Here is a 69,358-nt window from a genome sequence, read left to right as displayed (position 1 = left end):
CAGTCACCTTCTCACCCCTGAACGCAGCACAGGGCCAGCGGGGAGCCAGCAAGCACTGGATGAGGCAGCCAAAGTGATTCTCGGGCTCACTGTAGTCTCCAAGGCGGCTTTGCTGCTGGAGCAGCTGCAGCACATCCTGGGTCCCTACTCGGAGGGGCTTTCTGATGCCCTCCAGAGGGGCTGCCCGCTGCGGAAGCAGCATCAGAAACACAAGAGGCACAGGTTGCCCCTGAGCCTGGTCAGTGTCTGGTGGCACGTCTGTTATTAATCTAGGAATGGGAGAGATTTCCAATTTATTACCCAAAGCAGAATTTATTGCAAGCCAAAGGCAGCTGCATGTAGCCAGTAGTGGCAGGTTGCAGGCACCACCTTGAATTCAAAAGGGAGATTGGGAGCACAAACAACACTGAAACAAGCATTTAACATTAAACTTGGACTAGAAACTCGCACATTCTTACAGAGCTGTGCCTAGGGTTGCCAGGTTTGGTTGGATGTATTCCTGGAAGTTTCATCACATTACATAACAGATTAATCTTTAATTCCTGGAGGGTTGGCAATCCTAGATGAACTGTGACTGGTTCGGTCACAGAGACCTCCTTGGGGCTGCCACCTGATGTGCTGAGACTACCTCTGAGCCCGTTTGCCCTGCCAGCTTGGGTCTCCAGTATCCTGTCTTGTTGAGCCAGACATGCCAGTCTGCTTCAACACAAACCCCCAGGTTTGAACCACGTGCCCCAAAGCTGCAGACTTAACTGAAAACAGCTTAAGAAGTGTTCCTGTCTCTAGCACCCAGACATCAAGTTCCCAATGGGATCCAAACCCCAAATGAATCCGTTTTACTCTGTATAAAGTTTATACAGGGTAAACTCATAAATTGTCTGCCCCCTATAATACTGATAGAGAGATCTGCAGAGCTGTTTGCTCCCCCAGGAATTAATTACTTGCTCTGGGTTACTTAATAAGTAAAAAGTGATTTTATTACATATAAAAAGTGGGATTTAAGTGGTTCCAAGCAATAACAGACAGAACAAAGTAAGTTACCAAGCAAAATAAAACAAAACACACAGATCTAAGCCTAATGCAGTAGGAAACTAAATGCAGGTAAATCTCACCCTCAGAGATGTTCCAATAAGCTTCTTTGACAGACTAGACTCCTTCCTAGTCTGGGTCCAGCAATCACTCACACCCCCATAGTTACTGTTGTTTTTTCCAGTTTCTTTCAGGCATCTCTTTGGGATGGAGAGGCTACCTCTTCAGCCAGCTGAAGACAAAATGCAGCAGCTTCCAGGGCCTTATATAGTCTTTCTCTTGTGCCACATCACAGCCACACAATGGGGTCTCTAGCCACCTGGGCAAGTCACCTGTCTATGAACGATTCAGCTTTTTGCAGGCCGAAGCCATTGTTTACATGTTAGTTTGAACATTCCCAGGAAAGGTCAGATGGGGATTGGCGTCTCTCAAAGTCCATTGTTAGTTAAGTGCTCCAATTACTTGAATAGCCCCTTCACACTATGTTTACCAATCTGCCTCACCTGCTTCCTACAGCAACGATCACGTCCCTCAATATACTGGCCATGCTCCTACTTATACAGCCCAAAATGCCGTTAGCCTTCTTGGAAACAAGGGCACACTGTCGACTCATATCCAGCTTCCCATCCACTGTAACCCCTAGGTCCTTTTCTGCAGAACTGCTGCCTCGCCACTCGGTCCCTAGTCTGTAGCAGTGCATGGGATTCTTCCATCCTAAGTGCAGGACTCTGCACTTGTTGGCAATGGAGTGTGAAATGCTGAGATTGTTTAGGCTTCTGGGACGAGCCGATTACGCTGGGAATTGTGTGTAAAGGGCTGGCCTTGAGCGGCCAGCTAATTGTAAATAGGATGATAAGTCAAACAGGTGTTAGGATGATAATTACCCTATGGGGTTACAGCTGTGGCTGTGTTAATTTTGTTAACCAATTAGCAACTGTCTGATTGCTTGCCATAATGGGATATAAGAGCATGCTGGAAATGAATAAAGAACTCTCTGCTTATGATCACATGGGTTGTCAGACTCTGTCCATGCTCCTCTGCGATGCAACAAATGGTGACCCCGACGTGATTCGTATCGAATGAGGATAGTGTTGGTGGCCTGAACTGAAAAGAAGAAAAGGAGGCGCACCTGAGCTCAGTGTCGAGCGGCTAGGAGCCGCAGGGCGTCCGAAAAGAGGGACGCACCTGAGCTCAGTGTCGAGCGGCAAGCAGCCGCAGGGCGTCCGAAGAGAAGGGCGCACCTGAGTTCAGTGTCGAGCGGCTAGGAGCCGCAGGGCGTCCGAAAAGAGGGGCGCACCTGAGCTCAGTGTCGAGTGGCAAGCCGCAGGGCGTCTGAAAAGGGAGGCACACCCCAGCCCAGAGGTGAGCAGCTAACATGGGAACCGCTGCATCAGCGGAAGAAAGGACGGTGCATGAATATTTGATGCGCATCGCGGAGCGGCAGGGAGAGAAGCTCCCCTCTGATACGTTTATCCCGTCTGCTGCGGTGGGGACGGAGAAGGGGACTTTCTGTTCAACCAAGTACAATTTTTGATAAAACTGTTTGGGAGCGGCTAGGCTCCGAGCTTTGGAAGTCGGTGGCTCGGGGCGATAAGGAGGCCTTCTCCCTGAGTCCAGTATGGAATAAGGCGAAGGAGATAGTGGAAACTCTCGCGGCCGAGGCAGGAGTGCAGGCGGCCCTTTCTGAGCTTTGCCGCCCAACGCCCGGAATGCCTTCTGTGTTGCCGGTTGGAGCCAGAGAGTTTTTCGGTGGTGAGGACACGGTGATACCTTTGGCTTCCGACCCCTTCCCCATGGATGATGTTGCCCCTGCTACGGCCCCACTACCCTCCAATGTGGCTATCGGCCCCGACATGATTGATCCTGCTACGGTCCCGTTACCCCCCGATACGCCCGAGCCTATGGAGACAGCCTTGCCGTATGCACCCCCTCCAAAGCCATGCCGTGTCCACGGGGCCTGGGGGTGCCACGATTGCGGGGGGACAGAGGAGGCTCGGGTGGAACATGTGCCATCGAACCCATATCCCGATTTGACTAAGTTTACTCAGTTTACTCAGTCTGATGCCTTCTATAAGGAGATGGAGCGCCAGGGTCGACAGCTGCAGCATATATGTGACAAGTTGGACCAATTGGAAGGTTTTCCACCTGGATCATCGCGATCGCATCTTCACAAGTGCTTTCATTCGACTCGCCCCCCCGCCCCGCCTGGCCCCGGGGACCCTCCAACTGGGGACCCTCCGGATCCGGTACAGCGCTGGCATGGGGTTTTAAGAGAAGCAATCCTTGAAGGTCTAACACCTGAGGCCTTTCCGGTGATTACGCCAGACCCTCAACACCCTAATCATAGACGGTGGGCCCCTTTGGACTGGAAGTTGATCCGTGAGGCACAGAAATCGATCATGGCTTATGGACTAGATAATCCGTATGTACAGTCTATCATTGAACAGATATTTGCTGGCCAAGCAATGTGTCCGTACGATGCGATTAAGCTAGCTGACATGCTTCTTACACCTACACAGAAACTGTTGTGGAAAGATGATTGGGCTAAGAGAGTTGACTTGGCTCTTGTCCGCAATTTGGATTTACCGGATGGTGATCCTCGGCGCGTGGCCACTGCTGATATGTTTTTGGGAGCCGGTCGCTTTGTTGACCCGCACTTGCAAGCTCGCCTTGAGCCCCGGATCCTGCAGCAATCACAGGAACTAGCTTTGGCTGCCTTTAAAGCGGTGCCCCAGATGGGAAAGCCGGTCCCTCCCTATGCTAAAATTACACAAGGCCCATCGGAACCGTATTCCACCTTTTTGGATCGCCTTCGAGAGGCTATTGATAGATCTCCCAATCTGACGCCAGAAGCCAGAACTGCAGTTGGACTTGATCTTGCCACCCAGAATGCAAATCCCACTTGCCGCCGTATATTAGCCACCTTGCCCAAGACTGCGACCCTGATGGAAATGATTGAGGCATGTGGTAGGGCCGCTATGCTTGAGGAGACGGATAAGGCGGCAATTCATGCTAAGGCACAGGCCTCTGCACTGGCCGTGGCGTTACAACCCCTGCTCGGGGGACAGCGGGGGGCTAGAAGACCGACCCGGCCAGCCGGCCCCTGTTTTGGTTGTGGAAAACCCGGGCATTTCCGGCGGGACTGCCCTATGCAAAATGGGCAGCGGGCCTCTGATGTGTCACCTAAAGCTGCAACTGGCGCTTGCACACGATGTGATAAGTTTGGACATCCCGCCGCCGACTGTGGGGCGCGTTACACGAAGGATGGAACACCGCTGCCGGGAAACGGATCGCGGAGCGCCCCTCGGAGGAGCGCGACGACACAAGTGCCTCCACCCGCCAACCCGGCTGCCTGGAACACCTCACCGGAGCAACCCGTGGCAGTGCCGGAGTGGACTTGGCCACAGCGACAGATGTAGTTTTGGAGACTGACGAGGTTCAAGTTCTTCCTTCCAACATCGATGGTCCATTAGGATTTGGACTGAGTGCCCTTTTGATTGGCCGTTCGTCAACATCGAAACAAGGTATTTTTGTTTTGCCTGGCCTTATTGATGCCGACTATACGGGGAATATTGGGATAATGGTACGTGCCCTCTGTCCCCCTGTGACTATAACTGCTGGTACACGTCTTGCTCAGTTAATACCTTTCAAGGGATGTGTGCCCCGATCGACCCCGATTGACCGCGGGTCTCGAGGGTTTGGATCCACTGGCCCTCCCCAAACTGCCTTTGCTATGGACATCACTTTGCGCAAGCCCACCCGAACTGCTCGGCTTCAGGGATCCGATGGGCGGCAAATCACTCAGGAAGCTTTTATTGGGGATGCAATGCAGAGTGGGGTAACTGAGGCACCTGGGACGACAGAGGTAGAAGATACTGTGTTTACCTTGGAATCAGAGCACACTGAAGCGGTTGCAGCTGAGGCCCCCATGCAGAATGATGTAGGAGATGCGCCATCTAACCTAGTATCAGAATGCCCAGGGGCAGTTGTAAATGGGGCCCCTCTACAGAGCGACATGTGTCCTCAAGAACTGCCTGTGTGTGGAAAGGGAGACGAAGAGGAGCCTATGGAAGCAAAACAAACATTTCTACTGACTGCGACAAGCTCAAATGACAATCAGCGAAAGGAAACCAAGTTTGAGCTAAGGACGGAAGTGGAAAAGGATTTGTTTGAATCTGGAAAATTGGAACTTGCAAACGGTGATAAATTTTATTCAGCTCCAGTGCAGCAAGAGAGTTTAGCTGTGCAGCTGGCAGATACTGGCTCACCCATTTTTAGTATTGGAAGCTCTGGGGCTCAAAAAACATTTGTGCCTGTTACAGCTGCAGCAATTGAAGAACAAATCATTGCAGAAACTGTAACATCTATGGAAACCTCAGCTGAAATTTTAAAGCCTTTAGAAGCAGTGCCTGCAGTATTATTTCCTGAACTAGTCAACGATGTTACCACTGCTCATTCGGGATTTGAGGCTGCAAGCAGTAGCAGTGAAGCAATTGCAACTGTGTTAGTATCAGAGATGTCTGCTGCAGTGGTGGATGGAATGTCTGAAACAGCCACAAGATGTACACAACCTGGGCCCCTGGAGGATAGTTGCTTGTTTGCTATGCCAGGATTCTTTCTGTTTGATCCTCCCTGAATGATTTATTAATTGGGATAAATTTTTGCTTTGCCTGAATGTATAGGGTATTTGTGTGTTCTAAGTAATGATTGATTGCCCCCCCATTACTTGCCCCGGCTCTCTGGAGCTTGGTTACCTTTGTTTTTGAAGTTTGAGAACACTCAGCCGAAAGGTTTGTTGAGTATTCTCAAAGGGGGGAGTTGTAGGCATAAATTTAGGTAATTTGGGAGAATGGCTTTGAATTTATGTGACCCAAAATACCTTTATGTAAAGTGCTTTTGTTAGCCTTTTTAGATTTTTGTAAATTTTGTATTATGTACTGATTATTGGCAGTTGTATGATTGTTTGATATTTGATGTAGCCCCCACGGTGGGAAAGTACAGATAGTTGTTCACAGAAGATACCAGAAAGGTAGGGGCTAGTACGGTTTAGCAAGAGGAAATATGGATCGGGCCCAGGCAGGCACGCAATAGATAGAGAACTTGAAGAGGAAAAAAGGATCGGGCCCAGGCGGCGGGCAACAGACAACAAGCTTGGAATACTGGTTGATAACCTTGAGGGTGTAGTTGATAGAAAAGGTAATTAACTACTAGCGAGTAATGTTAGGCAGAGTACAAAGTTAACTCTGTGGTTGCTGGAGGGAATAGCAGTTGAATTTAGAAGTAAGTCAGGATGCAATTGTATTACTGTAAATGATTTTATTGATGATGTAATTTTCCTTTTTTTTTGCCTGATGGTACTAAGGGTATTTGTATATTGTATGTAATGATTGCTTGCCCAGTAGGGGTAGTTTTGTTTTGTTTTTTAGATATTAAGAAAATTGGTGTTAGCTGCATAGCATTTTATGTACCATGCATTTATTTACAGAGTTAAATTTATGTTATGTGTTTTATGTTTTGTTTTGTGGTGTTTGTTTGTTTGTTTTTTTCTGGCCAGAATTGTCTTTTGCGTTTTATGTGGTTTATGTTGTGTTTTTTCTAGGACCCCCCCTCCCTCAGTGTCAGTTTGATCGCCTGACATCTGAGGGATGATTTGGTAATAGAAGTTTGCCACAAGTTGGTGTGCTATTGAGTAGGGGGGAATCCTGTAGAATTTACACCATTTATTTGTTGTGCTTTGTTTTTGTTTGGTGTTGTTGGGGTTATGTTAAGAATTGCATGGTTATATAGGTTGGCTTTATAAAGTTTTAATTTTGGCTTGTGATAGATTGTGGTGTTATGTTGTTATAAGTTGGAAATGTTTTGCTAATGTTTTTATCCCTTTTTTCTTTCCCTCCTTTTTGATTTTGGGTAGAGGGGGGAGGTGTTGGCAATGGAGTGTGAAATGCTGAGATTGTTTAGGCTTCTGGGACGAGCCGATTACGCTGGGAATTGTGTGTAAAGGGCTGGCCTTGAGCGGCCAGCTAATTGTAAATAGGATGATAAGTCAAACAGGTGTTAGGATGATAATTACCCTATGGGGTTACAGCTGTGGCTGTGTTAATTATGTTAACCAATTAGCAACTGTCTGATTGCTTGCCATAATGGGATATAAGAGCATGCTGGAAATGAATAAAGAACTCTCTGCTTATGATCACATGGGTTGTCAGACTCTGTCCATGCTCCTCTGCGATGCAACATGCACTTGTCCTTGTTAAACCTCATCAGATTTCTTTTGGTCCAATCCTCTAATTTGTCTAGGTCCTTCTGTATCCTATCCCTACCCTCTAGCATATTTACCACTCCTCCCATTTTAGTGTCATCTGCAAACTTGCTGAGAGTACAATCCACGCCATCCTCCAGATCATTAATGAAGATATTGAACAAAACTGGCCCTAGGACCAACCCTTGGGGCACTCCGCTTCATACCAGTCAACTAGACATGGAGCCATTGATCACTACCCATTGAGCCTGATGATCTAATCAGATTTCTATCCACCTTATAGTCCATTCATCCAGCCTATACTTCTTTAACTTGAAGGCAAGAATACTGTGGGAGACTGTCCATTGCTTTCCCCTCATGCACAGAGCTGGTTATCTCATCATAGAAGGCAATTAGGTTAGTCAGGAATGATTTACTCTTGGTGAATCCATGCTGACTGTTCCTGATCACTTTCTTCTCCTCAAAGTGCTTCAAAATTAATTCCTTAAGGACCTGCTCCATGATTTTTCCAGGGACTGAGGTAAGGCTGATGGCCTGTAATTCCCTGAATCCTCCTTCTTCCCTTTTTGAAAGATGGGCACTACATTAGCCTTTTTCCAGTGATCCGAGACCTCCCCCGATCGCCATGAGTTTTTAAAGATAATGACCAGTGGCTCTGCAATCACATCTCCCAACTCCTTTAGCAACCTCAGCTGCAGTGCATCCGCCCCCATGGACTTGTCCTTGTGACGTTATTGATATAATCTGGGACCATATAGAACATGGTTGCAACCAAAGTCCTGCAGTGGCACCAAATCTTATATAAAGGGGGTCACATAAGGTGCCTAAGACCAGGTTATGGGTTGCTGGTTATGATTATGCTGTCTGTATGAATGTATCACTTTTTAGCTGAAGTTACAAATATTGGCTCTATACTGTCTGTACTTCAAACTTATGCTGTGCTTCTGGGTGATGTCCCAGACAGGTTGGTGTTAGCTCTGCCTAGCCTGCCTGATGGCCCATTAAGGACCATCAGCTACACAATTGACCCATTGAGAGAAGGCAGATACGCCTTGTAACTCAGCAAAGTATGCAGGAACTTGCCCAGGTGACTCCAGACTCCATTTTGCTGTAATTTTCCACTGTAAGAACAAAGAAGTGTTCTTACACCTGGAAAAAACTGATATCTCATCTCCATCTGGTCTTCAATCCTGCTTCTTACCTCTGGAGGGACTTTACTACAAACTGAAGCTCTGAACAAAGGACTGAATGACCCATCCCAGCAGGGGATGTATCCAGAGACTTGATTTGAACCTGCAGTTTACTCCATCACTGCTACAAGGATGAACTATGAACTTTGCCATTACTGTATGTAATTGATTCCATTTAACCAATTCTAGCTCTCGTCTCTATCTTTTTCCTTTTATGAATAAACCTTTAGATTTTAGATTCTAAAGGACTGGCAAGAGTGTGATTTGTGGGTAAGATCTGATTTGTATATTGACCTGGGTCTGGGGCTTGATTCTTTGGGATCGAGAGAACCTTTTTCCTTTATTGGAGTGTTGGTTTTCATAACCATTCATCCCAAGGACGAGTGGCACTGGTGGTGATACTGGGAAACTGGAGTGTCTAAGGGAATTGCTTGTGTGACTTGTGGTTAGCCAGTGGGGTGAGACCAAAGTCCTCTTTGTCTGGCTGGTTTGGTTTGCCTTAGAGGTGGAAACACCCCAGCCTTGGGCTGTAACTGCCCTGGTTTAAGTGATTTGTCCTGAATTGGCACTGTCAGTTGGTTCCCGCCAGAACCGCATCGTCACGGTGCTCAATCAGCTTTTCTGAATAGTCCTGAACCACTTCTTTCTCCACAGAGGGCAGAAACACTTGGAAAACAATTGCAGCTGAGATTCAGGAGAGAGAGTCTGTACTGAAGGATGCTCCCTTGTGCTTTTTCCTCCCCTGTTGGAGTTTCTTTTGTTTCCCTTCCTGCTTGATGACTCTGTTTGTTGCTTTAATGTCCCCATTCCTTTGTTGAGACAGGCCTGTTTGCCAACCTCAGGTTAGAGCACGTGTTAACACCATAAAGGGGAGTATTATCATTTCACGTACATTGTTGTCACACACATTTTATCAGGGCAATACTGACCGGCAAATTATACATTTACAAATAATACCTTGCAAGTTTGTACAAAGATTATTACAACAGTGGGTACGGTGTGAACACAAGGGTACATTCTGTCACAATCCCCTACCTTCCCCCTCTCGGTCCTTTGTTCACGAGGTGGGGACTTTTCTCAGCTTCCCTGAAATACATAAACCATGGGAACTTGCATTGTCGCTCTGGCCTCCTTTCCCCGGAGGCCCCTCCACCTCTGCCCAGAGCAAAATCCCAATCAACTGTGCCGTGCGGCTGCAGGGATGTCACCGCCTCTGGGTTCCAGGACTGGCAGACTCTGTTAATGGTTCATTCGCTCGTGTATAAGAGGCTGGAGCAGCCCCTGAAGGAGAGAGAGGCAGGAACCTCACAGCTCCACAGACACCCAGGAACTGCTCCTTCCCCTGGCACGGAGTCACCCCAGGTGAGTGGGACCGTAGCCCTGTACGGGCAGCCCTGGCATCACATGGCCTTAGAGCAGCCTTCTTATTGTGCGGTCTCTGGTGAGCACGGGGGCTGCGCACAGACTGGTGAGCTATGCTAGTGTCTCTGGTGAGCACAGGCGCCGTGCACAGACTGCTGAGTTATTGTAGGGTCTCTGGGAGCACAGGGGCTGCGCACACACTGGTTAGGTAGTATAAGGTCTCTGGTGAACACACGGGGGGCTGTGCATAGACTGTTAAGTTATTGTAGGGTCTCTGGTGAGCACAGGCGCTGCGCACAGACCGGTTAGGTAGTATAAGGTCTCTGGTGAACACACAGGGGGCTGCGCACAGACTGGTGAGCTGTTGTGGGGTCTACACAGTGTTTGCTATTTTGGCAGGGCTGGGAGCTGGCAGCTGGTCTCTGGGGTTGGGAGGAGACAGTCAGAGGGAACTGATGGGTTTCCTGCCCCGCAGGTGTCCCTCGCATTGTCCTGCTGGAAGCTGTGAAGGCCCATCCCGGCCAGCGATGCTGATCCTGAGCTGTCCCTCCAAGCTGCGGCTGCTGGAGGGGATGCTACGGCAGGGCCTGCCTGACACGCTGCCGGTGACCAGGACTCGCCCGACCCACAGGGCCGAACCCTCCCACCCTCAGGCTGGGCAGAGAGCAGGGGAAAGTCCCTCGGAGTCCCCTGGGTGATGGGGCACAGATTGGGCTGGGGTGCAATCCCCTGGGTCGGGGGTACATGGAGGGCTGGCCCCTCCACCTGGTCAGGGGGTAGCAGTTTGGGGGGCAGACCCTTTCTCCAGGTCGGGGGGCAGCAGTTCAGGGGCCGGGCAGGCTCTCATAGATCCACAGGGGATGTGCTGTACCCCAGCCTGTCACCAGGGCCCTGGGAGCGACCCCTGGAGTGGGCCGGGGCCCGAGGCTGCACACAGCTCACAGGGGCAGGCCCGTGACCTCCACCACTGGGCCTTTGACACCAGCCCTCCCATCTCTCTCCGTGGCTCCCTGCAGCGAATGCAGCCGAGCCAGACACCCGCGGGAGGCTTGGACCGGGCCCCTGTGGTGGGTGTTGGCAGAGATCCCGGCAGCCTTTGCAAAACACAGGAGCGGTTCATTGGTTCCCCTGGTTACAGACTCCTCAGGTTAGCACAGGGAATCAAAGGTTAAGCCACAGCCCAGCCTGGCCAAGCCTGGGCAATGAGCCAGCCAAGACGTTATGGGCCCCATGGCTGGCTCTGGCTCTGTCCCGTTGTTCTTAGGCCAAGGTGACAGCTGCTGAGACCCCCCAATAGCCGGCTCTTAGCCCCGTATCCTGACCCCTCGCGGCCGCTGTTCTTCAGCTGGGGGCCTCTCGGCTGCAGAGCTGTGAGGGGGGAATCTCGCTCGCTCGGTGTGAACGTCCGTCCCAGCCACTGGGGTTCCATGGTCTCTCCAGACCCTCCTGGCGCGTGTGTAGTTTATTCCCTTGGTTAATGATGCTGGTCTCCAGCCAGGCTGTTACATGAGTCACAACCCGTCCCTCCCCTTCACACGCTGCACAGAGCAGTACAGGACGCAGAGGGAAACTGAGGCACACATGGGCCTCAGAAAGATACTACAGAAAGCTTCTACTTTGTCACACAGGCCCCCTGCCCTGGGTTAGGGGTAGCAGCAGGAGGGCAGGCTCCTCCCCCAGGGTAGAGGTAGCGGGGGGGCCTCCCCCTGGGCCACCTCCTCACTCGCCCCCTGCCTCCGAAAGTCCATACCCAGCACCAATGCCTGCTGCTCACCCAGCGTAGCCGCCAGGACCTGCCCATCCAATCAGAGCACAAGCGGGCTCTGTGCCAGCCAATCTCAGTATGGGCAGGTTTCACGTAAGCCAGTGAACATGTGGGCGGCTCCATGGCAACCAATCACAGTGTAGGACAGCTGGGTGCCTGCCAATCATGGCTCTGACCACCACCACCTCCCACCCCCCAGTTCTGAAATTCCTCCTGGTCCTCGCCATGGCTCTGACTCCTCCCTCCTCCCCCAGCTACACCCTTGATAAAATGGGCATTTTTGTAATATTTGTATGAACCCTATGTGTGCCTCAGTTTCCCCTGGCTACCCAGTGGGGGAAGGAGATTGATTTTGCTCGCACTGCTAAGCGACACAGGCAGTTTGCTTTCAGTTAGTGCCAGGGGTGGGATACTGAATGTGCCAGTAGCAAAGCACAGTCCGTCAAAGGAAACAGCAAGAAAATGGTGTATAACCACCACCCTACGATCCACATCACAAACCTGTGCATGGAGAAAGGGCGAAGCGTTGGGAAGTTCAACAAGGCGCAGCTGATTGCAGGCTGGAGAAGGGTGACAGGACTCAGCAGCAGGTTCCAGACCCAGATGGGGTTTGATGAGGGTCTGAGAGTGACAGAAGCAGCAGCAGGGTTTCCTCACAACCTGGTTCCCCTCCAATGGATTTGAAGCGGTAGGAGTTAGCGTGGAAAGCAAAGGCGCTAGCAGACTGTGACAGAGAACCAGCTGGCTGTGAGAAGCAGCAAAAACATGAAGAAATGCAGCAAAAGCTTGATCTGGAGATGTGGAGGGGCGAGAGAACCCATCAAGGGGTATGTGGGTAAATTGCCCAGGGATGCTGGATTCCGCAGGGAGCTGGATACCAAATTATCCGTTTAAGGAGGAGGAGGGGCTGTAGACACCAACCTCACTGCCTTTGAGAAGGGTTGTGATTTGAACCTGGCTGACTCTGCAGACCGGCTCTGCTGTCTCACCCCCATACTCGGTCCCTCAAAGCCATAGAGCCGTACAGCCAGATGGACGGTGTTAATACTGGGGGCTGGGAACTGTTAGAAAAGGCTCCACTGTTTATGTTTGAGCTGACACCTGAGGTTTATCTAAAAGAGTTTTGCGGTGTGCAAGAGACCCAGGCTGTGACCTAAATGGAAGCCACCTGCCTACTGGGAGAAGCCCTCCCGACGGCTCCGATCCCAGTGCGATCACAGGACTCGGGGGGGCTGGTAGTGATGGTTCTCCTGGACATCGGCTCTGAGCTCCTTCTCAGACTTTCTGTATCACCTTCAGACAAAATCCAGTCCCTGATCCTGCCCCAGCCAAGGGTTTGAACCGCAGGAGCCAGAGGCTCAGGCTGGAGGTGTCAGTGAAAAGGCAAAGAGCTGGGCCGGCAGGGAGCAGGGTTCCCCGCGTGCCTGTAACACTAAGGAAAGGCTGTTACGCTCAGGACACCTGTCTGTTTGGAAGTAGACCCCTGTATTTGAGTGGGGCCGAGGAACATCCCCCACAATCTCCACATGGGACATGGCAGTCACACGGGCTCCGCAGAACTTCCCTGAGGCTGTGGCCAAGGGAGCCAGCTCGCAGCCTGCTCTCCCTGGGGAAACAGAGTCACAGCTGAACCTGGTGGGAGCTGAGACCCCAGCTGAGCATGGGCAGACACGGGCAGGGCAGGGACAAGCTTAAGACCTGGAATTGCAGCCTGCCAGCAGGGGGGTCCTGGCCTGGGGTGAGGGCAACAGGTTAACCCCAGGAGGGGAAATGGATTCCTGGTGTACACACAGCCCTGGGGTTGGGACACAACCAGCGTAGGGGAGCCCCCTGCATCACCAGACCCTGGGACACCAGCGCCCCAGAGACAAGACCAGCCTTGCGGGGGACACACCTACACCCATCCCCCAAATGCTCAAAGGGTCACTCCCTACCCCCGCTGAGGGGTCAGGACACCCCAGGGTACAGGCAAGATGGCCGACACATGGAGGAAGGCGGGGTCACGACCCTCCACCCTCCCTGGCACATGGGGGAGGGAGGGCGGGGAATGCAGTGGCTGGATCCCATCCAAGTTTCATACCCAAAGGTTTTGGGGTGGCAAAAGGGGGCTGAGGCTGCATGAAAACTCCCCACTGCACCCTGCTAGTGTCAGCGACCAGACCCACCCTAAGGGTGGATGGATGTGAGACTGCTCTGAGCTGTGTAGTGCAAGGGTGAGGTGGATTAGAGCCAGCGGTCAGCATGCTGACAGTGCCTGGTAGGACAGGGATGGGGAAGATGCTGTGGCGTCTATGGATAGCACTTGTGGGTTCAAACTTCACTGAGACAGTCACTGGGTAAAGTGACCCTGCCCAGTGAAGTGCTCCAATAAAGTAGGAATTTTCTGTAATATTTTTACAACACTATGTGTGCCTCAGTTTCCCCCAGGTGTTGCTTGGCTACCCAGTTGTGGGGGCAAGGGGGAGGATTAAGTTTACTCTCAGGGCAGGTTAAGAGACATAGGGGTGGGTATCACCTCCCTGTGACGGTGGAATACAGGGTCCTTAAGGAACTTCTTGTAATCAACTCAGATCGCCAAGGGAGCCAGAGAGACAAGGCAAGTGCTGATGACACCTCGATTTCCCCGCCTCTGGAGACCCCAGCTCGAGAGCACAGGACTGGGAGGTGGGGGGTGCTGGACAAAGATGGAGGCTCTCACCTGGAGCTGGCCAAGGAGGTTAGACGGAGACAGAGACAGCCTGGAAAGGGGCTTTCACTCCAGCATGGCTGGGCCCCGGCTGACCGCAATGGACACTGCTTTGCCCCCAGTTCTCTCTGCTGACCTAAGGCTGCTCTGTGACTCCTAAACTGGCCTGGCGTGACAATGCTGCCGAGTGTCACTGCAAACCCAGGCTGGGGTGTGGGAGCCCCTGAAGAGCGGCCAGGTCCCTCCATGGGTCTGGCTCAGTGGGAGGCACCGGGCAGAGCTTGCGGGGTGGAGCAGGAGGGCTGGAGCCCAGAGGCTCCATCTCAGAGGCCCTGGCCTGCCCTGCAGGAAGAGTGGGGCCCCCTGGGGGGCTGGCACTTTGAGGGCTCCTCCAAGGGGCAGCGTAAAAGCTGGGGCCCAGCACTGATCCTGGGGAACCGGGACATCCCCAGACTCTGACCTCTGTGTCTTGGCAGGTCTACGGCACGGTGATGCATGTGAACCGCGGGAACCCGGTTGGCCGGGAGGTGCTGGTGGATTCATGGCCAGAGTTCAAAATGGTCCTCACCCGGCCACGCAGAGAAGTGAGGCCTTTGCTGGGCCCCTCCCAACTGCCCCGCTGCCCTCCCCCGCCTGACACCGTCACTGCCCCGCTGCCCTCCCCCACCGACGCCGTCACTGCCCCGCTGCCCTCCCCTCCCCCACCTGATGCCATCTGTACCCCTCCCCTTCCTGGCTGCCCCACTGCCCCACAGCCTGTTTCCCCTTCCCAGTCCCCTGTACCATTCTGCCCTAAGCCCCCTGGCTCTGTTCACAGGACCCCTTCCCCCCTCCTCAATCTCTTACTTGGGGCTCGCTCTGCCCTGCTCCCCTTATGCCGTCCCTGAAGGTCGGGGGGCGGGGGAGAAGCTGCGCTCACCCCCAGGCAGTGTCCCCCCTGCAGGTGGCGTGGAACCCAAGTGATTATTTCACCAATTTGTACACGGCCTTTTACCGGGACGAGGGCGCCTGCCGGGCCCTGCTGGGGAACAGCCGCACCGTGGACTGGGGCCAGGCCTTCCAGATACAGGGTGAGCCCCTCCAGCCCTGCTCCATCCAGCACCTGCCACATGGGGGGCAGGACCGCTCCCCTCCCCCACAGGCCAATAGCCCTGAGGAGCTGGCCCATCCCCCTCTCCCCACATGGGCCAACAGCCCTAAGGGGTCCACCTGAGTCCCTGCCCATCCCCCACCGGCCGATAGCCCCGAGGAGCTCACCTGGGCCCCTTCTCCATCCAGACCCAGGATCCTGAATGAGCCAAGCTTGGGAACCCCCAGTTGGGTCATGCCGGCTCACAGTGGACCTTGGCCCCTCCCTGCTGCTCTCCCCCACCAAGCTGGGCCCCCCACATCCATGGGCACCTTTCGGGGGGCCCTGCTGACAGCGCATGGCTGTCCCTGCAGGGCTGCAGGACGGGGTACATGAGACCATCAGGGACATCGCCAGGGCCAGGGGGCTTGAGATGGAGACGCAGCCGCACCGGCTACTACTGCACCCAGACCCGCCTGCCATGCCCCAGTACCGGTAGGTGCCCCCAGATATGGTGTGTGTGTGAGAGAATGGGGCAATGCACACAACCAGCCTGTGCTAGATGGAGTGGGGAGCGGGGATGGGGGAAGGGAAAGACCCTGGGGTGCCAGGACAGAGGCCTCCATTGCGCCCCAGATCAGGTGGCAATGAGTTCCCCAGGCTAACGGTGCTGGCAGAGTGAGGCCATCACCACAGCCCCACAGAGCCCCAGGCCTTGGGCACATGATGCCAAGGATGTCCCATCCTGCTCTGGGGCAGGGCTGAGTCAGCCCTAGAGCTTCGCCGGGGGCAGGGGCAGCCCAGCCTGGCCAAGGAACCTCCTTGGCCCCAGGATGGGGAGAGCAGGGGGAGGGGCAGCCTGTAATCTTCCGTATCCTGGGACGGGCAGCCAGGGGTCCTTGACCCCAGAGCCGTCCCCTCTGAGGGGAGGGGGCTCCAAGCACAGAGCCCTCTGGTCCCTCCTTCCCTGTCAGCGGGTAGGTCCCCGGGCAGGGGGTTCGCTGCCCACTGAGCCCTGGTGCTTTCATGTCAGGAGCTGAGCTTAGCCACGGCCCATCGGCAGCGGTGGATCTGCTGGGGCTGGACTGGGCCCTGTCAGACAGCCCCTGTGCTGAGGCCGCGGGAGTGTGTCAATCCCCTCCCCCCGCGGGGGTCACTTTCCCCCCATGTGCTGCCTCCTGGCTCGATCCCCTCCCCCCAGGGCTCCCCCGTCTCCCCCACCCCGGGTCTATCGCCCCTCAGCCTCACCCCCCTTCTTCCTGTGCCAGGTCAGCCCCCCTCCCCTCCATGGGGGGCACTGGGGGAGGGTTATAGGTGCTATAGTCACCCAGGATTTGCCATAGCCTCCCCTCCCAGTGCAAAGGCCAAACGTTACGCAGCAGTAGGGGTGGCAATGCCATACCACGCCCCCCGTAGCTCTCGGCTGCTGCTGGCGGCGGCGCTGCCTTCAGAGCTGGGTGGCACACCCCTCCCCCACAGGATACTTTCCATGCTCCCCCCCCCCCCCCCAATTTTCTGTCCAGCCCATCTCAGCCCCACAACCGGGAAGAGGATGGCGCCGCCGGACCCTGCTCCCCTCCTATGCCATGCCAGCTCAATCCCTGCTCCCCGGGCTCACTCCCTTGTACCAGATCGAGCCCCCGAGCCCCCGGCTCACTGCACCCTGCCCCCCCAAGCTGGGTCAATCTCCCCCTGGGCTCACACCTCCCATGTTGGGTCGCTCCCCACTCCCCTCCCCTAGACTTACCCCTTCCCCTGCCCATGCTGGATCTATTCCCCGCCCCCCGCGCTGACCCCCTCCTCTTCCCAGGCCAATCCCCTATCTGCTCACCCCACCCCGCCCTGCATCTCATCCCTCCCGACCTGTCTTGCAGGCCTGACAGGGGGCTCAGGCTGGCCCCCGTGTCCCCCGCCCACGCCATGCTGCTCAGAGACACCTGGACGTTTGGGGGGAACAGCTGGAGCCTGTGCTACCTGAGCCACCTGATCCGCCACTTCCCCAGCGCCTGCCTGCTGGACCCTGAGGGGACCCCCATCTCCTGGTGCCTCACCGACCCGCTGGCTGCCCTGACACATGGTTACACCCTCCCGGAGCATCGTGGCCAGTGCCACTTCGGATCCGTGGTGGGGACGCAGGCAGCACAGTTGCATGCCCGCAGCTTCCCTGTTTATGGCTGGGTGCTGCCCCACAACGAGCCTTCGCTGCACGCCCTGCAACGCCTCGGCTTCCGCATCCTGCCTGGGGTGTTCTACCTGCTGGTGGTGAGGCCTGGGTTCAACCAGTCCCAGCCAGCCAGTGCCCTGGACTCGGCTCAGGACCCTGCGCCCAGCTCTGGGGACGGACCATGCACCCAATAGCACAGGGGGAGGGGAGAGGCGGAGAAGGGGACACGGCCTAGGGCCATGCGCCCAGCCCAGCTCTGGGGGACAGCCACGCTCTGCCAGCACGTAGCCCTGGGGGAGGGGAGGAGATGGGGACCATGGCCCAGCCCTGCCCAGGGACCAGCCACCCCCGAGAAGGGGACACACTGACCAGGCACCAGGGGAGCTCAGCTGTCAGCCCTTGGGAAGCCAGGACCTGGTGGAGGAGAGTAGCTCATGCTCCATTATCCCCTGGAGCAGGGCAGAGGCTCAGCAGGGGGCGCTCTTCCCTGGCAGTCAGTGCCAGCCCCAAAGAGACCAGAGTGAGGGCTCAGCAGGGGGTCCTCTCCCACTCCCTTCCTCAAGCAGTTTGAGAATAGCGTAGCTGAAGTCGACATATCTTAGATTGAATTAAAATTCCTTACTTTGTTCAGCAGTGGACAGGAGAGCGATCTGGGATTGATTTATCGCGTCTACATTACCTGAGATAAAGCGAACCCCCGATAGTGTAGACGTACCGAAAGAGAATTTTCTGTAATAGTTTTGATGCCGGTGTGCCTCAGTTTCCTTCTGTACTTTGCATCTCTGCCCAGTGGGTGCCAAAGGGTTAAAAAGCTGCTCCTGGGGCAGAGCAGGGACAGGAGGGGGGTGTCACATGGCTGGGGGGCAGGACCTGGGCGATCAGGATCAAAACCAGACCAACGGAGGCTCCACAAAGAAGAAGAGTTGGGTTTTGGTGGGACTCAGGAGCTCCCAGCTGGGACTGAAAGAGATGGAGACAGGATCTAGTTTTGGCTCTTCAGCAGCTTGGCTGGGTGGGGCCCTGGCCTGTGTCTTCACCTTCACTTCTCTCTGCGGCCCCAGGGACCTCCCAGGCCGGGTTCCCAGGGACCAATAAACCGTGTGCTGTGTGGAAAAGGCTTTGGGATGTCACTGCAAACACTGGCTGGGGGACACTGGTCCCCACAGAGCAGCCAGGTCTCGCCAGGAGTCTGGCTCAGTGCGACGTGCCGGGCAGAGCTCGTGGGGTGAAGCAGGAGGGCCGGAGCCATGTGCTTGGGCCTGGAGGAAGAGAGAGTCCCCTTGGGGGGCTGGCACGTCACAGGGTTCCTCCAAGGACTGGTTTAAAAGCTGGAGCGTAGCACTGATCCTGGGGAGCCATGACAGGGAGCAGCGCTGTGGGTCCCAGCCGGGGGCACCAGGCCAGTGTGGGGTGTCTCCTTCACAGCCAGAACCGACAGCAGAGAAGGGCGGGCACATCTGCCAGCAGATGTGGGGTAGAGGGAGCCCTGCCCCCAGCCAGGGAGCAGCCCCACCAGGGCACAATGCACCTCCCCCCACCCCCTCCAGCCAGCCTGCGTTGCCCCAGGACTTTGACTCTCAGACTTGCACAGTCTCCATTTCCCAAGATTGAATCGTTATTTAAAGAACTATAGAAATCACCACTCTCCCATCATTCAGTGCATCTGGCCCAGGCTCTGGCCCGGCCCCAGGCCCCTCGCCCAGCTCCGGCCTCAGCGGAACCGCGTCTCCTCCCACACGTACAGCTTCCCCGCAGGCACCTTCCGGAAAAACAGGCTGTTGCCTCGGCTCATGTTCCCTTGCACGGAGAGGAGAGGAGACGGCTGTCAGGGTGCCCTGCCCTGCCCTGGGCAGCTTCCCTCTGCCTGTCACCCAGGCCCCAGTCTGCCAAGCCCTCCCCCCCGCCACCAGCCCTCCTACCCACACAGCAGGGCCAGCGCTTCCAGGGGTGAAAGTAATTTACGGGACTTACCGGTACTGCTGGAGTCCTGAGGGGGCGTGGCCTTATCCCAAAGGGGCATGGCCTTTTAAGATTTAAAGGCCCTGGGGCACCAGCTGTGGCTGGGAGACCCAGGGCCTTTAAATCAACTGGGGGCTCCCAGCTGAAGAGGTGGCTGAAAGCCCCCTGGAGAGGGACCCCGAGTTTTGCCGCTGGGGCCGGGATTTAAAGGGATCTGGGCTGCCCGCAGCTGTGGGGAGCGCTGAGCCCTTTAAATCTCAGTCGCGGCCAAGATTTAAAGGGCTCTGGACTGCCCGGAAGCCGGTGCGGTGTGGCTGGCTCCAGCAGCCTAACTAGGAGGAGTAGTTCGGTGCGTAGGGCGGGAGGCCACCAGCCAGCCTGCAAGGAGGGGGAGGAAGTAGCACTGAGCTGTGTCCCATGTGCCCTGGGCCCCCCACCCTCGCATGGGGACTGGGCCACAAGCCCACCGTGCTCCAGCACGGACACAGCCCTGCTCCGAGCCTGCAAACGCAGCTCAAGCTGCGCCCCACCAAGCCCTCTGCAGCAGCCAGTCGCCCGGGGGGCAGCAGCTGGGTCACCCCCTGCCGGCCACCTCAGCCTCTTCCCAGAGCCCTCCCTGGCCTCCCGAGCACCACTTCCTGTCTGAGCCCTGTGTTCGGGCCCAGCAGGGGGTTGTTATATCCTTGGGAAGAAGCCGGTTTAGGAAGAAATCAGTTGAGGCCAGAGAGCTGACAGCTAACAAAACCACCATTTTATTTACAGAGAGAGAGAGCTCACTCAGCCGGCTGAAGCTGGCTGAGCTAACCCATAATAATCTAACTCAGTTGCCATAGCAACAAAAACCAGGACAACCAAATACACAACATATTCCTCCCCCCCTAATAAGAACATCCCCTAAATAAAACACACACTAGACTAGAGAAGGAGGGTAGACTGCCTCCATTCCCGGCTAAACCCTGGGGATTATTTTGCCCCATAACCGTGGGTTCGCCCTAGCTAAAGATCCAGCCGATGAGGAGGCCTTCTGTCTCTAGGTGGATTACGGCGAACTTCTGGTGTTATTGCACCCGAAAGCACTAGGGGCTCAGGGTCCGCAGCACGAACGGGTGAGGAGGTGCTATCAGCTCGTGCTGGGCAAAGGGGTATCTCAGCCGCCGGCAGTAATGGAGGAGAACAGTCAGGAACAGGTGACTTGTGATTCGGTGTGTCATAAACAGATAGTTAAGGGTTAAGGTCTGTTTTACCTGTAAAGGGTTAACATGTAGTACCTGGTGACCACCTGACCAGAGGACCAATCAGAGATAAGATTTTTTCAAATCTCTGTGGAGGGAAGCCTTTGTCTGTGTGAGAACTGTTTTTGGATCTAACAGAGGACAGTCATGTCTCCAAGTTCTCCTGGAGTAGTTTCTACTAATTAATAGTGAGTATTAATTAGAAAGGCGAATTAGTCTTATGATTTGATTTCTATATTTGCAATGGTGTGTTTGCTAAAGGAAATGCTTTATTCCTGTTTGCTGATATTGCTTTTACTAAGAAAAGGGGGAGAGGGGATTCTCTCCAGAGATTGATAAGGTTATACCCTATGAGTGTCCAGCTTGGGCTCATAGAGATTCTGTACTTTCTTTTTGTTCTCTTAATAAATTCTTTTCTATTAAGGACTTGTTGGTCTTTCCTTGGGTGGATTCTCAGGGAAAGGGGAGGGGGAGGTATCCCTCTGTAGTTGGATCCCGGTATCTCTCCTAGGAAAAGGGAGGGGGGGACGAAGCAGGGGGAATGGTTTGTTTCTCCTGGGTGTGAGAACTCCATGGATTTGGGGCTCTTGGAATCCCCTAGGATTTTGGGGAAGGACTGTGTCTCAATCCACATTTCTTGATTGAGTGGTGGCAGCGAGAAGGAACCCCACCCTAAGGGTTAGGGTGGTGGCAGAATACCTGCGGGTCCCCATCTTTGAACCCACAAGCTCAAAGTGGGGGTGAGATCCCATAGGACATGGTGGCAGAATACATGCGGGTCCTCACTTTGAAACCGCCCAGTTTCAAGTGAGGGTAGACATGACATGGTGGCAGCGGAGTTTCGAACCCATTGTTACAAGCAGTTTTTTTCAGCTGGGCTACGCTGAAGGGAGCTATTCTCTTCTTCTAGAGCAGGAAAGCAACCTGAGAGAAGAGGGAGTTTACAGTTTCAGCCAGGTTGGCTGGAGGAAATTAAGTTTTCCAGCAGGCTTTGTTGGAAGCAGCTTTTCTTCTGTTTGCTTGGACAGGCAGCTTCAGGAAAAGGCAGTTTCAAGCAGTTTTCAGGGTTAGGAGGAGTTTTTTTTCTCTGCTGGCTATGCTGAGGAAAAACTCTTCCCTAGAGGTGTGTCCTTCCTTTGTGATATCAGGTATCACTCAGGATTCCTAAGGTGGGGGGAAGTGCTCGACAAAGTACATTCCCATCCAGTGGGGAAAACAGGTTTGGGGGGGGGAGACAGAAACCCTCCAGCCACATTTTTTTTCCCTGTGTCTTTTGAAATCCTCTGGAGCCAGGGAATACAAATCCCTGAGAGGATTTACTACACTTTTCTGCAGGTACTAAGTAGCACCAGCCGGTCAGCTGGGCTTATTAGGAAGATTGTTTTTTTGGAAACAGATTTTCAGCTGGGTTTAGCTGAGGCATAAGGTTTTCTAACAGGCTGTGTTAGAAAAGGATTTTTTTCCTTCTTCTTTTCTTTTTTCTCCTTTTTTTCTTTCTGTCTGCTTAAAAACAGCTAGGAAAGAGGTGCAAGTTTTTCTAGGAGGCTTGTTAGAAAGGACCCCCACTGTGAGGTACTTAGCAAGTGCTAGAAACAGGACAAACCAGTTTTTTTTGGGTCTTCTCAGTATATCAGCAAACAGCAACTACACATTTGCAAATGAAAAGGTTTTGTTTCTTTTCTATTCAGTCTCTCGGGAATAGAAAGGGTTAGGAATTGGGAAGCAAGCAACCCAGTTCCCTGACTGCAGAGGGGTGTGACCAGCACCAAAAAGCAACACCAGCAAGCCACACATAAAATTCACTGACTGCAGAGGGGTGTGGCCAACACCAGAAGGCACTGTTCCCCATCCCAAGAAATTTCCCACCTACATGGCAGGTGAGGACACTGAGGCCTTCTTCAAAAAGGTTAAAAGGACCTGCCATGGGTACAGCATCCCTGAAGACCAGTACAAGGACTGGTCAGGAAAGTGGACTTTTGCTGTCTATGACAATTATTCCATCCCCATGCTATTGGGGGAAAACTTGGCCAACCATGTGCAGCTGGCCAAGAGGGGGGGAGTGGTCACCCGCGGCCAGGCCAAACAAGCAGGCACTCCCATCCCTGTTCCTGAGCCATCCACCGGGACCCTGTCTGTGTTACCAGAGACCCAGACAGAGGTGGTGGAACCGGATCTCATGCCAACAACTACAGCAGCCATAGTACATCCAGTCCCAGGACCGGAACTGGAAAAGCAACCAGCGGCAGAACCAGCGCCAGCACTGACGCCAGCTCTTGCAACTCCACCGCCAGGGGGCGCCAACGGGCCTAAACTGGCAGAAGCAGCAAACAACTCTACCCAAGAGGCTCAGCCAGAGCCTCATATATCACCTTGTGCACCAGCGGAGAGCGGTCCACAGTCAATGGAAACAACCTCATCACCTACATCGCTCCCAGAGGAACTGGTGTCTCCCGCCTCAAGGGAACAGTTCCAGACAGAGCAGGAAGCCGATGACAGCCTTAAGAAAGCTTGGGCGGCGGCACGAAGCAACCCACCGCCTCTCAGCTCTTCTACCCAATTCCAGTTTGTTGTAAAACAAGGACTTTTATATAAGGACATTCTTTCTGGTCAACACCAGGAAGGCCAGCATCCTCAAAGACAGTTGGTAGTTCCAACTAAGTACCGGTACAAGCTCTTAAGCTTGGGCCATGACATCCCAGTGGTCATTCTGGGGTGAACACAACCAAAGACAGGTTGGGGAAGTCCTTCCACTGGGAGGATGGGCAAGGACGTCGCCAAGTATGTCCGGGCAAATGCATACAAAGTGTTGTTCAATGTCAAATATCTTGTTGTTTACATACTTAGTAGTATATGTAATAGTGCATGTGTTTTGTTTATCTGTTTATTTTACAGTTCTAGGAGGAAATCACCACCAGTAGTTCCCACTGTTGGCGATTTGGGGGGCGTGTCATAAACAGATAGTTAAGGGTTAAGGTCTGTTTTACCTGTAAAGGGTTAACATGTAGTACCTGGTGACCACCTGACCAGAGGACCAATCAGAGATAAGATTTTTTCAAATCTCTGTGGAGGGAAGCCTTTGTCTGTGTGAGAACTGTTTTTGGATCTAACAGAGGACAGTCATGTCTCCAAGTTCTCCTGGAGTAGTTTCTACTAATTAATAGTGAGTATTAATTAGAAAGGCGAATTAGTCTTATGATTTGATTTCTATATTTGCAATGGTGTGTTTGCTAAAGGAAATGCTTTATTCCTGTTTGCTGATATTGCTTTTACTAAGAAAAGGGGGAGAGGGGATTCTCTCCAGAGATTGATAAGGTTATACCCTATGAGTGTCCAGCTTGGGCTCATAGAGATTCTGTACTTTCTTTTTGTTCTCTTAATAAATTCTTTTCTATTAAGGACTTGTTGGTCTTTCCTTGGGTGGATTCTCAGGGAAAGGGGAGGGGGAGGTATCCCTCTGTAGTTGGATCCCGGTATCTCTCCTAGGAAAAGGGAGGGGGGGACGAAGCAGGGGGAATGGTTTGTTTCTCCTGGGTGTGAGAACTCCATGGATTTGGGGCTCTTGGAATCCCCTAGGATTTTGGGGAAGGACTGTGTCTCAATCCACATTTCTTGATTGAGTGGTGGCAGCGAGAAGGAACCCCACCCTAAGGGTTAGGGTGGTGGCAGAATACCTGCGGGTCCCCATCTTTGAACCCACAAGCTCAAAGTGGGGGTGAGATCCCATAGGACATGGTGGCAGAATACATGCGGGTCCTCACTTTGAAACCGCCCAGTTTCAAGTGAGGGTAGACCCATGACACGGTGCCTCACCAGAAGAGGTGAAGTCAGACCCCCTCAACTGCAGATGGGTCCTGAGGACTGGCATGACCTGGCAACAGCTGATCTACATGTCGCCGCCAGGTAAGATTCTCTGCAGTCCGGACTGTGTAGGAAACAGGTCCTGTTTGAGTGATGACTGTGGCCGGGACCCATTTAGCTCTGGAAGTATAATTCCGAGCCAAAACTGGCTGTCCCGGGCTAAAGGTTCGGTCTTTTGCTCTGGGTGCCCGTCTGATGACTTGATATTGCTGCTGATGTTGCACAATTTGTCGGGGTTCAGAAGGTTTCAGCAGATCAAAGCAAGTGCGCAGCTGTCGTCCCATCATTAGAAAGGCCGGAGATGCGTGGGTCGTAGCATGAGGTGTGTTTCTGTAGGAAAGTAAAAAGGTATCCAGACGCTTTTGAATGGAGTGTTGTCCCCTTGCTGATTTCAAAGCGTTTTTCATTGTCTGCACAAATCTTTCAGCTAATCCGTTGGTGGACGGATGATATGGTGCTGACGTGATGTGGTGTATCCCATTTGCCTTCATAAAATTTTGAAACTCCTGAGAAACGAACTGCGGTCCGTTGTCGCTCACAAGTTGTTCTGGCAGACCAAAACGACTAAAGAGTCCTCGTAGTTTTTGGATAGTACTCTCCGCAGAAGTGGACTGCATTATAGAGACTTCTGGCCATTTAGAATGGGCATCTATTGCCACCAAGAACATGCTTCCTTCAAGGGGGCCAGCAAAGTCAACGTGAATACGTTGCCATGGGTTTTCAGGCCAGTCCCATGGGTGTAGGGGTGCCCACTGGGGTGCATTCCTCACACCCTGACATGACATACAAGCTTTTGCCTTCTCTTCAATAGCGCTGTCCAATCCAGGCCACCAAAAATAGCTTCGTGCAATTTCCTTCATGCGCACTATTCCACAGTGACCGGAATGTAGCAGTTCTAACATCTGTGATCTCAGTGGTGGTGGAATAATGACACGTCTCCCCCACAACAAACAACCAGATTGGACCGATAACTCCATCCGCTTGGACATGTAGGGAACAAGGTCGGATGAGACCGGAGAGGTTTGTCGAGATTTTCCATGCATCACCAGGTCCATAACTTGGGACAATACTGGGTCAACGCGAGTTGCCTTCTTTATCTGAGTAGCAGTGATGGGTGTATTCTCTACCTGTTCAAAGTAGATTTCCTTTTGGGCACTATCTTGATGTTTGACCGGCAAAGGCAACCTTGAGAGGCCATCTGCATTGCCGTGCAGAGTGGATTTCCGATATTTGATTTCATATGTGTGTGCTGAAAGTAACAATGCCCAACGTTGCATACGACTAGCAGCTAATGGGGGAATGCCTGTGTAGGGTCCAAAAATTGATGTCAGAGGTCGATGGTCTGTGAGAAGAGTAAACTTTCACCCAAACAGGTACTGATGAAACTTCCGAATTCCAAAAACAATTCCTAATGCCTCACGTTCGATTTGGGCGTAGTTAGTTTCTGCTTTGCTTAGAGTGCGTGAAGCAAAAGCAATAGGTCTCTCTTCTCCTGAAGGCATAATATGTGACACGACTGCTCCCACTCCATAAGGGGAGGCGTCGCAGGCCAATTGCAGTGGTAAGGATGGATCAAAGTGCGTTAGAACTTCAGAATTTAGCAATGCATCCTTAGCTTTGTTAAATGCAACATCACAGGCTTCAGTCCACTTCCAGGCCTTTTTCTGCCCAAGGAGCTCATAAAGTGGTTTTAGCAGTGTGGCTAACTGTGAGATGAACTTTCCATAATAGTTCAGGAGTCCTAGAAACGAGCGCAGCTGGCTTACATTTCGAGGTGGAGGAGCCTCCACAATAGCTTTAACTTTTGCAGGGGCCTTATGAAGACCTGCAGAATCAATGATGTGTCCCAAATATTCAACAGAGGGCTTGAAGAATTCACACTTGTCTTTGCGAACTCGTAGGCCATACTCTTCCAGTCTTTGTAGGGTAGCCTCTAAATTCTTTAAGTGATCCTCTTCATTTCTTCCAGTGACCAGGATATCATCCAGATAGCACTGAACTCCTGACAAGCCACACAAGATCTGGTCCATAGCCCTCTGGAACAGGGCGGGAGCAGATGTTATTCCAAAGGGTAGGCGACAGTATCGATAAAGCCCCTTATGAGTCGCAATAGTCAACAGCTCTTGGGACTTTTCATCGACGTGCATCTGTAAATATGCTTGACTCAGATCAATCTTACTGAACTTTTGTCCCCCAGCCAGGCCTGCGAAGAGGTCATCGATGCGGGGAAGCGGGTATTGCTCTGCACACAACACTGGGTTGACAGTGACTTTAAAATCACCGCAAATCCGGAGAGAGCCATCTTTCTTCACGATTGGAACAATAGGAGTGGCCCATGAGCTATGGGTAACTGATATTAGGACTCCATTGGTGACCAGGCGCTCCAGGTCTGCTTCAACTTTTGGCCTGATGGCATATGGCACAGTTCGGGCTTTCAGATATTTTGGTGGACTGTCAGGTTTAATGTTCAATGTCACAGTGATTCCCTTCATACTTCCCAAATCATCTCCAAAAACAGCAGCATGTTTCCTTAGTATAGGGGTTAGACTGGTTTCTTCTTTAGTCATCCGGTGCACTTCTGCCCAGTTCAGTTGAATCTTCCCTAGCCAAGACCTACCCATTAGGGCTGGGTAGTTACCTCTCACCACAAACAGTGGCAATTTAGCAGCCTGTCCATTGAGCTCCACCTTAACATCAATAGTGCCCAACATGGGCACAGCTTCTCCCGTATATATCTTCAGAACAGTTTTTGTTGCCTTAAGCGGAAGATGCTGTAGCTTTTCTTTATACACAGTCTCGGAAACCTGCGAGATGGCTGCACCGGTGTCCAGTTCCATGCGTATAGGTTTGCCATCCAATAACGGGGTTACCCAGTATTCATGTGAGCCCATTGCCAAAGACAAAACATGCAGTAGCACTTCCTCTTGCGATGAGGTGTCACCTTGATCATCCTGGGTCTGCTCTAGGGTATGCAGGGTTCCTCTTTTTGTCGGCCAGACCACAGGCCTCTTTTTCTTTTGTTTACAGGCACACTCAATGTGTCCCTTTTTGCCACAGTGTCGACACACCAGGTCCTTACACCAGCATTCTGATGCCTGGTGACCTGGCTTACCACAGCGGTAACATTCTTGACTCTGCACAGTTTTGTGGGTCGGTTCTTGTGACACTTTTTGCACCCTAGGGGATGCACCGATGTATTGCCCCTCCCTTGTAGCCAGTTCCATGGAGACAGCAATATCAACAGCCTTCTGTAAGGTAAGCTGAGCCTCTGTCAGTAGGCGCTTCCGTATAGCTTCACTGTAGAGGCCACACACTAACCTGTCACGCAGGGCATCATTTAACATTTCTTTAAATTCACAGTGTTCTGCTAGCTTTTTTAAAATGGCTACAAATTGTACAACTGTTTCATCTTCCTTTTGGTCTCTTTTGTGGAACCTATATCTTTCAGCAATTACCAGTGGTTTTGGGGAAAAATGGGACCCCAGGATTTCCACAATGTCACTGTAAGATTTAGTTGCTGGCTTAACAGGGTGTAGTAAGCTGCGTAGCAGGAAGTAGGTTTTAGCCCCTACAACACTTAAGAATATTGGCACCTTCTTCACTTCTGTAATGTCATTTGCAATAAAAAAAAAGCTCAAAACGCTCAGTATACACATGCCATTGCTCTATATTCTCATCAAAAGGTTCCAGTGGCCTGGTCAGAGTAGCCATGATTTTAGTTTCACTTTCACAGTCAGTGCAAACAAGCAGCTTTTTTGTTTGTTTGTTCTTTACCTTGACTTCTACTTCCTTCTGTTACTGGAGCAGCACCGGAATCTCACCCTCGTCGCCACTTGTTATTTCCTTGGGGGGAAGCCGGTTTAGGAAGAAATCAGTTGAGGCCAGGCAGCAGACAGCTAACAAAACCACCATTTTATTTACAGAGAGAGAGAGAGCTCACTCAGCCGGCTGAAGCTGGCTGAGCTAACCCATAATAATCTAACTCAGTTGCCATAGCAACAAAAACCATGACAACCAAATACACAACAGGGGTCTCTCCCGCTCCCTTCCCCAGGCAGTTTGTTGCTCGGCTGGGCCTGTGGTGGTGGTGTGGGGGGTCCCCTTTCCGGGTGCTGCGCCTGGTCTTGCCAGAGCTTTGGTGCAAGCTCCCTTGGGCTCCGAGCTCACGTCCCCGCTGTGGCCCACCCCTACCTCCCCTGTGGTGAACCGTGGCCTTGCACGGTTGCTCCGGGGCCAGAAGCCAGCTGGAAAGCCAGGCCAGGGCTTGTGTTTATGCTGGTGCACTACACAGGGGAGGGAAGCGGCCACAGGACCCCCCCGTAGAGCCCTGCTGGGCCCGAACACAGGGAGGAGCATCCGCTCTTCTCCCTTCCCCAGAATGGACGTCTTCAGCCCTGGGCAGGCGAGGTGGAACTGACCCGCCCCCTGCCAGCCGCAGTGCACAGTCTGCTCCTCCCCGTGTAGCTCGGCCCAGCTGCAGCCCCAGTGAGCCGTGGGGTTGGGGGGAGGGGACCCCCCCACACAGCAGATATGGCAGGTTCTCCTCCCCCTTGCTGGTAGGTCAGTAGCAGCGTGGAGAGGGGGTGGGGCACTCCGGCTCCTTGCAGGCCCCAGGGACACGCATCCCCTTCCTCTCACGGGGTGGGACAAAGAGAGAATTTTCTGTAATAGTTTTGATGCCTGTGTGCCTCAGTTTCCCGCTGTACTTTTCATGTCTGCCCAGTGGGTGGCCCTCAAACTGGCCCCTCCCACCCCAGGGCAGCTCTGTGGGGCTACCCCACCCCACCCCCGAGAGGAGAGGAGGGGTTACACACGCACTCCAGTGACAGCCTGTGAGTAGCTCTTCATCTCGCTCATGGTGGAGACCTAGAGAGGGAGGGGAACGCACTGAACAAGCAGACAGCAATACTCCCGGGGGGGCAGTGGGGAGGGCTGATTGAGGACGGCAGATCCCCCCACTACCCTACCAAGTCCCAGCTGTACTGCAGGGCGGCAGGGACAGGCTGTCACACCCGAACAGGCCCGGGTCTATTCTGGGAGGCTGCAACCTGTGATTTCGCTCCTGCCAAGCGTGACACGGGAGGGGAGGTGCTGCAGGGCCATGGCCAGGGAGCCCAAGAGGCTGGCTCCACCTTAATGCCTGGGCAGGAGGATCCCAAAAGAAAAAGGAAAAAAAAGAGGTGGAGAGTTAGGATACAGATATTCAGGCCTGTCGGCAAAGGCCTAGACTTTAAGAACATAGGTGTATTCTTATCACTTAGCTAGTTATAGGGGTACAGAACAAGAATCAAAATCACAGTCTGCTTGTTTATAGGCCTTCTCTCGCTGTGCTAGTCTGAGGCCCTGTTCTTAGCCTAAGGCCTTTGGCTAAGCAGCAAAGGCAGCCATAAGCTGGGAAGCAAACGGTCACGTCCTCACCAGTCACCCTGAAATAAGGCAGCTTTGGGCTGTTCAAAAGGTGATCCGAGCTGTCACCTCCAGAGAAAGGGAAGAGCCTAGAAGATTTAAAGAAAACTTAGTTTGGTAGCATCCTGTCTGGCAACAATTCACCAATATCTGGGGTGTGAAATCCTCATTTCTTTGTTGTTCTGTCACTGTAGTCCCCACTTCCCTATTGTTTGTCTGTATAATCTTTGCCTGGTTCTGTGATTGTTTCTGTCTGCTGTTAATTAATTTTGTTGGGTGTAAACCAATTAAGGTGGTGGGATATAATTGGTTAAATAATCATGTTACAATATGTTAACATTCGTTATTGAAATTTCAGTAAAATAATTGGTTAAGGTATGGCTAAGCAGAACTCAGGTTTTACTATGTAGTCTGCAGTCAATCAGGAAGTAAGGGGGTGGGAATAGAAACAGGGAATGGAGGGGAATTGGAATCATGTTTTGCTAAGGGGGGGAATGGGAACAGGGACACAGGCAAGGCTCTGTGGCGTCAGAGCTGGGAAGGGGGACACTGAGAAAACAATTAAAATCATTTCTAGCTAGCTGGCGGAAACCGAGCCACCTCAATGGAGGAGTCGAGAGGACAATGGAAACCCCAAGGACTGACCAATCAAGACGTAGCGGTGTGACAGATTTTTGTTACCAATCTGCCTGGGCCATAGTCGATCAGACCTTGGGCTGGGGCCAGCGTCTTATCTTCACATGGAGCTAGCTAAAGTGCCGAATTAACACGTTCTCTGCTTTTTCCTCCCCCCGCCCTCGGCCTCTCGTACTCCTGCAAAGGAATCTTCCATTCCCCACTCGCACACCTTTGACCCTCCAGAAAATGCTTTGCGATGCTTGCAACAGCGTTAGCAATGCTGATCTGCCTTCCCCAGGGACTCCCTGAGGGAGGGGGCCATTGGAGTGCGACATTCCCCCCTTGACTCCGAAATCAACATTTTGTAGGGAGGGGTCACCACTTAGGTTTCCACCCTCTTCCCTCCCCCCGATACGGTGGCAAGGGTTATGGTTGGTTTTCTACCTAAACAGCAATACAGTATGCACCAGATTGTTAGGACAGCAGCAATTGCATACACCAGCCTGTGACGGAGCGATTCTGGCGGGACCCAACTGAGAGTGCCAAATCAGGACCAATTGCTTAAACTGGGCAGTCACAGCCCTAGGCTGGGGTTTTTCCACCTCTAAGGCAAACCAAACCAGCCAGACAAAAAGGACTTTGGTCTCACCCCACTGGCTAACCACAAGTCACGCAAGCAATTTCCTTAGACACTCCAGTCTCCCAGCATCACCACCAGTGCACTCGTCCTGGGGATGAATGGTTATGAAAACCAACACCCCAATAAAAGAAAAAGGTTCCCTCGATCCCAAAGGACCAAGCCCCAGACCCAGGTCAATATACACATCAGATCTTACCCACAAATCACGCTGTTGCCAATCCTTTAGAATCTAAAATCTAAAGGTTTATTTACAAAGGGAAAAAGGTAGAGATGAGAGGTAGAATTGGTTAAATGGAATCAATTACATACAGTAATGGCAAAGTTCTTAGTTCAGGCTTGCAGCAGTGCTGGAGTAAACTGCAGGTTCAGATTAAGTCTCTGGAACATCCCCTGCTGGGATGGGTCAACAGTCCTTCGTGCAGAGCTTCAGTTTGTAGCAAAGTCCTTCCAGAGGTCAGAAGCAGGATTGAAGACAAGATGGAGATGAAGCATCAGCCTTATATAGACTTTTCCAGGTGTAAGAATCTCTTTGTCTTCACTGTGGAAATTTACAGCAAAATGGAGCCTGGAGTCACATGGGCCAGTCCCTGCATACTTTGCTGAGTCACAAGGCGTGTCTGCCTTCTCTCCATGGGTCCATTGTGTAGCTGACGGAGCTTAATGGGCCATCAAACAGGCTAGGCAGAGCTAACACCAGCTTGTCTGGGAGGCTTCCCCCAGAAGCCCAGCACAAACTTGAAATACAGACAGCATAGAGCCAACATTCATAACTTCAACTAAAAATGATACAGACATATAGACAGCATAATTATAATCAGCAACCCAGAACCTGGTCTTAGACACCTTATATGACCCCCTTTACTTAGGATTTGGAGCCACTACAGGACCTTGGTTGCAACCCATGTTCTATATGGTCCCCATTTATATCAATAACGTCACACCCCCAACGCAAAATTGATGCAGGAAGGGATGACAAAACATCGCTGACTGCATCCCAAGAGCCCCCTTTCCTTGGGTCTGTCTCACTACAGCTAGTGTTGGGCTAGAGGCCGTACCAGTGTATAACCGAAATGGTTTATCAAAGTCATGTTCAATAACATGAATGGATCTCTTTACAAACTCAAGGTATAACTTGGTTAGCTTTTGCAGCATGGTTCCTGTATGTTTCATGTGATCTTGCCAAGAGCTAAAGAAAATAGCTACTTTATCCATACCAGTTCTGGCCAATGTTTTGAACCCAGATAACATTAAACCAATGTAGATATTGAGGTTGTTCATAGTACAGGACTCTTGGCATTTAGCCATGAAAGCAATATGGTAGTGTGCCTCAGTTTCCCCTTTCATACAGCACATCAGGTCTGGAATGTATTTTCCCCTGTGAAAAGTTCCAACACTGTTTACATGCATTAACTGTGAAACATCAGTATAGCAAGGCCCTTTAACATAAAGTGTGTTTTCATGTATTCCTTTCAACATGTTTAAGGGATTTTCCAAAAGATTAGGCACATTGTACATTGTTACAGTTCTTGGCCATAGCAACACATTAGTTACAAAAATTAGCATTAGCAATAACAACAAATTCATTGCAAGTGTCCATTTACAATCATGTTTGTCATGCCACACCCTTGGCTCAATACCATTGGAGTTTGTGCATTTTAGGGTTAACCTATGGCTTCCCTTTGCAAAATTCAGTCTTCTCTTTCCTTCTGGATTAAACCCTGATTTCTCTTGCTTAACAGAATTCACTGGCTGATGGGGCGGGCCCTCTGTGCTAACAGCTATTAGCAATTCTGTCTTCTCCCTGCCAGCCAAGTAATTCGCATCAACACAGACACTAGCTTTTAACTCTTCAGCTGCTATGGATTCCAAGGCTGGACTTTGTCTCACAGAGGTACCACACAAATCCAAAGAGTCTGAGGGTGAGAGCTGGCTTGCTCTCCCCTGCCTCCTCAAGCATTTAGCCATACAACTGTTCTGCTCTGAAACACCAGTAACTGAATCTGTCCTCAGATCCTGAAGCACAGACTGCTCACTTACAGATTCAGCATGGAGACATTCCTGTCCCAACAGCATTGTCTCCCCACCAACAAGCTGGCCACACACAGCCAGGTGGTTATAGGGCTGCTCAACTTCCTTAACAGCTTCTACTCCACCTGAGACCTTTTCAAAGCTGCCCACACTGGATCTCTCAAAAGGAAAGTCAGTGGATCCATTCACAACAGAAAATTTCTGGCTGTTAGGAACTGAAACTTTCTTGATTAAATCACTTTTACACCCTTCAGTTGCAGTAAACTGCTTGCACAGGCTACCATGAGGATTCCTTTCCCTAGGAGCTTCTCTAAGCAGCAATTCACCCCTCACAGAAATTCTGCCCTTCCCCTCTTCACCTAGGGCTTGCTCTACAGGAACACTTCCCTGAGCAACCACAGATGCTACAGACTTTCTAGATAACAGGTTAGAAACAATCTCCTTCCCTTGGCCATGAACAAGTTCAGGAATCTTTTCCTTCTTGCTACAAGTTGTCAAACTGTCAGTCGGTAACACAATTAAATCACCTTTATGCTCTCCTTGTGCCCTGGCTGGGGTATCACCCTGATCAGACAGAGTTGCTGCACCCTTTTCCAACCACACATTAGCAACTGGCAAACCACAAGCACCAGAATTGTCTGTTCTCTGGGATTTTGCTAAGACACTAACTGGATGCAACCTAGTCACAGTGCCATTCTCCCCAGCAGACCCAAACTCAGGACTATTCCCTTCCTGGGCTTTAGCTGTATTTACAACCAACTTCGAGACAACTGAATCACCCTCAACCATCACAGGCTGACAGGCACCTTCTGTCTGCTCCACAGACACAGAAGAGCCGGAGACACATTCTCCTTTACCAGACACACAGCTTGGGATTTTACTTCCCTTGTCCCAGCACACAGGGCTGTTCACAGACAACTGCTTGGAGACTGGGGTAGCTCCCTTCATAGGCAAGTCAATACTCCTGACAGACACAGGCACATTCCCTCCACTGTCACATTTCTCCACACAGGAAACAGGTAAGGGACAGGGACACTCATCTTCCACTATCCCTCCCTTCCCAAACTGCTGATTAGACAAAGCCATCAGCTCACCAGGCTGCCTAGGCTCCTCCAAACTTTCCCTTCCAGGCACATTGCCTCTTCCAACAGATAAGCTGCTGCTCTTTTCACTACACTGAGCTACTTTTAGCAAATCACAGTTACCCATTTCAGGTTTACTTCTACAAGCTGCACTAGCCACCAATCCATTACCCATTACAAATTTACCCTTTCCTTCCTCAGTTAGGGCTTTAACCTGACCATTTACTTTAATCTGCTCCTGAGAAACATTTTCCTCATCCATGAGATCTTTCTGCTCTTGATCTAACTCCAGATTCACTTCTGAGACATCAGACAGACATTCAGAAACTTCATTCCCAGACACACTGCTTATTTGCACAGACAAACAGCTATTTCCCACCAGGTTAGAATCCCCCTCTCCATAGCCATAGCAAAACGGGTTAAACACAGAGAACTGCCCAGAGTAATACCACATATCAACACAGTTATAGACTGGATTGTCAAGAGGATACAGTCTCTGCCGTTCTTCCATTGCTTTTTTGACTTGGAGTTGGAGTCTAGCTGTCTCTTGTTGTATTTTGTGAGTCTCCTCCTCAGCAGCCAGCAGCTCCAGAAGTCCCTTACGAGCTTTTTCTTCTCTCTTAGCAGTCTCTTTCGCTCTCTCAGCTGCCTCTCTCTTTCTCTCAGCCGCCTCTCTCTCCAGCTGGGCCAAGACTTGTTTCTCTTCCATTCGAATTTTTGCCAGTTCTTGCTCATAATCAAACCGCAGGCTGTCTCTCAAGGCTTGCAGTTTCCTTGCTTTTCCTGATACTTTCTGTCTCATGGTCACTGACCTTTAACCAACCAAACTCTCAATCCCAAAGTTAAAATTTGGATAGCGTGGGGTTCTGACCCAAAGCTTAATTGACCTGGTTCTGTGGATCCTGCCGACTACGCCACTGTGACGGAGCGATTCTACGCCACTGTGACGGAGCGATTCTGGCGGGACCCAACTGAGAGTGCCAAATCAGGACCAATTGCTTAAACTGGGCAGTCACAGCCCTAGGCTGGGGTTTTTCCACCTCTAAGGCAAACCAAACCAGCCAGACAAAAAGGACTTTGGTCTCACCCCACTGGCTAACCACAAGTCACGCAAGCAATTTCCTTAGACACTCCAGTCTCCCAGCATCACCACCAGTGCACTCGTCCTGGGGATGAATGGTTATGAAAACCAACACCCCAATAAAAGAAAAAGGTTCCCTCGATCCCAAAGGACCAAGCCCCAGACCCAGGTCAATATACACATCAGATCTTACCCACAAATCACGCTGTTGCCAATCCTTTAGAATCTAAAATCTAAAGGTTTATTTACAAAGGGAAAAAGGTAGAGATGAGAGGTAGAATTGGTTAAATGGAATCAATTACATACAGTAATGGCAAAGTTCTTAGTTCAGGCTTGCAGCAGTGCTGGAGTAAACTGCAGGTTCAGATTAAGTCTCTGGAACATCCCCTGCTGGGATGGGTCAACAGTCCTTCGTGCAGAGCTTCAGTTTGTAGCAAAGTCCTTCCAGAGGTCAGAAGCAGGATTGAAGACAAGATGGAGATGAAGCATCAGCCTTATATAGACTTTTCCAGGTGTAAGAATCTCTTTGTCTTCACTGTGGAAATTTACAGCAAAATGGAGCCTGGAGTCACATGGGCCAGTCCCTGCATACTTTGCTGAGTCACAAGGCGTGTCTGCCTTCTCTCCATGGGTCCATTGTGTAGCTGACGGAGCTTAATGGGCCATCAAACAGGCTAGGCAGAGCTAACACCAGCTTGTCTGGGAGGCTTCCCCCAGAAGCCCAGCACAAACTTGAAATACAGACAGCATAGAGCCAACATTCATAACTTCAACTAAAAATGATACAGACATATAGACAGCATAATTATAATCAGCAACCCAGAACCTGGTCTTAGACACCTTATATGACCCCCTTTACTTAGGATTTGGAGCCACTACAGGACCTTGGTTGCAACCCATGTTCTATATGGTCCCCATTTATATCAATAACGTCACACAGCCAATAACGACTTCTGGCTTCATTAGAAACATATCATAACACATTTCCCTGTTGACATAAATGCCCCACCCGAAGTGTGTTGGCATCAGTCTGGAATATGGTTAGTTGTTTCCAGGTGTGTGTGTCAAGGGCAGGAAGACATTGGGTGTAATTCATGAAAAATTAAACACAACGTAGTTAGAGATATTAACCATACTTTGCATAACCACGGGCCAATACACTGAAAAGTTTGTGTTCGTGATCTTAACAGTAAATTGAGAGGCACCCTGGGGTCGGTGGCTCTCCAAACACAGGCTGAGATATTGGTAAACAGATGTGCTGCAGTGGGGGCATATCCCGATGCCTCCCCTTCCCAACAGATGTGTTGACCCACCTCATAAAAGTGGCCTGGCATCGCCTTTTCTTTACACGTTATTTGAGGGGGTTCCAAGGCCAAAGTTGCCAGGTGTTGCCCTCTGCAATCCATAGGTGCTGGTAGTCAGCAGCTGCAGTCAGCACATACTGCTTAGCTGTGTTATTGTGGGGGAAAGCCACCTCCCACACATCGCAATGGACCACCCAATCCCAGGTAACACGTGATGCCACATTCCCAGGATGCTAATCCACAATTCTTCCCCCCTCCTGCAAATGGTTAATTGACCTTTTCTTTCACCATGGCCAATTCTGAACAGTGGTAAAATTAACAAAGGAGGACAAAAGCGCTGGACACCCGAGGATGCCTATAGATATGTTCCACCATACATACATGATCTGACCCTGACGAATTTTGCAGGCTTGAAGCAGCAAGAGCAGCCCCACCACTCCTGTTCGGGGTGGCCCCTGGGCTCTCGCTATTACTGCTTTGTCCTGTTAACAAAGCAAAAGGGAAAGAAAAACAACACCACAAATGTGCCTATTGGGGAAACTGAGGCACGGATGAACGCTCCCGTTACAGCTCTCCCTGCTTTTTGTCATGGATGTTGTTTGCCTGGTTTAGGAAGTTATAACAACAATATTACACCCCAAGATCAGTAATTGCTATTGCTTGCCAAAGGGCTTCCCATTCCACTTCCACTCCAGGCTACCACAGGAGGAACAGGGTTTGTCCTAATGGGATTTAGGGGAGGCTTGGGGCCACCCACCAGGTGTTTTGCTGTGACCCTGCTGTGTCTATCCGCACTATGCATTGTCTCCAAGGCACCTCCCCTCCAACCTCCCGCCACACTATGGCTCATACCCCATCAGCAGCTCGAGCCAGGGAGAGTCTTTGGAGGTATTCTCCCTTCTCAAAATCATAATTATCCAGATAATCCCATGGATAGCTAGAATCCCGGATGGTCCACGCAGGCGAGTGTCCCACAACCAAGGCCCATGATGCCACGACCAGAAATCTAGGGGAAACATATGCTTTGAGCTGATTGGCATGCGCCCATTTCAATTTGCCTGGTAGCTGAAGCTGGTCCACTACCGGGGAGATGTGATTCAAAATGGGGTACGGACCCACCCACTTGGCGTCCAGAGTGTGGGCCGCCTTCCCCAGCTTTTGCAACATTACCTTGTCTCCAATTTGCCATCCCCAGACGTCTTTACTGACGATCCCCTTACGCTTGGCCTTTTTCTTTCTCTCTGGCTTCACGGGTTTTACGTAGCTCCTTCCTCAAGTGGGCAAAGCTGAGACTTTTTGGTTGTGGCAAACAGTAAATGTGATTATTGGTAAACACAAAACTTACATTACATTTGCCTACTAGCGGGTTGCTAACACTTCCATCCTCCCAAAATACTTCTTCCCAGGAATTGACACATACCCACTGCCCATTATACGGTACTTTGATCTCATTATCCAATTCATCCCACATACAGGATCCTAGTAAAACGTCTTGACTACAGGGCTCTGGAGCAACAGGCAAGGACAAGCACAACCACTTTTGAGGAGTCCACTCGGTACAACCTCTGGTGTCCAATCGCTTCCTTCCCTCCCCAACCCACTGGCTCGAGCTCCGGGGTAGCCAGAAGGATCCCATGTGCAATATGGGGAGTGGGGAAGCTTTCCATGTCTTTGCTTCCAGAGCCTGTTGGTGTGTGATTTTAACAATAATTCCCCCAATTAAAAGGTCTGGCTGTACCATGCTAGAAACATTCTGCATTCATTTCTATTGATAAGTATCAACCAGTGATCTTTTGCTTTGCTTTAGCGTGTATCTTAAAACCTTAGTATTTGCTGATATTACCCAAAACATTTCGTATTCCAAGGTGGACAAAGCAAGTATTTGCATTTCAGTACATCCCATGGGCAATAGCAGTATGAGTTTTCATTTCCATTTGTTTTTCTATGAGGCTGTTCTGTAGCTGGGACAGAGAGCTTAAGTTATTCTTAATTACCTCCGAGTCTACAGTATTTATAATCCCTGCTCCAAAACCAATTTCTCCCAATATGTTGTCTGCTACCTGCAGAGGTTTCCCTACAGCATTTGATACACAACAGCGCTAGCAACAAGATAAACAACACAAGACAACATTGAACACAAAACACAATTTCTATTGTGAATGTAAATTCATGGTATCTTGGGTTGCTCTTCAGCTGGTATCAGCTTTTCCTGTTTTCCTGAAAAAGAAAGAATATGTTTCTACCCCTTTGGGGGTGGTGGTGGCAGATTATTGCCTGGATTATTTACAGACATTTCTTTGGAAAAGGGCCTTCAGAATAACTGCAAAGAAACCGAGAATTCTCTTCTTCTTTAACATTTTTACAACATTCAACTGATTAAATCTCTCCAGCCCCTGCAGAGTTAACTTCTCACTCTCTTTCCTTAAATCACTGGCTTATCTCCCAAAATAACACCTTAATCAACTCAGATTTTACCATGCCAAGTACTGTTTCAGGGATTTAAATTCCTCATGTCTGCATTTATTCCTTTTTTCACTCCTGCCACTATACCCTCAAGGCTGTTTTCCAATTTCTTTATCTGTTGCCTGCCTGCTTGTCTGGGCCTGATCCTGCTTTTTTCGCTGAACCGTTTCTTTCCATGGGCACAGGATTTGTTCCACTACCAATTTAACAAGGAGGGTGGGCTCCTTAACTAGCCCCCACCCCACCTGGTCCCTTTCCTTTTTGTAATTACCCACGGGGTGCTCTCCTCGTAGCTGCGGGTGCTGTACATGTGACCTTCTCCCCCTTCACCCGCTGGACTTCTCCTCAGTCTTAATGAGGGCCACTATAGAGGTGCATTAAGGTTCTGCCCAAAATGGAGGGTCCTCACAAAGGGAGAGATCGAAGCCCTCACAAGGGTCACCCGAATCATCCCCCGTGAGGCTCGCCACCCGGACCGAACACACGGCCAATTGATGTTTTAACTGTTCCATTTTCTTTCCATGAGAAGCACACTGCCGTTACGGCGTATGCTGGGCACAAATGGTCAAGTCTTTGATGAGTCCCTGAAGGACCAGTACCTGCTTAGCCAGTGCTTCCAGGCAGGTGCGTTCTGCCTTTTCCGCCCGTAAGTCCTGTCTCAAGGCTTGCAACTTGTCCTGGGCTAAGGCCTGGGTTGCCGCCATGGCGCCTAGGGGGGCATCTTAATGCGTCCGCGTCCTGGCACCTAGGAGAGCACCCACCGAAATGCCGCCGAATTTCAGCGGCATTTCGGCAGGGACGCCTCTCGATCATGACGATTGTCGCCAACAAGTGATGTCTCTCGATGACGTCACTTGCCGTCAACAAGTGACATATTCGAGAGGCATCGCCGCCGAAATGCCGCCAAAATTCGGTCCATCATCTGGCGCCCGCCAGACGAAAAGGTTGAGGACCACTGGTCTAGCCTAAAGAAAGCCCCCAGATCATCAATTTACCCATAAATAAATCTAGTGTTCTCCCTTGCACCATTGTGGTTTCTCTACAAAACCCCCTACCTTGCCCAAGTAAGTGTTCTGATGCCTCTCGAATATGTCACTTGTTGACGGCAAGTGACGTCATCTCCTGACTGATCGTGCTGGGGCTTTGCCTGTCTCCAGCACTCAGGACCCTGAGCTACCACCATCACCTGGGAACCCTGACCAGTTCAAGCTTCAGGGAGTGGTGAGATCCCCTTCTTTCTCTCTCTCTGTTTTCCTTTCCACCTTAGGTATTAACCTTTAATAATGTAGGTTATGTTGGTTTAGCCTCCCTGTGTAGTGATCACTATTATTCAATACATAACTTGGATGGTTCAGCTGGTTGCTTCTCTGTCTCTTGCTGAACTTTACTCTTTTGTGTTTTTAGCTTCCCCGATTTACTCTGCAGCAACGCTGCTTTTAACTAAGCTAAAGATCCCTGCAGCACCCCAAATACTGTGGGGTTTGTTCATCAAGTAGGTTACTGCCAGTACAATTGCGATGTGAGAGTGGGGATAGGGACGTGCTGAATCTGGGACGCATAAGGGTGACAGTTTGAAAGTGCTGCTTGACCCAGTCCATGGAGCCCAGGGGCATATGGGGAGGGGAGCAGCTTGAAAGTGCTGCTTCATCCAGCCCAGTGAGTCCAGAGACATATAAGGGGTCAGCTTGAAAGTGCTGATTGACCCGGTCCACTCAGACTTGCTCTGTTAATGTATGTGTGTGTGTGTTCATCCGGTTCTGTTGATAGAGACAGGTGGACCAAACCGGGGGATAATGTCTATTAACAATCTTTTAGTCACTGTAATGGAATCAGCTCTGACACACAAGTAGGCCTCTATCCATTTGAAATACATATAAACACAAACAAGGACATATTCATAAGAACAACATTTTGGCATATTGATAAAATCAATCTGGATATTCACAAAGGGTGCCCACGGGGTGGGGTGAGCAGCTGGTTTTTCTCGTACTGGTCTGCCACAAGGCATCAGGATGTAAAGAACAATCATCCCGCCTCCATTGGTCTTTCTCAAGCTCGGAGGTTGAATCTTGCATGAGTGCTAAATCCTGGAGGGTGTTAGGCATGGAGGGGGACTGTGAAATAAAGAAAACAGGATTAAAGGGAGCCGGAGACCTGGAAAGGGCTGCCTGTTTGGCTATAACATCCGCCAAAACATTTCCTCTTGTAACATCATCATAAGGTTTCTGGTGAGCAATACAATGCACAATGGCAATAGCAGAAGGAAGCTAAAAAGCAGAGAGACGAGCATTAACAAAAGGCCCATGACTAATCCTTGCCCTCCTGACCTGAGAAATTCTCAATGTTTCCATAGTTGTCCATAATCATGAACCACCCCGAAGGCATATCGGGAGTCTGTGCAGATGGTAACAGATTTTCCTTGGCCAAGGTACAGGTGCAGGCAAGAGTGACAAGTTCTGCAACTTGGGCTGTGTGTGCTCCCGGGAGGGAGTGGGCTATGGGGGTGCCCTGAAGAGGCCTTGAAGGATCGAGAGATAATCCACTGGCCAGCAGGGGCTTGGAAAAAGGCCCAATTTCTCTTTTGTCTCCTTTAATTGTGTTTTGAGTTTCTCTTGGGCGTCCTTGAGACTCCTCATTTGAGATTCACGGCGCCTTTTTTTCCTGTTTCCCCATACCAATCGAAATATGCATCAAACTGACCTTGCCCGACTTTATTGGCTAGAAGTGTGCCTCTGAGGTGCACAATCTTGTCAAGGTGAAATATCCCTCTGGGGGAAACTGTACTTTTGAATTATTTCTTGTTTACCAATTCCATTTCTTGAGAAAAGCTTTCTTTCTTTTCCTTTTTCAGACCAAGCTCCTTTAGCAAGGTCTCTCTCTCCTAGGCCTGGTCTATGCTATGATTTTAGGTCGAATTTAGCAGCATTACCTCGATTTAAGCCTGGACCCGTCCACCCGACGAAGCCCTTTTTTTTTACTTAAAGGGCTCTTTAAATCGATTTCCTTACTCCACCTCCGACGAGGGGATTAGCGCTGAAATCAGCCTTGCCGGGTCAAATTTGCGGTAGTGTGAACGCAATTTGACAGTATTGGCCTCTGGGAGCTATCCCAGAGTGCTCCATTGCGACCGCTCTGGACAGCGCTCTCAACTCAGATGCACTGGCCAGGTAGACAGGAAAAGGCCCGCGAACTTTTGAATTTCATTTCCTGTTTAGCCAGCGTGGCAAGGTGCAGGTGAGTGCAGATCTCATCAGCACAGATAACCAAGATGGAGTCCCAGGATCGCAAAAGAGCTCCAGCATGGACCGAACGGGAGGTACAGGATCTGCTCACCATATGGGGAGATGAATCCGTGCTGGCTGAACTCCGTTCCAGTAAATGAAATGCCAAAACATTAGAAAAAGTCTGAAAGGGCATGAAGGACAGAGGCCATAACAGGGACACACAGCAGTGCCGCGTGAAAATTAAGGAGCTAAGGCAAGCCTACCACAAAACCAGAGAGGCAAACGGCCGCTCCGGATCAGAGCCCCGAACATGCCACTTCTATGATGAGCTGCATGCCATGCTAGGGGGTGCAGCCACCACTACCCCAACCCTGTGCTTTGACTCCGTCAATGGAGAATCACGCAACAGGGAAGCGGGTTTTGGGGGTGAGGAAGATGATGACGAAGAGATTGAAGATCGCTCACAGCAAGGAAGCGGAGAAACCGGTTTCCCCAACAGCCAAGATATGTTTCTCACCCTGGACCTGGAGCCAGTAACCCCCAAACCCACCCAAGGTGGGCTCCTGGACCCTGAAGGCGGACAAGGGACCTCTGGTGAGTGTACCTTAGTAAATATTACACATGGTTTAAAAGCAAGCGTATTTAATGATTAAGTTGCCCTGGCATTCGCAGCCTGTACAACTACTGGAAAAGTCTGTTAACGTGTATGGGGATGGAGCGGAACTCCTCCAGGGACATCTCCATAAAGCTGTCCTGGATGTACTCCCAAACATGGGTGGCAAGTCAGAATCGGTTACAAAGAATTAAAAGGTAAAATGCAAACTAACACCTAACTTTACAAGCTAAGTGAACTTAAAGGAAATGGATTTCTTTCACCACGTATTCAAAACTGTCTGGCTGGATTCTTTCAGCCAGGACAACTCCCAGTTCAGTGATGCTTCCTTTGTCTTTCAAATGTTGTTGATGCTGTGAGTAGAGATGAGGAGACAGAGAGGTGATTTGGGGCCTCTGTTCCTCATTTTTATACCTTTAGCTCCTCTTTGAGAATCACCTCCAGCTGGGGTTCAGGCAACAGCGAGTCTGTTTGCCAAGATGTAAATTTCTCACTCAGAATCCTTCTTCCTGTCAAAGAATGGCCGCTTCACTAAGTGATATAGTCCAGTTGATTTTGTTGACACCTGGCTGACATGTCAATGTCCTTGTTTGTCTCTGAGGAACTGATTTGGGTTGCTTCCCCAGCACTGAAATATGCCTTAGTAACATTGTAACCGAGCCTTCGTGGGTCACAACTGAGAATACCAAATTCAGGACTAACTGCTGAGAAATAGGGCAGATACGCCCCAAAGCTGGCGGCTATTCTCTCATGAGATATACCAAACCAGCAACAAAAGTAAATGTCTGTTTCACCAACTGGCTAACAAGAAGTCAGAACAGCAGTTTCCTTAAGCCTCCCAGTCCTTGTATTGCCACCAAAACCACTAGACTTACAGATGAGTGGTTCTTTAAAACCAGTTTAATCAAATACCAGGTTCTTCTGATCCAAAGGACCAGCCACATGCCCAGCTCAATATACAACTCAGATCTCACCCAAAAAATCACACTGTTGCCAATCCCTTAGTATCTGAAATCTAAAGGTTTATTCATAGAAAGAAAGAAAGAAAGAAAGAAAGAAAGAAAGAAAGAAAGAAAGAAAGAAAGAAAGGTGAGAGTTAAAATTGGTTAAAGGAATCAAATACATACAATAACTGCAATATTCTTGGTTCAGGTGTAGATAAATCTCTGTATTAAGCATCTTCACATAACTTTCATATGATTTTGTATTATGCTTCTTCGTATAGCCCTGTATTAAGCTATTTTCATACAACTTTGTATCAAGTCCTTTGATATAGGAACTTTGTATCAGAACCCTATGTAGAAAAAACTTATAGAAAACTTTGTGTTAAGCCTTGGTATAATGTTATAGCCCCTAAGGATAGTTAAAGTAGAAGAAAAATGTCTTTTTGCTAGTAGAATAAGATCTTCCCCTCCATTCCCTTAATCAATTGCCCTGTTGAATGAACGAGGTGTGAATGAGCAAGGTGTGGAAGGCAGCACCTCCAGACAGTTGCAACCCTTGGAGAGGGGATGGAAGCCAGACCCAAGGACAATAAAACGTGTCAAGTGGGCTCGTTAAAGAAGAGCAGACATACTGACGACCCATCGCGCTTACCAAGATGGACTCTGTCTCAAGCCGCACGTCCTCTGGGTACCGTAGGGCCTCACTGATGCTGCACTCTGGGGAGCAAGTAAACGCTGCCTCGGTTTGGACAGGCTGCCTGGCCTCTCTACGGGTGTTCCCCCCGTGCGGCGCTCCCTGGAGGCGGAGCAGGCTCCCAGGGGTCGGATCTGGATGGATCTGGTGAGAATAGGGAAGCCGGACCTGAAGGCCCCGTCTGGGCATGGGGGAGCTGCAGCGCTCACCCTGGGGCAGTGAGGTCAGGGTTCTTCAAGAGACGGGGTAAAGGCCGAGCAGAGCACAGGCCCTGCAAGTCTGTGATACCCCCTCCCTGGATGTGGCCCAGCCCCTGGCCCACTGAGGGGATGTGTGGGGCTGACCCCTACAGCTGCAGGCTCAGAGCCGGGGGGGGGGGGGCAGCTGGCGAGTGGGGATTCAGTGGGAAGCTGCCAGTTGAGCTGCTTCACAGGACCCCTCATACCTGTGGTGGGAGAGGCATGGGCATCGCTCCCGCCCATCCTGAGCTGACACTGCCGCAGTGAATTACAGTCACTGCTCCAAGCCCCCGCCCCGTGTGCCCCCATCTGTGCTGGATGCAGTGCCCCCTCCCACAGCGTTCCCTGGCCCTTTCCAGCAGCCTCTGGGGTGGGGCATGGGGGATGTTCATTCAGGGCTCCCTCCCCCAGTGGTGTTATGCAGCCACCTCTGGAGCAGTGTCAGGTTCCCCCCTGCCCCATGATGACTGGTCACAAATTCAAAGGGTATGTCTACACTGCAGTGTAAGCCTGGTGTCAGGCTCAAGGCCAACCCCCTCTGTCTGCACACAATTCTGTGTAAATGGAGCCCTTCTGCCAGGTGGCGCCAGCAGCGACAAGGGCCGGGTTCAATAGCTAGGGGTTCCTCTTCAACAATACAGCACAGAACCCCCACCCTGTAACCTGGGAAAATTGCACACCACCCCGGGTGCCTCTGGGGAGCAACATGTCCCCTCTCGCAAGCACAGAGTTTGAGTGTAGAAAAGAGACTTTAATAAAAAGGAGGAAAGTAACCCAGCATGGACTTGGGAAAATGCCGTGAGCAGGATTCAGAAGCATAAAACCATGAGCAAAGCACTTATCCCAGAGTACATTGGGCAGTGTCTTTTGCCTCAGGTTCTTGACTCCAACAACCACGCCCCTCCCTTCTCCCTCCACCACACCCCACTCACAGTTGCTGTCCTGGGTAAATGAAGATCCAGACTTCAGAGATGCAGTCATGCGAGTTCACCTCCTGCTCCGGGATAGGGGAGGAGAAGGCACCTCGTTTGTTCCTCCAGCCACTCTGCTGGCTGCTCTGCTCGCTCCACCACACCCTCTGGGATGTCTTGAGGTCTCATCACTTGATACAGCTCTCAGTGATTTCAGCTGCTAGTGGGGGAGCCATAGGCACCGATTCCACAGGTGTTCCGGGGCTGGAGCATCCACAGGGAAAAATTAGTGGGTCCTCTGCACTCATTGGCACCAGTCACCTATTTACCGGGCCCCATCAGCTGTTCAGCGGAGCTGTCAGGGGGGCAACCAGCAGGTTTTTCCAGACCGGGAAGCCGCCGCAGATCAACTGTTTCCACTCTGAGCTGTTTAGCTGTTTTTTTTTCACCAGCCAATCAGCAACGAAGACTCTCCTCCTGGGGCAGGGGCTGAGTGACCCCGCCACCACTGGGACCACCCCACCTCCTTCTCCTACCTGTTTCTTGCAGCTGAGCAGCTCCCAACCTCACTTCAACCTCTCACCCAACTAAAGGCAGTAGCAGCAGCAGCAGCTGGTAAGTGTATTTCAAAGGGGGTCTTCTTGGGGTGAGGGTGGCTGGGGGGGAACTGAAACCCCTTCCCAGCTGGCTGTGCTGAGAGCTGGCACCTGGCTGCTGGTGTGGTGGCCATCTGCATGGTGTGGGGGCACGGGCTGCCGCCCAGCTCTCTGCATCTGGCAAGGGGCTCAGTCAGAGTCATCTCCAAAAACATCCCCTGGACCCTGCAGCACAGAGACACAGAGTACCAGCCCCCGCCGGGCAGCTGGACCGGGACGGGCATGGGGGAGGACGTCTCCTGTGATCCTGCGGGGTGTGGTGCCCCCCTGCTTGCCCTCCCTGCCCAGGCAGAGACGCCTGCCTCTCGGAGACAGTGCCCACATCCCCGTGCAGTGCACTTGGTCCCTCTCCCTGGCATCTGGGTGACTGCCTCTTACCGGGGGGCAGGGGGTGGAAGGGAAGAGGCAGTGGGGAAGGGGTAGGATGGGGCGGGGCAGAGAGGAAAACTCAGGCTATCAGGGGAAAACCTTCCTAGCAGAGCAATCTCGGCTTTGGGGTGTGGATGGAATAGTCTCCCCAGGGAAGGGTTAGTGTGACCCCTGGGGTACAACCTGGGCTGGAATTGTCTCCTGTTTAGTCCATGTGCTGTGGCAAACACAAGTCCCAGTGTCCATGCATTGGGTGTGTCATCGCTGCCTAATTAGAGTCCCAGAGATCTTGTCTGTCTAGATCTAGGAGCTCTTCTGATCTTCCAGCTGTTCAAGCAGCCCATTCATCCCACAAGCATTCCAGGAGGGAGGGGAGGGGTGGGGGAAAGCCACTTCACAGGTATTCAAAGAGGGAGGGGAGACAAGGGGGTGGGGAGTGTAACAGACCTTTTGAGCATACAGGTTATACAGAGCATACAGATCACTGCTGCTCCTACAACAGAAGGGACTAAAGTTTTTTTTGGTTTTGTTTCTTCATTTGTTCATACTATAATTATAGGAACAGGATGTTAGTGACGACAGCTTGTGTGTGCAATTATTTTAATGTTCTGTAATTCATGATGATGTAATTAGGTAGTTCTTTACTATTTTAATGATTAAATTGTTAAGATACCAACGATAGTCACATTTAATATCTAGAATGTGAAAGAAGTGTATAAATATGCTTAAAATAGCCTCCCCCCAAAACTGGCAGAGGTGCTCGGAGGAGGGGGTGCAGAGGAGCGAGCGGTGGGCAGGTGGGGGAAGGGGCGGGGCAGAGGTGGGGCCTAGGGAGGGCACCCACCAGCAAAAACCAAAAGTCAGCACCAATGTGGCCACTGCAGTCCAAATTAATCCCACAGCTGCCCCCAGGTGTAACAAATCCTGCCAAGAACGCACCCTCCTCTGAAGCTCCATCACAGAACCCCAGGGATTATATCCCACTTTGGTGAGAGCCCTTTCCAACCAGGACAGGTCTTCACCCCCCTTTGAAAGAGGCAGCAGAGTCCCGTCCCTCTTTGCTGCCTCCCCCATGGCTCAGGCATCAGGTCCACCTGCCTCCTGTGACACCAGTGGATCAGGCAGCCGGACTACCACGTCCGCACTCCCTAATGCCCATACGTCCGGCCCTGAACCCATCGTTGATGCCATCACCCATGACTGCAGGACTCCCGAGTCCGCAGCTGTACCCTTCTGTTTCCTGAACATGTTGTTGTTACAATTTGTTAGTAAAACCCTTAAGATCTTTAATCACTTGAGATTTCACGTTGCCCATGCTGGCAGCGGGGCTAACAATGCTCACCCTTCCCGGACGGAGGGAGAGACGTTAAGTCTCCCTCCATATTACTCGGTCTGTTCCCACTGAGGGTCCATACACAATGTGCCCCTCTCGGGCTCAGCAAGAAACTCAAAGCTCTCCTCTTATACTCAGGCATACTATGGCTGAGTGTGTATGAACCGAGGATTGTCCGTTTGTAGCGAGAATCTCTAAGTCATCCTCCTATCGCCTGGTACTGCTACAACTGGGGGTAGACCCCCCCTGCACCCTTCCCCCGCCGACCGGAGTGGAGAGAGGAACACTAAGCCTCCCTCCGTTCTCAGGCATACTACGACTGAGGGTGGGGCTCATCTTTAATTGTAGAATCCTCAACATGAAATACCAAGAGTGCCGGACAGAGCAAACATGAACTGCCAAGGCAGAACAGAACAGTTGGTGCGCTCCGCAGGGCTGCCCCCCGCCCCCCGTCTGCAATTCTCCACCACAACTGTGACGGATTTTCGTTACCAATCTGCCAGAGGCCACAGTTGATCAGGCTGGGGCCACAGGATCTTTTTGGGGAGGAGATGCCGAGGGGAGGGGAGCGGGACAGTGATGGCGTCAGGTGGGGGAGGGAAGGGGGCAGTGATGGTGTAGCCAAGCAACACGTAGGGGGAAACTGAGGCACACATAGTGTTGTAAAAATATTACAGAAAATTCCTACTTTATTGCAGCACTTCACTAGGCAGGGTCACTTTACCCAGTGACTGTCCCGGTGAAGTTTGAACCCACAAGTGCTATCCATAGACGCCACAGCATCTTCCCCATCCCTGTCCTACCAGGCACTGTCAGCATGCTGACCGCTGGCTCTAATCCACCTCACCCTTGCACTACACAGCTCAGAGCAGTCTCACATCCATCCACCCTTAGGGTGGGTCTGGTCGCTGACACTAGCAGGGCGCAGTGGGGAATTTTCATGCAGCCTCAGCCCCCTTTTGCCACCCCAAAACCGTTGGGTTTGAAACTGGGATGGGATCCAGCCACTACATTCCCCCCTCCCCATCTGCCATGGCGAGGACCAGGAGAAAATTCAGAACCGGGGGGTGGGAGGTGGTGGTGGTCAGAGCCATGATTGGCAGGCACCCAGCTGTCCTACACTGTGATTGGCTGCCATGGAACCGCCCACATGTTCACTGGCTTACGCAAAGCCTGCCCAGACTGAGATTGGCTGGCACAGAGCCCGCTTGTGCTCTGATTGGATGGGCAGCTCCTGGCGGCTACGCTGGGTGAGCAGCAGGCATCGGTGCTGGGTTTGGACTTTGAGAGGCAGGGGGCGAGTGAGGAGGAGGCCCAGGGGGAGGCCCCCCGCTACCTCTAACAGGGGGAAGGGGCCTGCCCTCCTGCTGCTACCCCTAACCCAGGGCGGGGGGCCTGTGTGAAGAAGTAGAAGCTTTCTGTGGTATCTGCACCCAGACTGCTGAGTTATGGTGGTGTCTCTGATGAACACACGGGGGGGCCATGCAGAAACTGTTAAGTTATTGTAGGGTCTCTGGTGAGCACAGGCGCTGCGCACAGACCGGTTAGGTAGTATAAGGTCTCTGGTGAACACACGGGGGGCTGCGCACAGACTGGTGAGCTGTTGTGGGGTCTACACAGTGTTTGCTATTTTGGCAGGGCTGGGAGCTGGCAGCTGGTCTCTGGGGTTGGGAGGAGACAGTCAGAGGGAACTGATGGGTCTCCTGCCCCACAGGTGTCCCTCGCATTGTCCTGCTGGAAGCTGTGAAGGCCCATCCCGGCCAGCGATGCTGATCCTGAGCTGTCCCTCCAAGCTGCGGCTGCTGGAGGGGATGCTACGGCGGGGCCTGCCTGACACGCTGCCGGTGACCAGGACTCGCCCAACCCACAGGGCCGAACCCTCCCACCCTCAGGCTGGGCAGAGAGCAGGGGAAAGTCCCTCGGAGTCCCCTGGGTGATGGGGCACAGATTGGGCTGGGGTGCAATCCCCTGGGTCGGGGGTACATGGAGGGCTGGCCCCTCCACCTGGTCAGGGGTAGCAGTTTGGGGGCCGGGCAGGCTCTCATAGATCCACAGGGGATGTGCCGTACCCCAGCCTGTCACCAGGGCCCTGGGAGCGACCCCTGGAGTGGGCCGGGGCCCGAGGCTGCACACAGCTCACAGGGGCAGGCCCGTGACCTCCACCACTGGGCCTTTGACACCAGCCCTCCCATCTCTCTCCGTGGCTCCCTGCAGCGAATGCAGCCGAGCCAGACGCCCGCGAGAGGCTTGGACCGGGCCCCTGCGGTGGGTGTTGGCAGAGACTTTGTGTTGGAGGGTCTGTCACTCCAGCTTGGCTGGGCCCCAGCTGACTGCAATGGACTCTGCTTTACCCCCAGTTCTCTCTGCTGACCTAAGGCTGCTCCGTGACTCATAAACTGGCCTGGCTTGACAATGCTGCCGAGTGTCACTGCAAACCCAGGCTGGGGTGTGGGAGCCCCCGAAGAGTGGCCAGGTCTCTCCATGGGTCTGGCTCAGTGGGAGGCACCGGGCAGAGCTCACGGGGTGGAGCAGGAGGGCTGGAGCCCAGAGGCTCCATCTCAGAGGCCCTGGCCTGCTCTGCAGGAAGAGTGGGGCCCCCTGGGGGGCTGGCACTTTGAGGGCTCCTCCAAGGGGCAGAGTAAAAGCTGGGGCCCAGCACCGATCCTGGGGAACCGGGACATCCCCGGACTCTGACCCCTGTGTCTTGGCAGGTCTACGGCGCTGTGATGCATGTGAACCGCGGGAACCCGGCTGGCCAGGAGGTGCTGGTGGATTCATGGCCAGAGTTCAAAATGGTCCTCACCCGGCCACGCAGAGAAGTGCGGCCTTTGCTGGGCCCCTCCCATCTGCCCCGCTCCCCTCCCCCACCTGACACCATCACTGCCCTGCTCCCCTCCCCCACCTGACACCATCCCTGCCCCGCTCCCCTCCCCCGCCTGACGCCATCACTGTCCCGCTCCCCTCCCCGACTTCCTTGCCCCTTTCCCTGCTTGGTGTCATCTCTACCCCTCCCGCTCCTGGCTGCCCCACCTCCCCATAGCCTGTCTCCCCTTTCTGCTGCCCAGATCCCCCCATCCCATTCAGCCCTAAGTCCCCTGGCTCTATTCATGGGGCCCCTTCCCCCCACCTCAATCTCTTACTTGGGGCTCACTCTGCCCTGCTCCCCCGATGCCATCCCTGAGGGTCGTGGGGGGCAGAGGCTGCGCTCACCCCCAGGCAGTATCCCCCCTGCAGGTGGCGCGGGACCCAAGTGATTATTTCACCAACTTGTACACGGCCTTTTACCGGGACGAGGGCGCCTGCCGGGCCCTGCTGGGGAACAGCCACGCTGTGGACTGGGGCCAGGCCTTCCAGATACAGGGTGAGCCCCTCCAGCCCTGCTCCATCCAGCACCTGCCACATGGGGGGCAAGACCACTGTGCCCCCCCATGGGCCAATAGCCCCGAGGAGCCTGCCTGGACCCCCCCCCCCCCAGACCAATAGCCCCGAGGAGCTCACCTGGGCCCCTTCTCCATCCAGACCCAGGATCCTGAATGCGCCAAGCTTGGGAACCCCCAGTTGGGTCATGCCGGCTCACAGTGGCCCTTGGCCCCTCCCTGCTGCTCTCCCCCACCAAGCTGGCCCCCCCACATCCATGGGCACCTTTCGGGGGGCCCTGCTGACAGCGCACGGCTGTCCCTGCAGGGCTGCAGGACGGGGTATATGAGACCATCAGGGACATCGCCAGGGCCAGGGGGCTTGAGATGGAGACGCATCCGCACCGGCTACTACTGCACCCAGACCCGTCTGCCATGCCCCAGTACCGGTAGGTGCCCCAGATATGGGGTGTGTGAGAGAATGGGGCAATGCACACAACCAGCCTGTGCTAGATGGAGGGGGGAGCGGGGCTGGGGGAAGGGAAAGACCCTGGGGTGCCAGGCCAGAGGCCTCCATTGCGCCCCAGATCAGGTGTCAATGAGTTCCCCAGGCTAACGGTGCTGGCAGAGTGAGGCCATCACCACAGCCCCACACAGCCCCAGGCGTTGGGCACATGATGCCAAGGATTTCCCATCCTGCTCCGGGGCAGGGCTGAGTCAGCCCTAGAGCTTCGCCGGGGGGCAGGGGCAGCCCAGCCTGGCCAAGGAACCTCCTTGGCCCCAGGATGGGGAGAGCAGGGGGAGGGGCAGCCTGTAACCTTCCATATCCTGGGACGGGCAGCCAGGGGTCCTTGACCCCAGAGCCGTCCCCTCTGAGGGGAGGGGGCTCCAAGCACAGAGCCCCCTGGTCCGCCCTTCCCTGTCAGCGGGTAGGTCCCCGGGCAGGGGGTTCGCTGCCCACTGAGCCCTGGTGCTTTCATGTCAGGAGCTGAGCTTAGCCACGGCCCATCGGCAGCGATGGATCTGCTGGGGCTGGACTGGGCCCTGTCAGACAGCCCCTGTGCTGAGGCCGCGGGAGTGTGTCGATCCCCTCCCCCCCGGGGGTCACCTTCCCCCCATGTGCTGCCTCCTGGCTCGATCCCCTCCCCCCAGGGCTCCCCCGTCTCCCCCACCCCAGGTCTATCGCCCCTCAGCCTCACCCCCCTTCTTCCTATGCCAGGTCAGCCCCCTCCAGCCTCCCTCCTCTCCATGGGGGGCACTGGGAGGAGCGTTATGGGTGCTATAGTCACCCAGGATTTGCCATAGCCTCCCCTCCCAGTGCAAAGGCCAAACGTTACGCAGCAGGAGGGGTGGCAATGCCATACCACGCCCCCCGTAGCTCTCGGCTGCTGCTGGCGGCGGCGCTGCCTTCAGAGCTGGGTGGCACACCCCCTCCCCCACAGGATACTTTCCATGCCCCCCACACCTCCGTTTCAGATTTGGCAGCCCTCCCACTGCCAATTTTCTGTCCAGTCCACCTCAGCCCCACAACCGGGAAGAGGATGGCGCCGCCGGACCCTGCTCCCCTCCTATGCCATGTCATACCAGCTCAATCCCTGCTCCCCGGGCTCACTCCCTTGTACCAGATCGAGCCCCTGGCTCACTGCACCCTGCCCCCACAAGCTGGGTCAATCTCCCCCTGTGCTCACACCTCCCATGTTTGGTTGCTCCCCGCTCCTCTCCCCTAGACTTACCCCTTCCCCTAGTGGTTGTATTCCCTCTGACCAGGGATGCTGACCCCCTCCCCTTGCTCGGTCAATCCCTTATCTGCTCACCCAACACTGGCCAGCATCTCATCCCTCCTGACCTGTCTTGCAGGCCTGAGAAGGGGCTCAGGCTGGCCCCCGTGTCCCCTGCCCACGCCATGCTGCTCAGAGACACCTGGACGTTTGGGGGGAACAGCTGGAGCCTGCGCTACCTGAGCTGCCTGATCCGCCACTTCCCCAGCGCCTGTCTGCTGGACCCTGAGGGGACCCCCGTCTCCTGGTGCCTCACCGACCCGCTGGCTGCCCTGACACATGGTTACACCCTCCCGGAGCATCGTGGCCAGTGCCACTTCGGATCCGTGGTGGGGACGCAGGCAGCACAGTTGCATGCCCGCAGCTTCCCTGTTTACGGCTGGGTGCTGCCCCACAACGAGCCTTCGCTGCACGCCCTGCAACGCCTCGGCTTCCGCATCCTGCCTGGGGTGTTCTACCTGCTGGTGGTGAGGCCTGGGTTCAACCAGTCCCAGCCAGCCAGTGCCCTGGACTCAGCCCAGGACCCTGCGCCCAGCTCTGGGGACGGACCATGCACCCAATAGCACAGGGAGAGGGGAGAGGCGGAGAAGGGGACACGGCCTAGGGCCATGCGCCCAGCCCAGCTCTGGGGGACAGCCACGCTCTGCCAGCACGTAGCCCTGGGGGAGGGGAGGAGACGGGGACATGGCCCAGCCCTGCCCAGGGACCAGCCACCCCCGAGAAGGGGACACACTGACCAGGCACCAGGGGAGCTCAGCTGTCAGCCCTTGGGAAGCCGGGACCTGGTGGAGGAGAGTAGCTCATGCTCCATTATCCCCTGGAGCAGGGCAGAGGCTCAGCAGGGGGCGCTCTCCCCTGGCAGTCAGTGCCAGCCCCAAAGAGACCAGAGTGAGGGCTCAGCAGGGGGTCCTCTCCCACTCCCTTCCTCAAGCAGTTTGAGAATAGCGTAGCTGAAGTCGACATATCTTAGATTGAATTAAAATTCCTTACTTTGTTCAGCAGTGGACAGGAGAGCGATCTGGGATTGATTTATCGCGTCTACACTACCTGAGATAAAGCGAACCCCCGATAGTGTAGACGTACCGAAAGAGAATTTTCTGTAATAGTTTTGATGCCGGTGTGCCTCAGTTTCCTTCTGTACTTTGCATGTCTGCCCAGTGGGTGCCAAAGGGTTAAAAAGCTGCTCCTGGGGCAGAGCAGGGACAGGAGGGGGGTGTCACATGGCTGGGGGGCAGGACCTGGGCGTTCAGGATCAAAACCAGACCAACGGAGGCTCCACAAAGAAGAAGAGTTGGGTTTTGATGGGACTCAGGAGCTCCCAGCTGGGACTGAAAGAGATGGAGACAGGATCCAGTTTTGGCTCTTCAGCAGCTCGGCTGGGTAGGGCCCTGGCCTGTGTCTTCACCTTCACTTCTCTCTGCGGCCCCAGGGACCTCCCAGGCCGGGTTCCCGGGGACCAATAAACCGTGTGCTGTGTGGAAAAGGCTTTGGGATGTCACTGCAAACACTGGCTGGGGGACACTGGTCCCCACAGAGCAGCCAGGTCTCTCCAGGAGTCTGGCTCAGTGCGACGTGCCGGGCAGAGCTCGTGGGGTGAAGCAGGAGGGCCGGAGCCATGTGCTTGGGCCTGGAGGAAGAGAGAGTCCCTTTGCGGGGCTGGCACGTCACAGGGTTCCTCCAAGGACTGGTTTAAAAGCTGGGGCGTAGCACTGATCCTGGGGAGCCACGACAGGGAGCAGCGCTGTGGGTCCCAGCCGGGGGCACCAGGCCAGTGTGGGGTGTCTCCTTCACAGCCAGAACCAACAGCAGAGAAGGGCGGGCACATCTGCCAGCAGATGTGGGGTAGAGGCAGCCCTGCCCCCAGCCAGGGAGCAGCCCCACCAGGGCACAATGCACCTCCCCCCACCCCCCCAGCCAGCCTGCGTTGCCCCAGGACTTTGACTCTCAGACTTGCACAGTCTCCGTTTCCCAAGATTAAATCATTATTTAAAAAAAACTGTATAGAAATCACCACTCTCCCATCATTCAGTGCATGTGGCCCAGCCTCTGGCCCGGCCCCGGGCCCCTCGCCCAGCTCCGGCCTCAGCGGAACCGCTTCTCCTCCCACACGTACAGCTTCCCCGCAGGCACCTTCCGGAAAAACAGGCTGTTGCCTCGGCTCATGTTCCCCTGCACGGAGAGGAGAGGAGACGGCTGTCAGGGTGCCCTGCCCTGCCCTGGGCAGCTTCCCTCTGCCTGTCACCCAGGCCCCAGTCTGCCAAGCCCTCCCCCCCCGCCACCAGCCCTCCTACCCACACAGCAGGGCCAGCGCTTCCCAGCCCTTTTATAACCCCCCACCCTGAGATGTCGTCAGGAGGAGGGAGAAAACTCGTTCACCTTCGCCTGTAAGGATAGAACAAGAAGCAATGGGCTTAAACTGCAGCAAGGGAGGTTTAGGTTGGACATTAGGATAAAGTTCCTAACTGTCAGGGTGGTTAAACACTGGAATAAATTGCCTAGGGAGGTTGTAGAATCTCCATCTCTGGAGATAGTTAAGAGTAGGTTAGATAAATGTGTCTCAGGGATGGTCTAGACAGTATTTGGTCCTGCCATGAGGGCAGGGGACTGGACTCGATTACCTCCCGAGGTCCCTTCCAGTCCTACAATCTATGAGTGCCAGGCACGGCTGCCCCACACACGGCGTCACTGCGCTATGGGGCCGGGGCGAGGCCGGGACATACCTCCTTGAGCAGCTGGCTCCAGCAGTCTAACCAGGAGGAGTAGTTGGGTGCATATGGGGGGAGGCCACCAGCCAGCCTGCAAGAGAGGAGGGGGGGAGGATGTAGCACTGAGCCGTGTCCCATGTGCCCCCTCGCCCTCGCATGGGGACTGGGCCACAAGCCCACCGTGCTCTGGCACGGACACAGCCCTGCTCCGAGCCTGCAAACGCAGCTCAAGCTGCGCCCCACCAAGGCCTCTGCAGCAGCCAGTCGCCCGGGGGGCAGCAGCTGGGTCACCTCCTGCCGGCCACCTCAGCCTCTTCCCAGCGCCCTCCCTGGCCTCCCGAGCACCACTTCCTGTCTGAGCCTTCTGGGCTACGTAGCGTTAACGGGGCCTGAGCCAGGCAGCTCAGTCAGGTCCCAGGATCGCCAGCTGCCCCCTGTCCATTCCCCCGTGGCCAGAGCTTCCTGCCCCTGCCCCCAGCACTACAGCGGGGCAGACGGGCACCAGGAGAGCAGCCTTTCTCCTGGGGACACAGCTGATGCTGCCTAGTGAGATGGCCAAGGGCCGCAGCAATACTTCTGGGAGGCTGAGGGGGGGGCTGATTCAGGAGGGCAGATCTCCCCCCACCACCCTACCAAGTCCCAGCTGTACTGCAGGGCGGCAGGGACAGGCTGTCACACCCGAACAGGCCCGGGTCTATTCTGGGAGGCTGCAACCTGTGATTTCGCTCCTGCCAAGCGTGACACGGGAGGGGAGGCGCTGCAGGGCCATGGCCAGGGAGCCCAAGAGGCTGCCAAGCGTCTGGGGAAGAGGGGAGCCACAGGAGCCTGCATGAGGGGAAGGGGGCGAGCTGCGAGCACAGCCAGGACGAGCTCCACGTCAGGCTGGGCAGAGCGCTCTTGCCTGCCGGTGCCAGCTGTTCACATTCCACATCAGCAGCTGATGACGGCAGCTCCGCTCCCCCTCTGAAGGGTTTCTCCCCAGCCCCCGAGGGGCCAGAACAACGTCATCCCAGAGCAAAGCCTATAGGATGTGGGGGGCAGATGCTGCTTCTCCCTGCCTCCTGTACAGGAGCCACTGCGTCCCCAGCTGCTCAGAGCTGGGGCAGACGCCCTTGCGTCGCAGGGGGAGGGTGCAGCTGGCTCGCGACGGCGTGCGGGGCACTCACCCACAGTTGTTAATGGCCATCAGGTTGGAGACGAGCACAAAGGGGTACGTCAGCATACTGGCGAAGAACTGCAGGCATGAGAGACAGGCCAGTTAGCAGGGCGGGGCGCTGGCTCCGCAGCCATGCCCGGAGGCCCCCCAGCTCCAAGGGGCACAAGGAATGGAGAGGGAGGGCGTCTCAGTGGGGCAGAGACCATCTGTGCAGCTCCCAGCACAGCAGGGCACTGCTGCAGTCTTCTCCATGTGCTGGGACCCTGGCACTCACTGACTTACTCCTGGGCGAGGAGGTCTTTGTCCTTCCCTGCCCAGGTCACCAGAGAGCACATGGTGCGAGCCAGGCAGCAGTGCCTGCTCAGGACGGGTACGGGCTGGACGGGTAGGGCAGTGGAGGGAGGCGGGGCCAGGCCAAGGTGCACTAGAGGGTGGAGCGCTCACCCACCATGCAGCACCAGCTAGTGATTTAGACTCACGTAAGGGCACCAACCTCACACCCCATGGTTCCCTCAAACTGGCCCCTCCCGCCCCAGGGCAGCTCTGTGGGGCTACCCCCCACACCCCCGAGAGGAGAGGAGGGGTTACACACGCACTCCAGTGACAGCCTGTGAGTAGCTCTTCATCTCGCTCATGGTGGAGACCTGGAGAGGGAGGGAAACGCATTGAACAAGGAGACCGCGCGCCCTGCCACAGCCCGGCCCCGCCATCCCCAGACACAGGGGGCTGCCTCTGCCCCGATTCCCCGCAGCGAGCCTGCACGCTGGGCTCCACCAGGGCCTGAAACCCAAACTGCCCCCACGCGGGTCGTGGCCGCAGCTAGGCCAGGCTGCCCGGCCAGGCGCTGGGCGAGTAGCACACAAAGCGGAGCGCAGGTCGGGCCCAGCAGTGATGGGACCTTCCCGGGCTGAGCGGGTCACCCCCCAGCCCTCCCGAACTCCATTTGTCTGCAGGCCCCACACCCTGGGCAGCCACCAGCACCAGGCTGCAGGGGCCTACCCCGTTCTCCAGTGCATAGGTATTGATGAGGTAGGCCAGCATGTTACAGAGCCACAGCGACAGCACGTCACCCAGCAGCCGGGGAACGAGCCCCCTGAAAGAAACAGCAGGTGAGTGAGCACGGGGTGCCCCCCGGGCCCAGGCTGGCAGGAGCCGCCGCCAGCATAAGGGGCAGCCCCTCTCTTGCAGAGATGAGCTGGGCCCCACCCCACAATCCGGGGCGGAGTCTCCCCCCCTCCCCCCACGCAGCACGTGGGGGCTGCAGCACAGCGAGATTCAGGGACTTTCTCCCTCACAGGGGGCCCGTGGCAGAGCGAACCCAGGTGTCCGAGTCGCAGGCTAGCACCCTAACTTCCTTGCCAGCAGGGGGGAGATTGGGAGACCCCTGGGCTGTGACGCAGGGCCCAGAAACAGCACAGTGGCCAGTGGAGGAGCTGGGATGAGAATTCATGGCCCCTTCCCGAGCCACAGGGTGGAGCTGGGCCAGAAGAGTCCCTGCTGCCCTCCCTGACAAGCTGGACGGGCCCTCGTGTCCCAAGGGCACCCACCCCCATTGCCACCCCCGCCTCCCAAGGGTGCCCTCCCCGTTCCCACCCCCGCAGGGCGCACACCCCCGCCTCCCAGGGGCTCCCACTCCCGTTCCCATCCCCTCCTCCCAAGGGTGCCCTCCCCGTTCCCACCCCCGCAGGGCGCACACCCCCGCCTCCCAGAGGCTCCCACTCCCGTTCCCATCCCCGCCTCCCAAGGGTGCCCTCCCCGTTCCCACCCCCGCAGGGCACACACCCCCGCCTCCCAGGGGCTCCCATCCCCGCAGGGCACACACCCCCGCCTCCCAGGGGCTCCCACTGCCTCCTGGCCACAGGACTCACGCAAAGAAGCCCAGGATGCCCTCTTCCCGGTAGATGGTGACGAAGGGGCTGAAGATGCCACTGGGCCGACGGAAGAGAGGAGAGAGACACTGTCACATGTGGCTCCCGAGGGAAGGGACTGTGGGTTAGCATGTCCTCAACTGCCCCCTGCCAGCCACTCCCCCCCCACCCCTCAGACCACACCAACTACCCACTGCCCTGGCAGCGCCTGCAGGACACCCGGTCCCAGCCCCTCTCACCATGCCCTTACCTGTACTTGGTTTCCCTGCCAATGAACTGCACCATGCATCTCAGCGTGATCACTGCGGGCAGAGCCAGACACAGCAGGGTCAGCGTGGGGGAGCCGGGCTGCACCCCCACCGCCCCACTCCTGTGGGGTCAGGCACGGAGCCTTTGCCCTCTGAACTCAGGGCATCAGCACGGGCTCACAGGCCCCAGCAGCCAAGGGTTGACAGGCTGATTCAGCCAGGTGCCTCCTGGCCGCGGGGCAGAGCTCTGCTGAGGAATGGCTGGGCCTTGAATTGTACCCATCCCATTAACTCAGCTCTGGTTTCCGTGGGTGGAACCCATGGAGCAGGGCTGGGCGTGAGCCCCACCCCCACAGCGCTGGGTACCTACCGTGGAAGGGATGGGTGACGAGTGTCGCGGCAGAACGAGCAACCATCTCTCGGGAGGTCTGGAACAGACACGGGCCATTAGGGCTCAGCCTGGGCACGTGTGCGGCTGAGAGGAAACGGGAGGCAGCAGGGGTGGCATGGGGGCGCTGGGAGAGAGGCGGGGCAGTAGGGGGCAGGTGGAAATGCTGGGGGGAGCCGCTCGGGGGCAGCCGAGTCTCAGCGTTCCCAGGCTGCATGAGATGGGAAGTGCCAGGAGGCAGCTCCCCACAGCGCACATGCCACTCTGCCACTGCCCATGCTGCTGGCCAAAATCAGCACAGCCCTGCAGCTTGGCCCGCTGGCGACTGGATGCCTAGCACTGGGGGCAAGCCCGGGCCTCTGCCCCACGCAGCCAGATTCGCCCGGAGTGCAGCAGGAGGCAGTGCCTGAAGGACATCAGGCTGCCACACAGTGCCCTGCTGATGAAACGTGGCGTGTGGGGCATGCACATGCGTCGAGGCTGCAGGAAAGGAGGGAAGGGGAGTGATGCCATGGTGGGGGGGGTGGAGAGAGGTACAGAGCAATGGGCACCCTAGGGAGCAGGTGGCAGCCAGGGCCCTGCTAAGGGGGCAGTGCTAGGAGATGACTCGCTGGGTCGGGAGGAGAAGGGAGGGCTCTAGCAGGGGGAGATGGGGATGCACAGTGACCCTGGCAGGCCAGACGCCAGCTCTTGCCCAGGCTGCAGGTGTTAGCTAAGAACGGATAATCTCATAGCTGGAGCCCAGACCAGGTCACCTGTCTGGCAGTTGCGCTCAAGATAGGGATTCACGTTATAAGGCTTATGCAGAAGCTTAGGACTGGAAGGGACCTCGAGAAGTCATCTAGTCCAGTCCCCTGCACTCATGGCCGGACTAAGTATTATCTAGAACATCCTCAACAGGTTTGTCTAACCTGCTCTTAAAAAATCTCCAATGATGGAGATGCCACAACCTCGCCAGGCAATTTATTCCAGTGCTTAACCAGTTAGGAAGTTTTTCCTAATGTCCAACCTAAGCCTCCCTTGCTGCAATTTAAGCCCTTTGCTTCTTGTCCTGGCCTCAGCGGTTAAGAACCTCCTGGTAACAACTTTTTATGTACTTGAAAACTGTTATGTCCCCCCTCAGTCTTCTCTTTTCCAGGCTAAACAAACCCAGTTTTTTCAGTCTTCCCTCATAGGTCATGCTTTCTAGCCCTGTCATCATTTTTGTTGCTCTTCTCTGGACTTTCTCCAGTATGCCCACATCCTTCCTGAAATGTGGCGCCTAGAACTGGACACAATACTCCAGCTGAGGCCTGACCAGCGCGAAGTAGAGCGGAAGAATTACTTCTCGTGTCTTGCTTACAACACTCCTGCTAATACAGCCCAGAATGATATTCACTTTTTTTGCAAGTGTTACACTGTTGATTCATATTTAGCTTGTGATCCACTATGACCCCTCAGATCCCCTTCCGGAGTATTTCTTCCTAGGCAGTCATTTCCCATTTTGTATGTGTGCAACTGATTGTTCCTTGCTAAGTGGAGCACTTTGCATTTGTCCTTATTGAATTTCATCCTATTTACTTCAGACCATTTCTCCAGATCATTCTGAATTATAATCCTATCCTCCAAAGCACTTGCAACCCCTCCCAGCTTGGTATCGTCAGCAAACTTCATAAGTGTATTCTCTATGCCATTATCTAAATCACTGAAGATACTGAACAGAACCAGACCCAAAACAGATCCCTGCGGAACCCCACTCGTTATGCCCTTCCAGCATGACTGTGAACCACTGATAACTACTCTCTGGGATCAGTTTTCCCACTAGTTATGCACCCACCTTATAGTAAGTAGCTCCATCTAGGTTGCATTTCCCTAGTTTGTTTATGAGAAGGTCATGAGAGACAGTATCAAAAGCTTTACTAAAAATCAAGATACCCCACATCTACCACTTCCCCTCTAGCCACAAGGCTTGTTACCCTGTCAAAGAAAGCTATCAGGTTGGTTTGACACAATTTGTTCTTGACAAATCAGTGATGTTACTTATCACCTTATTTTCGTCTAGATAGCTGCAAACTGATTGCTTAATTATTTGCTCCATTATCTTTCCGGGTACAGAAGTTAAGCTGACTGGTCTGGAATTCCCTGGGTTTTCCTTATTCTCTTTTTATAGATTGGCCCTGTGTTTGCCTTTTCCAGTCTTCCATGACTTTCCAAAGATAATTGCTAATGGCTCAGATATCTCCTCAGTCAGCTCCTTGAGTATTCTAGGATGCATTTCATCAGGCCCTGGTGACTTGAAGACATCTACCTTGTCTAAGTAATTTTTAACTTGTTCTTTCCCTATTTTAGCTTCTGATCCTACCTCATTTTCACTGGCATTCACTTTGTTCAACGTCCAATCGCCACCAATCTTCTTGGTGAAAACCGAAACAAAGAAGTCATTAAGCACCGCTGCCATTTCCACATTTTCTGTTACGTTTTTCCCCCTTCATTGCGTAACGGGCCTACCCTGTCCTTGGTCTTCCTCTTGCTTCTAATGTATTTGTAGAATGTTTTCTTGTTACCCTTTATGTCTCTAGCTAGTTTGATCTCGCTTTGTGCCTTGGCCTTTCTAATTCTGTCCCTACACACTTGTGTTATTTGTTTATTTTCATCCTTTGTAATTTGACCTAGTTTTTGTAGGACTCTTTTTTTGAGTTTCAGATTGAGTTTCAGATTATTGAAGATCTCCTGGTTAAGCCAGGGTGGTCTCTTGTCATACTTCCTAGCTTTCCTACGCAGTGGGATAGTTTGCTCTTGTGCCCTTAATAATGTCTCTTTAAAAAACTGCCAACTATCTTCAATTGTTTTTCTCCTTACACTTGCTTTGCAGGGTGGTCTCTTGTCATACTTCCTAGCTTTCCTACGCAGTGGGATAGTTTGCTCTTGTGCCCTTAATAATCTCTTTAAAAAACTGCCAACTATCTTCAATTGTTTTTCTCCTTACACTTGCTTCGCACGGGATCTTACCTACCAACTCCCTGAGTTTGCTGAAGTCGCCTTCTTGAAATCCATTGTCTTTACTGTGCTGTTCTCCCTCCTACTATCCCTTAGAATCATGATCTATCATTTCATGAATACTTTCTCCCAAGCTCAAATTCTCAACCAGTTTCTCCCTATTTGTCAAAATCAAATCTAAATCCCCCAGTAGCATTCTCCATCTTCTGAAATAAAAAATTGTCTCCAATACATTCCAAGAACTTGTGGATAATGTGTCATTTTCCCAACAGATGTCTGAGTAGTTGATGTCCCCTCATCACCACCAAGTCCTGTGCTTTGGATGATTTTGTTAGTTTAAAAAAAGCCTCATCCACCTCTTCTTCCTCGTTAGGTGGTCTGTAGTAGATCCCTACCATGACATCATCCTTGTTTTTTACCCCTTTTATCCTTACCCAGAGACTTTCTACAAGTCTGTCTCCTATTTCCATCTCAACCTCAGTCCAAGTGTCTACATTTTTTATATAAGGCAACACCTCCTCCCTTTTTTCCCCTGCCTGTACTTCCTGAGCAAGCTGTACCCTTCTATACCAATATTCCAATCATGCGTATTATCTCACCAAGTCTCTGTGAGGCCAACTATGTCATAGTTGTGTTTATTTACTAGCATTTCGAGTTCTTCCTGATTATTCCCCATGCTTCTTGCATTAATATACAGCCATCTAAGATACTGATTTGCCACCCCAGTTCTGTCTTGCCTCTCCCTTATCCCTGCTGTAACAGCCCATGCTCCTCCCAAATGTAGTGTTTAGACTCTATGGAACGCTTGGCTGGGCTGCCTGCGTTCATCTCACTCGTAGTGTCTGTATTCCAGGCCAAAGGAAATAGGTACGTTTTGCTTTAGAACGCTGAAAATGTCTGCCCTGAATTTGTGAGCTCAGGCCCGGGAATTGTTCCCCACCCAATTACAAGGACTAGCAAAATCAGATGGGCCATCAAGGAGCATCACCATACACAGGACTGGTTAATGGCCCTATCGCCCCTGGGAAACACTAGGTGCAAGGAAGCTCGTCCTGTGGGCTTGGGAGCTGAATGAAGGAAATAAGACAAAGGCACAGGCAAATTTCCCCCTTTTTTGGCTGTTTGAGCTCTGAAGGGCCAGGGACTCTAAACTGAAGCCAGAGATCCCCAGGGGCTGCCTCCTGGGTCTGCCTGGAAAGACACTTTGAATTGTCGCTCACTACAACTCTGTCATTCTTGGGATTCAGACGGTAACTCATTGGTGTGTATGTTTGCTTGCTTTAACCTGTACAAAACTCTCATTCCTTTTTCCTAGATAGATTATTACAGGACTGGCTACACCTGTCTTTGGTGTAAAACCCAGGGTGCCGAGTGATCTGGGGTAAGTGCCTGGTCCCTTGGGACTGAAAGCGACCTGAATGTGGTGTGATTTTTGGAGTAAGTGACCATGTATCACTAAGTCCAGTTTGTCTGCATGGAAAGACAGGCTGCAGAGTCTAAGGGGATTGTCTGTGACACCATGGTCAGACAGTTGCAGGGATCCAGGAGCTCACATGTGATGAAATCTAGTTCTAGCACATGCTCCCAGCCTGGGGTGACTGCCCCCTTTCTGACAGTCTGCCTTGAGGTAGGTACTCACGGGCGTGAGCCCTCCAGACAGCGTGACACACACTTCACCCCAGAGGGATCCAGCTCCAGCAATGGAGGATCTGCGAGCCCCACACGCTGCCCTGGCCCTTGGGTGTGGGCCTTCACTCACCTCCTTGATGACCTGCTCCAGCGAGGACAGGGGCTCCTTGAAGCTGGGCCCAGGCTCCTGGGGAGAGGGAGTGAGAGAGGTTCAGGTAGGAGAGCTTCCCGCTACCCACTCCCCGAATGACACTGCCCCCTCCCACAGAGCCAGCATGGAGATCAGCAGCGCCTGCCTTGGTCCCCTTTGTTATTCCATATTCCCAGTGCAGTAGCACCTAAAAGCCAGCCAGGCCAGGCCCACCCTGCAGCCCGCTGGGCCCATATACCCAGGCCGCCCCCCCGCCCCGCCCCCCTTCTTCCCTGAACATGCCAGGCTTTGCATGAGTGGACATCTCCCAACCCCCTGTGCTCCTGAGAGGGCACGGTCCTACCATCTCCCCAGGGCAGGGCAGACCTTAGAGAGGTGCCTACAAGGGAAAGGACCCAGAAACCAGCTCCGACATACCTCCTCCTGGTCAGCTTCCTGGTACCGCTAAGGAACAAGGGGACAGGGTTAGCACAACAAAGGCCACTGGGGTATGGAGGCCTCATTGGGCCCAGGCAGCCGGGGGGGGGGCGGGGAGAGAAACACGCAAGCACCAGGGCTTTGCTGTCCCCACATGCAGGCTGCAGCTGCCTGGGTAGGCCGGGACGGGACGGAATGCTACGGGGACTGACAGCAAGTGGCCTCCAACACTCCCACAGGGGAGACAGCCCCGGGACCCGCTAAAAATCACAGCGAGCCCTGTTGGGCCAGAACTCAGCCCTCTGGACGTCGCCTCTCTGTGGAGCAAGAGCACAAGGGACCCCCTTTGGACCTGGACAAGTCCAACCGCCCCCTGTGAATTACCCAACCCTTCCAGGGTGGGCCAGCTGCGGCCATGCAGACAGCCTGGGGCGGCAGCTGCTCGCGAGGGGCTTGCTACGACCTTCCAGCCCCGCCCGGCGTACCTGTAACACCTGGCTGTGCACGATGGTGCCGATGGCGCCTGAGCAGAGTCTGGGAGTCAAACCTTTGAAGAGCCCGGCTCTTCCATCTATCTTCATAATGTGCTTAGCTGCGAAACAACACAAGCATGAGGGGCGCCTACCCCACGGCCCCAGCCTGTACAGCCTGTTTTAAAGGACGTTCCCTTGCTGTGCAATTAAAGAAACGTGAGTCGTTCCTTCACGTGTAACTGCCAGGCCTTTCCCCTCCCCTTGAGCCCTCAGGGAGGCAGGCTTCCAGCACTGGGGCTACCAGAGTCATGGTCACATCCTTTGTGGGCCGGCCACAAAGGGGACTTGACACACGCTTTGCCAGCAGCAGAACTCTGGAGATCAGGAAGCCAGCGTATGACTCTGCGATAGGCTAACCAAGGCACATATGTTTGGCACATTCATTCTGCTAGGCAGTGGGTCTGCAATGTGAGAGACCAGGGCTCTAGTCCCAGCTCCTCGTGCTACGCCTTTGTGCCGCTTTGGGATCAATGCCTTTGCTAGAGAGAGGGCTAACGCTTGTCCGCCTGCTCGGGATGGGGTATGGGATCGCGGTCAGTGATGAGGGCTGTCAAGTGCATGGAAATACAGACAGCAGTGAGTAGACGTGAGATCTGAACTCTTGGTCCCCTGGTCCCCAGCTCAGTGCACTCTCTCCAGGGTGAGAAGGTATCCGGAGGTGAAGTCAGACTCCTTCTCTCACAACACACCAGCTTTGGTGGCACAGCCCAAGGGTGGGATCCCCCCCAGGAAATCCAGAACAGCGGAGAGGTCAGGCCTCACCCCCCAGGCACAGAGGGCTCCCCCATCTTCACACCAGTAACTACAACCCCCGCCCTTTGGGGCTTCCTTTCCTGTCCTATCCCCAAATCCACGTGCATGCCACAGACAGGGACTCACCGTATGCAAAGAGCCCCGGCAGCTGGTAAACCTGTCGCCCAAACATATTCCTGCCCAGGGCCGGAGGAAGCGGCTCATATCCCACCTTCAAAACAAACAGACAGTCTGCAGCAATCTGCCCACGGGCCGGAACAAAGCCTGGTGATTTTCTGGTGCCTCCTTCCGGCCCGGGACTGTCAGTGCCCTGCTGCTAATTGAAGGGTTCAGAAGCCGAAGACGCTATATTTAGTGGTGGACCCAAATGTCTCCACAGTCCACCAGTGGGAGGGATTCAGCTCAGCCTGGGGGTTAACCCTTTGTTAGCAAGACACGGGGAGACCACGAGCCCGGGTGGCTGCCCTTTAGAACTGCACAGGAGAGTCCCAAATACATTCAATTATTTTCCCCCAAAGAAAATTAAGAACCAAGCCTGAATTAAACCATCTCCCATCTCTGGACAATACCCTTCCCCAACATTCCCCCTCCCTGGCCCGCTTCCTCCAGCGCGCAGCATATCACCCTCGTTCAGGCCATCTTCCCAGAGTAGGTGGCAAGTCCCTCAGGCCAGGGACCCGGTATCTGTGAAGAGCCCTGCACACATCTGGAGCTCTCCCTTATCATCCTCGGTATCCACACACTCCAGACACCGGATTAGATACAAAGCTGCTGAGCGTGGGGCGCCTGCCAGACAGAGCCAGAGCCAGTCGGCATGACCCTGACAAGCGTGGGTCATTCCCAGCAATCTGGTTTGCAGGCAGCTCTGCTGACCTCCCAGCTGCTCCTTCCGGTTACAAATGGGTTTCGCTTTACAACGATTTCAAGGGGTTTCTCCACTGACACTTGCATGCCCTGAGTAAGATGCCTCCATCATGCCACTGTCTGGGAGTACAGGGGACCGCCCTGGGGGCTCAAGGGTTAAATGCTCTCCTGCCGCTGGAACGTCGCCTCTTTCCAGCCAATGATGGCACAAGTGGGCTCCTACACTGGGCTGAGACCTGACAGCCAGCCAGCGACACCAGGTAAAGCAGAAGGGAGCTGGGCAGTTCTACGGAGCACGGGACTGGAGGAGGGCGCCGCAGAAAGAGAGCCAGCCACTCTGAGCATCAGACTGTTCAGGCTCCCCCAAGACAGATGCCCACGGACCCAATGAAATTCGCTATGTGGCTCATGCTGGTGACCTTGTTGTCACAGTCTGCCCACGAGGCTCAATGCAGCAGGCGAGGGAGACGCAGCCTTCTGGAGCTGGGTCTCACTCTGTGGTGTTACCGGCAGAGACTGCGGACCCCGCTGTTCGCTCTCAACCTGTATGGGTGCTACTGTGGAACCGGGGGCTCCGGGACACCTCTAGACGCAGTGGACCAGTGTTGCTTCCTCCATGACTGCTGCTACCGCCACGCCAGGGTCTCCTTAGAGTGCCGGGGGCGAGTGAAGTGGCAGCCCTATGAGTTTGCGTGTAGCCAATCGGGGACAGAGTGCCGCTCTCAAAGCGTCTGCGGCAGGATGGCCTGTGAGTGTGACAGGCAGTTTGCAGAGTGTCTCACGGCAGCAAAGCCCAGGAAGAGGCATTTCTTCTACAACAGGCGAGAGCTATGTGCCGGTCCGAAAGGCTCCTGCCCGGCCACCTTCCCCAACAAGGCCGAAATCCTGCACTGGAGAAGGACGCCTTCCCCGCCCCCTCCGGGCACTGGCTCTCAGAGCAAGGGCTCTGCACTGGGAGCCAGGGATGGAAACCCCTCCCTGTGACTGAGTGGATTCTGCTTCATGGGGCTGTGCGAAGCTCTCGTGGTCCCTGGATTTCTGTGCCTCTCTATGAGTAAATAGTTTCAACAACTGCTGGGTGCTCTCTCTGTGGTCTGAGCAAACCAGGGGTGCATGGGGGGGGGGCAGGATAGAGTCATGGTGGCTTCAAAGTGGGGGACAAGGTGCGTGGGGGGGACACTTATGACTCTGCCTGGGTACTTGGGGATCAGTGGTTCTGGCACTAGCAAGGCTCTGTATGGGAGGCAGCCGAGGGGAGCGAAGTCCTGGGTCTGCATAATTTCTACAGCAGCCCAAGGCCCCAGGCCGCGCGAGGCGCTGCACAGACGTCCCGGCGGGCCGGGAGCGCAGAGGGCGGGTTACTGCCTGTGCTGGGAGAGGGACCGGAGAGCCCTGGGGCTGCCAGGCGGGGCAGCGTCCCCCGCCCCCGCCGACTGGCTGCCTGGACTCTGAACCCCCCGAGCTGGGGGGGGGGGGCCGCAGCGCCGCTCTGGGGCCACCCACGGACCGCGCGGCCCCGGGGGGCAGAGACCGGGGCGGGGCAGAGACCGGGGGGCTGGGGCGGGGTAGGGCAGGGACCGGGGCGGGGCCCGGGGGCTGGGGGGGGAGGGCCCCGGGGGTCGCGCGGGGTCCCGGGCCGCTCTCACCTGCACCAGCACCTTGACGTACATGAGCGGCTGCGAGAGCGCGGTGAGGCCGGAGCCCAGCAGCACCTGCGAGGCCGCGTCCGCCATGCTGCGCTGCGCTGCGCCGGGCCGGGTACGTCACCGCGCCGTCCCCACGTGACCGGCACCGAAAAGGGCACAAGGCGGGACTGCCATCCCCCGGGAACTTCCGGGTACCTGCCACTTCCGGTCCCCCCGCCCTGCCCCGCCTCGTCGGCAATCGTCATTTCCTGCTTTCCTAAATGGTCCAATTGGGGCTGTGGGAGGCGGGGCGGACCCCTCGGGCTGACAGGGGGTTGGCTCCCCTGCGGGCGGGGCGGGGTTCGAAAAGGGGCCTGGCGGCTCCGGTCGGCGGCGCAGAGGGGCTAAGACAGGTCCCCCTCCCCCAGCTCCTAGGCATAGGCTCGGCCAGGGGGCTCCGCGCCACACGCTGCCCCCGCCAGCTCTGCAGCTCTCATTGGTCTGGAACCGCGGCCAATGGGAGCTGCCGGGGTGGCGCCTGCGGACGGTGCAGTTCACAGAGCCCCCTGCCTGCACCCAGGGCCGGCTCTAGACCCCAGCGCGCCAAGCAGGCGCGTGGGGCGGCCCTTTCCCTGGGGGGCGGCATTTGGCTCCGGCTGAGCTCCCGCAGGCATGCCTGCGGCAGGTCAACCGGAGCCCTGGAGGAGCGGACCTGCCGCAGGCATGACTGCGG

The 69,358-nt window shown here is 53.8% G+C and overlaps 3 protein-coding genes across 9 annotated transcripts; 2 read left to right on the top strand and 1 right to left on the bottom strand.

Moving 5' to 3' along the window:
• The first annotated feature begins 9,748 nt into the window (after nt 1-9,748).
• On the top strand, nt 9,749-55,226 carry LOC123368869 (glycine N-acyltransferase-like protein 3). 6 transcript variants are annotated; one of them, XM_045014059.1, is made up of 6 exons: nt 9,749-9,840; nt 10,316-10,445; nt 14,768-14,875; nt 15,235-15,361; nt 51,863-51,983; nt 53,392-55,226. In XM_045014059.1, exons 2-6 carry the CDS (start codon nt 10,368-10,370, stop codon nt 53,873-53,875), a joined length of 918 nt encoding a protein of 305 aa, XP_044869994.1. In that variant the 5' UTR covers nt 9,749-9,840; nt 10,316-10,367; the 3' UTR covers nt 53,876-55,226. The 6 variants fall into 6 exon arrangements, with proteins under 6 accessions (XP_044869994.1, XP_044869991.1, XP_044869992.1 ...); XM_045014056.1 differs by lacking the exon at nt 51,863-51,983 and adding an exon at nt 15,735-15,855; XM_045014057.1 differs by lacking the exons at nt 51,863-51,983; nt 53,392-55,226 and adding exons at nt 15,735-15,855; nt 17,235-17,941.
• Nucleotides 55,227-55,272: 46 nt separating this feature from the next.
• On the bottom strand, nt 55,273-68,810 carry MTCH2 (mitochondrial carrier 2). 2 transcript variants are annotated; one of them, XM_045014063.1, is made up of 13 exons: nt 68,647-68,810; nt 66,263-66,347; nt 65,336-65,442; nt 64,851-64,877; nt 64,413-64,469; nt 59,660-59,717; nt 59,292-59,343; nt 59,042-59,101; nt 58,173-58,266; nt 57,770-57,817; nt 57,184-57,251; nt 56,033-56,108; nt 55,273-55,481 (listed from the first exon to the last, which is right to left on the bottom strand). In XM_045014063.1, exons 1-13 carry the CDS (start codon nt 68,731-68,733, stop codon nt 55,395-55,397), a joined length of 906 nt encoding a protein of 301 aa, XP_044869998.1. In that variant the 5' UTR covers nt 68,734-68,810; the 3' UTR covers nt 55,273-55,394. The 2 variants fall into 2 exon arrangements, with proteins under 2 accessions (XP_044869998.1, XP_044869999.1); XM_045014064.1 differs by having other exon boundaries at nt 68,669-68,709.
• On the top strand, nt 67,373-67,984 carry LOC123368872 (phospholipase A2, minor isoenzyme-like). The gene has a single exon (XM_045014065.1). The coding sequence runs from the start codon at nt 67,373-67,375 to the stop codon at nt 67,982-67,984; it is 612 nt and encodes a 203-aa protein (XP_044870000.1).
• Nucleotides 68,811-69,358: the final 548 nt, after the last annotated feature.

Source organism: Mauremys mutica, chromosome 4, assembly GCF_020497125.1.
Source record: "Mauremys mutica isolate MM-2020 ecotype Southern chromosome 4, ASM2049712v1, whole genome shotgun sequence".
NCBI lineage: Eukaryota > Metazoa > Chordata > Testudines > Geoemydidae > Mauremys > Mauremys mutica.
The sequence above is the reverse complement of the archived record's forward strand: the minus strand, read 5'-3'. Positions and strand labels throughout refer to the sequence as shown.

What these genes read in the sequence shown, in the direction of transcription:
- MTCH2 (XM_045014063.1), bottom strand. Translation starts at nt 68,733, where the DNA reads ATGGCGGACGCGGCCTCGCAGGTGCTGCTGGGCTCCGGCCTCACCGCG. An exon ending in AGGAAGCTGACCAGGAGGAG is followed by an intron (nt 64,470 to 64,850) that starts GTATGTCGGAGC and finishes CCCTCTCCCCAG; the next exon opens with GAGCCTGGGCCCAGCTTCAA. An exon ending in TGGAGCAGGTCATCAAGGAG is followed by an intron (nt 59,718 to 64,412) that starts GTGAGTGAAGGC and finishes TGTCTGTTCCAG; the next exon opens with ACCTCCCGAGAGATGGTTGC.
- LOC123368869 (XM_045014059.1), top strand. Translation starts at nt 10,368, where the DNA reads ATGCTGATCCTGAGCTGTCCCTCCAAGCTGCGGCTGCTGGAGGGGATG. An exon ending in TCACCCGGCCACGCAGAGAA is followed by an intron (nt 14,876 to 15,234) that starts GTGAGGCCTTTG and finishes TCCCCCCTGCAG; the next exon opens with GTGGCGTGGAACCCAAGTGA. An exon ending in CCAGGCCTTCCAGATACAGG is followed by an intron (nt 15,362 to 51,862) that starts GTGAGCCCCTCC and finishes CTGTCCCTGCAG; the next exon opens with GGCTGCAGGACGGGGTATAT.
- LOC123368872 (XM_045014065.1), top strand. Translation starts at nt 67,373, where the DNA reads ATGCCCACGGACCCAATGAAATTCGCTATGTGGCTCATGCTGGTGACC.